Here is a 72089-nt window from a genome sequence, read left to right on the forward strand (position 1 = left end):
CTGCAAGGGGTCAAGGAACTGTTGCCATACAGAGAATGTCCTGGTAAGATCTGCAAGCATCTCCAGAGTTAAGCAAAAGGGGGTTTCCCTTTTTTCTAGAAGGGAGTAAACAAGGCTAGGAAGACCCAGGTGTCAGGGGTGGGGGGAAAGGGGGGCTAATCAGATAGGAGATCAGAGAATGTTCTATGGGGGCCAGCCTGTTCTCAAGAGGAGCCGTCTGTTGGCTCAGGCTGTGGATGGGCAAAGTTCAGGCCCCTGGGGCAGGAGAGAAGCTTAACCAAAGTTGAACTAACACGCATTTTGTTTCCATTGATCCATGGGAATAAGCAGTTCGGCTAATCATTTATGAGGCAGAGAATGGGCCTCGGAGGGTCTGCATCTGGCCTTGTCCTGAGCAGACAAACAGGCATCTGAGCCTTATCTAGTCCCATCGGGAAAGGTGGTTCCTCGCAGAAAGCCGCTCCCAGAACACAAAGGGTGGAAGGTCTCTTAAGTTTTGCTGTTTCCCAGGGTCGCAGGGGCCTAGGTAAAGTTCAAGACTGTGGGCCCCTGGCAGCGTCTGCATCTCTGCAACCAGAGCTCTCCGGGGGTCCCCCTCCACACCTGGGTTCACCAAGCCTTGAGGACGTTTCCTCTGCCTGCCTCCCTGGCCTAGAGATGGGAGTCTTCCCCTGATTGCCGGTGCCTCAGCATCCCTGTCGGCTTCCCGAACCCCCTCTAGAACTGTCCTCCAAGAAGCCCTCATCATTTGTCTGGGTTTAATCACTTGTGCTGCCGTGGCCCTAGCGGTTTGTAACAAGCACTTGCAAAATTTATGCTGCCCTCCATTTCTGGCATGAAGTTTCTTTGGGAGAGGGCAGCCAGTTACTGGAAAAACAAGGTTGAAGTTGAGGTGCCAATAGAGAGAAGAACCTTGTTTCATCTATTCTAGAAAATTCCCTAAGATATCACAGCTGTATCGTGGTTAATATATTGTAAAATAGTCTGAGAAATGGAACATTGCCTGCCATATCAGTAAACAAAGGATGACACAGTCCTCAGCGATTGCAGCCACAGCCTGCGGTGAGCTGGTGAGCCCTGAGGGAACTCAGGAAGGAAAGAACACCTGCCATCGAGCAGCCATCAGACTGCAGCCACTCCCTACGGTGAGCCCGGAGGACACTCAGGATGGGAAAGCACAGGGTACTGGCCCCAGACAGCTGAGGTGCACATCAAAGGAATGATTTCAGTGAGCCCAGGCTCTTGCATCTTCCATACGTAGAAAAGCCCTAAATTCCTTAACTTGGGATATCTGGTTTCCTTTAACAATAATCTTTTGATCTTCCCAACTACCTGCCCTTTGTTGCAAAACTTCTATATAATCCTAGCTCCCCCCTCACCTCCTCGGAGCAGTTTTCTCAGGGTTACTTGAGATGCTGCCTCTGGGCTTGTAGTCCTAAAAATTCCCGCCGAATAAAACGTAACTCTCAATTTTTAAGTTGTGAATAATTTTTTAAGTCCACAGGTCCTAATTAGCTTTCTGCTTAAATGCAATACTTAACCATGAGCTCATCATTATCGAAAAGCGTTATGAGACACCTATAGGAGGCACTATTAATTAGAAGCATCAAAATAAATGAATAAGTAGGGCACTTTAGGCATGATAGGGTTTTGTTGTTGGTTTTCAATGCATCACTCTCCCCAGACCGAAGCCAGGGTTGGGGGCGGGGGAAATTGGGGGCCACCTCTGCTGGCTTACCTAGCCTCCACCCTCTCCTTCCTCTCCTGCTGCAAGAGGGAAGAGGCCCTTCTTTCCCATCTTTTGCATCATGCCCTCCTCTTGCCCCCAGAAAAGCCTTCCTGGTTTTTCTAAACAGCAAGAGACTCTATCAGTCATGGTCTCCAAGCTCAGTTGTTAATATGGCCAATGTGGAAAGAGGTGAATTTGGAATTCCATTCTCAAAATAACAGCCTGTCTTACCAAGCTATTGTTTTCCGAAACGCTTCAGTTTTGAACATCAAGAGCTGAGTGTCTCCTTGGTCTTTCCCTCTGCATCCCTTTGGTAACAAACCTTCACCTCTATCCAAGCAGAGGATGTCTCAGGTGATGCAGACTCAGATCATACTCATTATGGCAAAGAAAAAGCTCATTACATGATTTTTAAATATTACCGTCATTACGTATCACAGCAAAGCACAGCATCTAAGTTGAAATGTGCTGGTGGCAATTATTACAATATGAGGATTCAGGAACACTTCAGCTACATAGCAAAGGGCAGTGTCAGGCAAGACACACAAAGCTCATCCTCACGTGTGATGCAGGATACCTTTTTTTTTTAATTGAAGTATAGTTGATTTCCAATGTTGTGTTAGTTTCAGGTGTACAGAAAAGTGATTCAGTTATATATATACATATATATACACACATATATATATTATTTTTCAGATTCTTTTCCATCATAGGTTATTACAAGATATTGAATATAGTTCCCTGTGCTCTCCAAATAGATAAACAACAGGATACCTTTTGTTGTGATCAATTAAGGCAGAAGAAGGAGGTGTCAGAGTAACACACAATGGAATTACAATTCTATTTACATAGACAACAATTACGTACAGAACTATCCCAGCTAAGGTTTATGTGGCATGTTTGTATTGACACAGCGGACATAAACCAACAAGAATTACCAATCCTTAGTAGATATGAAACAATTAGACAACAAAGCCCCGGGACCTAACATCATATTACAAGACACTTCAGGAAGCTTGAAAATGAGACGGGTTTGTGGCCTTTGAACACACAGCCTTGGAGGCATACTGCATAGCAAACTCACCATCACTCTTGGAAAGCTTTTGCATTCAAAGGGAGCACGAGATTCACATCTCTCCACTTGTCTGCATAGTTTTATGCAACAGGAAGAAGAATAGAACAACAGAGCAATGGAAATGAAGTCTATTACATTCTATAGTTGTGGCAAAGAGGTTCTGAATCTTAAGATTGGACTTTAATCTTTGCAAACAAGGCAGAAGATCGTGCAAACCAGTATGAAGCCAGAAAAAAAAAGAGAAGCATGGACCAGGGTTACTATTCATCCAAATTCTGAAAGCTTCAATGATCTTGAAACTATGTCTCCTTGATGCTCACCAGTCACTCATCAAGTGGCAACATCCAGTTTCAGAAAATCCCCTTCTGTCCAAAGTGCCATCAATACGTGATCTTCCCAAATCCCTCTTACTCACTAGCAACCGAGGACCTATTTTATCAAGTTGAACTGTCAAGGATTTTTGACAGGTTCTTTGTGAGAGATGGCCTTCCGGTTCTGCAAATCCACTAAAGCTGCCTCAAATCATGGGCTCGTGTGAATTATCAGTGTCAGGGTCTGAGAGCTTATAAGTAACCTCAATGTTGGAGCAATCAGTTTCCAAATGATCCTTCTTGGTAGAGGTTAGTTGCTGTAACAGGACACAGCGGACCTGTCATCTCACCTGAGACACAGGCTGCTCTGGTTGTCTATTGAGACACCTTGCAAGTGGATGCGGCAAACTGAAGACAGAACCAAGATGACTAAAGACAGGAAGCAACCACAGGACACAATCCTGGCCGGTTCTGTCTTCCAGTTGCATGGATAAGACAGAGAAGAGAGGTTTTTAGTTAACCTACGATCTGCGAGGTAATTGTGCCATAAATTATGTATCATTTTCTTCAAGTATCTGTACATGATTTAGCTCTTAAAAACCTCTCTGGAGTTCTATGCAGTTCATCCCCGAACGTGAATTCAGTTCTTCACAACTAGTCCTTTTGTTTTTCTTTTAACCCCAAATTAAAAGAAGCTACTTGGATATTACAACAGAAAGTTACCTCAACTTCTGGCACCATCCTAGGGTCCAGATTAAAAACACAAAGTAGCACTCAGCCCATAGACAAGGGGGCTCAATTCAAGACTGTCCCTCTTTTATCAGCACATAGAATTTCAGGAAAAAAGAAACTCAATCAAACTTATGTATGTTTTTTAAAAGCTATAATGAACATCCAAAGCATTAATGCTATGACCCAGTCACTAATTTCTTTCCGCTATTTAATTTCAGTGATTATCTTCAAAGAGTTTTGATTCATAAATAACCTCAAAGTGGAGAAAACTGAAATACAATTCATAGCTATATCATCATTTGCGTATGATGAGAAATTGGGCAAAACAACTCTCTTAACCAACTTCTGAATAAATCAACCTGAGGGACTTGATAATTGTCTGTGCTTATTTCATGTAAAAATAGGATCAATAGTCAGAAAAAAAAGAAAACAGTACTGAAATGTTAAGGCCAGGTGAGTGCTCTTATTCATTATAAAATTTTTTTTTGGCTGCGTTAAACAATGAACTTGTCCAATTCTCCCACTAGCCATTACTATCTTATTTTATTAATGGAAGAATGAAACTATTCATACAACTTGACATCAACCTGGCCAGAGAATGTCACTCATTTAACAAAGATTGAAATGTATTTGATTCCTAGTCTTGTGTTAGGCCATCTCTTAATACAAATGCATGAAGAGCATATCATTTGAAATCTGTTCTGATGCGTTGAATGTAATGATCTAATCACACTTTCGTCCTAATTATGAAGAACTAACACTTGTCAGGTAATGGAATTAAATTCAAATAGAAATGCTCATATTTTTAACTGCTAATTTGGAAGAATAGGGTTTTAAAATTCAAACTTCATTTAACAAAGAACTATTGAGTAATTATGTTCATGAATATAGCACTCTAAGAAACACGTGAGTGTTTTAAACATTGAACATTTTAGAGGCACACACTAAAAAAAAAGCCGTCTGTTTTAATACACCTGCCCACTATTCGGTTGGTTTCTATCTCAAATTTTCCTACTGTTTGACAGATCTTGCGACCCTCTTTTTTCCTTAGAGCGGATCTGCGCAGCTCCTGAGTTCACTTTAGAACCGACGTTTCATCCACTTATGCCAGTTTCTCGTGAATTAGGTCAGCGTTTTCTTATCTCCAATCCGAGTCCTTTTCCCCCTCTTGGGCTTCCTTCCTCATCCACTATGGGAGACGGAGGTTATTAAAACCCTGAGTCTGTTTCACGCAATGGGATAGGAATAGATGACAAGTGATGCTCTTTTATGCTTCAGTATCACAAAGGGTCAAAGCTAAGGTAAGAAGTGTATCCTTGTGCTGCAGCTGACTCATTTCAGTGGCTCGCAAAAGCCAGCTGGTAAACTTTCAGGAATTTTGCAAGCAGGCTGTTAAACCATTGGTAGCTTGAAATTGAGCATAATGGGAATATTTAGACAATTTTCCCCATGGAAATCAGCAAGCATTACAACCAGGGTTTGGGCGAGGGAAGGGGAGCCCTTTTTTAAGCATTTACCAGCATGCCACTACGTTAGAGAAGCAGCAGTATAATGAGTGTCTACTATAGGATGTGCCACTGTCATTAAAAAATCATTGTACTTAATTCTCACATTGACACTGCGAAACAGGCACTGTTACCGCCAATTTTTTTTTCAGTTTTCAAACAAACTGAAACTCAGAGAAGGTACTTGCTAGAATGTAAACTACTGCCCGAAGGGTTATAAAGTCTAAACTAGTTGTCTGCTTTGCCTCACTAATTTCTACCAGCTTCACCCTTTATTCCCATAGGCTTTTTGGACTTGAAGACATCTTAAATGTTCTCTGGTCTGATCGGCCAGTCACTCAGATCTGCATTATAATAAATCCCAAATGGTTGTCCTGCCTATGCTACAACACATACAGTGACAGAATTCACATTGAGAGCCCCTATTCTTAGAAAGTGCTTTCTTATTTTGAATGAAAATTCCCTTTTGCCTCCAACCATTGGTTGTTTTTTTTTTTTAACATCTTTATTGGAGTATAATTGCTTTACAGTGGTGTGTTAGTTTCTACTTTAAAATAAAGTGAATCAACTATATCCCCATATCTCCTCCCTCTTGCGTCTCCCTCCCACCCTCCCTATCCCAACCCTCTAGGTGGTCAACCATTGGTTCTTGTTCAACCCATAGAAAATTCCAGAATGGTAGACGCTCTTCAGGTTTCTGTAAGCCTAGGAGACCCACAGATAGAGCAAAAACAAAATGCACTTGTCTCAGCTTCACACCCTGCCTTCACATGCCCCCACCACCCATCCTGCAAACATTTGTTCATCAGCTAATCAGAGACATTCGCCAGACTACACGCTGATATACAAAGATGAGTACGATAGTGCCTGGCTTAAGAAGCTCTCCTGCCGAGACCCTGCCGCTTCAGATGTGGTCCTCACATGAGCAGCAACAGCAGCACTGAGTATCTTGTGAGAAATGCAGAGTCTTAGGTTTCTCTAAGACCCCCCAGACCTCGTGAATCAGAATCTACATTTTATACGACACAGATGAACTCATCTAAGAAACAGAAACAGACTCACAGACGTAGAAAACAGACTTGTGGTTGCCAAAGCGGAGGGGGTTGGAGGAGAGATGGAGTGGGGGTTTGGGATTAACAGATGCAAACTAGTATATACAGGATGGGTAAACAACAAGGTCCTACTCTATAGCACAGGGAACTATATTCAATATCCTGTGATAAACCAGAATGGAAAAAAATATTTTAAAATGTATATATGTATAATTGAATCACTTTGCTGTCAGCAGAAATTAACACAACATTGTAAATCAACTCTACTTCAATAGAAAAAATTTAAAAATAAAGAATCTATGTTTTAACAAGATCTCCAAGTAACTATTTTGCTGAGAAGTCTTAGCCTTGGCTGAATGAAATACTTTACTTCTCTAAAGCAATATGCTTCCATTATTCTCCATTATGAATATTTTCATGAGGTATTTTTCTTCAGATCCAAGAAGCACCTACATAACTCTGGAGCTGGTGGTCTTTATCTACATAATTCTCTTTCTGTTTTGAAAGTGGTTTTGAAAAGGTGACAAACGTATTCCACAAGCGTTTCACCTAAAGTTCACATCATTTGTCAGAGTTCATGGGCAGTTTTCAATGACCATCGTAAAAAGCACCCAAAGTGCTGTGATTCCGATATATGATGCATGGATCAGGGGTATTTTTATAGCTGGATTTGATTGCATGTGTATGTTCACACTGCAGTTTGCCTTTGAGGGTGTCCTACAGGGAAGGACACTGCAAACGGGGAAATTCTCTTTTTTATCACACAGAAACTGTCAGCCCTTCTTAAGGGAACCACGGCAAGACCCGTCCAGAGTCGGAAGAGACTAGTTTTCTTTTTTGCTCTTCAGGAGTTACTAGACACATTTATCTAGTCTTTGAAGAAATGGCCTTCGACCTGGGAGTTCACCCCCTAAGAGGTCAGAAGTCTTTTCAGTCTGTGATGGTTGACTTAATACTGAAACACGGAGATAGAAGGAAAAAAAATCCACAATAAATACACATGACAAAGCAAGGCAGGGTTCGAGGTGACATTTTAACCTGGGACCTTTCAACACATTTTAAACGTACAGGTTTGCTTAAAAACCTAACACATCACAAGGAACTGCCCTCAGCTATACACACACATCACTGTTATAATAAAGGTCATCTGCTTTCAAGCCTGAACATACACATGCACTCTGCACCAATAATACCATTACCTATAATCTGCCCTTTCCTCTAAGAAGGCATTTTTGTTGCTAGGATTACACTCCTTTTTTCTCTGATACATAGTAATTAAATTAGCCCTGAAAAGTAAGAACATCACATTTTGCATAAGAAATCTTCAGAAAACTAGTCATTCTAAATGACTAAATTTTTAGCCCAATTTACATCCCAAACCACTTTTTGGTTTGTTTTTTATTCAACTCACTTTTGCTTTCTTTACCCCTTTTCATTCTTGAAGTAAACGAAACACAGTTCACTGGCAATAATACCAAGCCCTCACTTTGTTATGTGGAGTAGTCTACTAGGGCCACCATACACAGCATACCACAGACTGGGAACTTACACAGCTGACATTTATTTTCTCACAGTTCTGGAGTCAGGAAGTCCCAGATCGGGTGCTGGTGGGTAGGGTTGTCCTGTGGCCTCTCTCCTTGGCTTGCATTCGGCCACCTTCGCTGCTTCTTCACAGGGTCCTGCCTCAGTGCATTTGTGACCTTGGCATCTTCCTCTTCCTATAAGGACGCTACTTATGTTGGATTGGGGCCCCACCTTAACAGCCTCGTTTTAACTTCATCACCACTTTAAAGACCCTGTCTCCAGATATGGTTACATTCTGAGATACTGGGGGTGGAGACTTCAGCAGATGGATCTTGGGGGGACACAATGCAGCCCCTAAAACTCTTCCAGGCACTCCCTATGATTCACAGTAGGAGCTCATTTAACTGCTTGACAACGATTGGAGGTAGACACGGTGAGCACCCCCATCTCACAGACATGAGACCCGGCACAAAGGCAAACAACCAACCCCAAATTGGCGGGGCCAGGAGCCTGTTTTGGGGTCGATGCCCTCAGCCAGCCTGGCTTTGATCTTTGTTCAGAGTGTCATCCGCATGTAATCAACACCTGTGTCTACACTGAGAAGAACAGCTATTGGCTGCCATATTCAACAAGTCCAGAATGCTGAGCTTTCTGTGGCCTTCAGACAGTACTTATTGTTTTCTGGCTCCTTCTTCTATGTGGTCCATTCTTGCTACTGCCTGTACAGAAGCCTGTGGGAGCTCCTGGTGCCTCCTGGAAGCTGACCACGCCCTTCTCTTCCCTCCCCACCTTCAGTGATGTCATGCTGGCAATGTGAAAGAGGCCATGGAATGAATATTTACACAAACACCACAAATCAGGGCTCACACTTTGCTAGAACCCAAACCCTTTCCCCTTGTCATTTGCTCATAAGAAACGTGATGATCTCTAAGAAGAGCCCCCTGTGATGAATTCTTACCCTGAAAGTGTATTTATTTAATGCATGAACTTTGCCACAACTTTTTATTTTTCTCTTTAGAGATGATTTTTTCCTACTTCATCTGTTAGTAAAATATATAAATATTCACGGTGCTGATTACAAAATGTTACAGTGTGTTTTCCTTAAATGCTATTTAACTACACTTTATTACCTACAGATAACCAGAATGTCATAGATGTTACAAGCTTTTCATACAAAAATTTACATGTTATGTAAATGTATATACATAAATACGTAGGTACATGTGTATAATATATGTACCAAATTCAGTTAATCATGTTCAGTTAATGTAGAGTTACATCACTGAATATAATCCTAAATCAATGACATCAGAATTATCAATATAAATTTTATATCACAAATGACTATGATGAGGTTTTCTTCAGTCTCTGATCATATACACTGATTTCTCTATTAATAAAGTAGATGAACATCCCTGACATTTTGGGGGTAAGTGTGCATTACTACAGAAAGAAATAACAATGTCCCACACTGGAAGTATTCTAGGAGGGCGCAGGAAGAGAGGACCTCAGATATCCCATTCGGCACTATTAGGCTAAGATTTTTATTATTCTTTTTAGATCCAGAGTCCCTCCTATCTGGTCATGATACTAAGTCTTGTTTCTCTCCCAACCCACATTCCATGAGGTCCTCCAGGGGAGAGGAAGCAGCTCAGGGCACCTGGCCTAGGATGGTTCCTCATTCCAACCACCGATGTCATGCAAACTCCCCGCTAGGTTGCCCCTGGTACTAGCCCCACACTAAGTGCCCAGACATCCTCCCATCTGTACACACACTTTATTAACACACGCTGGGTTCAGAGGTATTGTGTTTAATTAAGCCATCTGTATAATAACTATGCCTAAAAAGGAAAACTGATCTCAGATATTGGACTTTGTAATAAGAAGGGACAGAATTTCCAACTCTTTTTTTAAAATATTTTATTTATTTATTTATGGCTGCATTGGGTCTTCATCGTTGGGTCTTTGTTGCTGCATGCGGGCTTTCTCTAGTTGTGGCGAGCGGGGGCTACTCTTCGATGCAGTGCACGGGCTTCTCATTGCAGTGGCTTCTCTTGTTACAGAGCACTGGCTCTAGGCACAAGGGCTTCAGTAATTGTGGCACGCGGGCTCAGTAGTTGTGGTGCAAGGGCTTAGTTTCTCCGCGGCATATGGGATCTTCCCGGACCAGGGATCAAACCTGTGTCCCCTGCATTGGCAGGCAGATTCTTAACCACTGTGCCACCAGGGAAGTCCCAGAATTGCCAACTCTTTAGCTTGTATTAGAAACCTACCAAAAGGCTGGGTCCTTGTATTTTGGTGACAGAGGGCAGGCAGGAGAAAATCCACTTTCCATCTCTGCCACCTTTACAAACAGGCTACATTCACTGGCACGTTTGCTGAGGACCTACTATGTGCCAGGCTCTGGGACCAGGGCTTCCTCACATCATCTCACTTGGTCCTCAATGCAAGCACGTGAGGCAGAGATTACATTTTCATCTCATGGAGGAAGAAACTGCAGCTCAAATGAATTGACTTACTTGTTCTGATTCAAACCCAGAATTATCTCGTTCCAGAGCCCGACCTCTCTCCCTCAGTCACACCACCTGTAATTCTAGAATCCAAGGCAGAATTTTAAAACTGGAAGGTCATCAAGTACAAGATCCTGGGGTCCAGGAAAATCAGAGGTTTGGAGGGAAAAATCCCTGTGGATGGGATGAAATGGATCTCCTTCCTTACACCTTTGAACAGACAGGGGGGTTCCTGCTCTGTCATTACCCCCCTGTGAACCTCAGTGGAGTCCTGCTCTGTATTCCTTTTACTCATTTGTAAACAAGATTCATTCTTACCCCCAACCTGCTTCACGGGTGGTGCAGATGAAGTATATAATGTCTGTAAAAGTCTTTGAGCACATCAAAGACAGCACTGTATAAATACTATATTATTATACACGTTCCCATAGGAAGCATCTCCAGGACCCTTTGATCCATAAATATTTCATTGACTCAACCCAGCCAAAGCCATCTTAGACTCTGAGGCATCTTAAGGTAATTGACCACAGAAAGAGTTCAAAAAGTAATGCATTCTGCATCCGTCTCACAGCTGTCTCTCTTCTTAACTCTTTAATTTCAACTTGTTTATTTTAAATAATTTTGTATCATTTTTCATATTTTCAATTTGGGGGTAAGCATGTACCTACACATAATATATGTTCCATGCGAATACAGTGAGTATGATGCTAAAATGTAAAGTACATACAATACAAAGGGTGCTGACACGTAAAAATATATATATTCATATTCTTAAGGGGTAAGAAACCCTCAAATATTCAGGTCTCTGCCCTCAAAAGTAACATTTGACACTCCTAGATCTATTTTTTCTGCTTTTATAGCTTTTGGGATTTAATTTCATTCCATTTCTAAAGGAAAGGCAGCAAATAGATTTTCACATCATTTGAAGAAGGAATAAATTTAAATTATACAATTTCTAAAGAATCGAGTTCATTGTTACTCTCTCTATATCATTTTTGGGATGCTCTAACTTATGAAAAAAATATAAAATATGTTATATTTAATTAAATTAACTTCATTTAGTTAAGCTCTCCATCTTCAAACCCAAAAGGAACCCTGGAACAATTAGCAGTTGGTGATAATTGTTACAGGTGACTGTTCTTCAGCAAAACTGACAAATTTTAGTGAACATATTTAAATGCAAATCATTCTTGAAAAGCACTAAATATTAAAGAAAAATTTCAGAATTTTGAAGTAATAGTCTAATAACAGGTTAAAAAGAGTCTAACAAATATAAATGTCTGCAATTCCAGGAAAAAAGAGCATAACTAAAAGCTACAGTTAGCTGGTTTAATCGTTTCATCTCAACCATTTATCTGACTTCTACTCTGCTGACTCAAAAAAAGAAAAAAAACAAGGAAGAGGAACTGATGAGGGTGAGTTCATTCCCCTAAAGCTTACATCAGTGGGAGTAAGAGTTCCCACTCAGCTTTGTAGCAGATGCGGACTGACGCTTATAAAGAAATGTTAATCATCAAGACCATTACCAAAAGAAAAGGAAAAAATTGATTTAACAAGCATGTATTTGCATATGGTATTCTATTAGACCAACATGGCCACAGAAAATACAGATTTCTTTTTATCTTCCTACTTTGATAAGTGTGGAAAGTTCTGGAAGAATATTTTATTATTACTATTAAGAATATTTTATTCTCCTGCCCCCACCCCTGTTGGTCTCCTGTTTTATTCCAGCAATACCTGTTCTTTGTTCTCCCAGCCAGGATACCCAATTTAGAAGTGTTTAGTTACCCATCGCTTCACGGACGTATCACCAAATCCACTATGACAAAAGGATCATGCTTAAATCAACGATAACATTTTAAGGACATGGATGAAATTTCACATGCAATTCACAAGCCACTCGGGCTCACATGTGCATATTCGGAAATCTCCAGCAGTCCTGTGAAATGGTGCCTCCTCCGGGACTTAGAAATGCTGTCTCGTGGTCTCAGCTCTCATCTTGGACCATGGCCAGTATAAAGAATAGTCATATGTTCACCAAAACGTGCTCAGTATACACCAGACACATCAAATTTGTCATTTTTATTAGCCCCTAAAACACATCCACTCAGTCATTACACAAATAACCATTGAGTATCTGCAAACGTTCTGGGTGGTGGAGATAAAACACAGAACATAGAGCCACCTTCCTGGATGAGGACGTGGATCATTAACAATCAGGCAAATTATCAATAGTATGAATTCAGAGACTTGGATCATTTATGAAGGAATGAAAACGTGATCGGAGGGTACGGACTGTCTGGTGGGCTGAGGAGGTTATCAAGAAAACTTGCCCAAGGAGGTGACATTTAAGTGGCAACTTGATTGGAGAAAAGGACCAGACTGTACCGAGATCTGTGGGAAGAAGTCCAAGGTCAGGCAGAGCTGGAGTCCCACTGAGACCAGAGCGTGATGACAAAGGGAAGGGATTAGGTCTAGAGGAAGACCAGGATTTGATCCTGTAGGTGCATTAAGGTTTGGATTTTCATCTCAATGTAATGGAGACCCTTTTGAAGTTGTATGCAGAAAGTGAAAGAATCTATTTACATGTTTGGAGAATCGTGATCTGTGTGACAAATAGACTGTCCAAGAACAAGGATGCTTGCCAGAAAAGTATGTAAATGTTACTGGAGGGAGGGGTCCGGGAGAGAAATGATAGCAGCCTGAGGAGGGAGGTCACAGTGGAAACTGGGGGCGTGTTGATCTGGGTCTTCAGAAGCAGATGCCAAGATGGGATACACTGGGCAAGGATTTTTTTTTGAAATTTTTATTGGAATCTAGTTGATTTACAATGCTGTGTTAGTTTCTGCTGTACAGTAAAGTGAATCAGTTACACAGATACATATATCCACTCTTTTTTAGATTCTTTTCCCATATAGGCCATTACAAAATATTGAGTAGAGTTCCCTGTGCTCTACAGCAGGTCCTTATTAGTTATCTATTTTATTTATAGTAGTGTAAACTGGGCAAGGATTTTATTACAGGAAATGCCTTCATGGAAGGCAACGGAGAGGGAGTCAGAATAGGCTGGGAGAGTGGTCAGAGGGCCATGCAAGTGACGGGCTGGGTGGAAGCATCCTGGACCCCGCAGAGTCTCCGGGAGGCGATCCTGCGAGGAATCCTTGAGCCAAAGTCAGCCGGCAGGGAAGCGCGTGTCTCCCAGGAACGGCTGCTTTAGTAGCTCTGCCCCTCAGGCCTTTGCATGGAGCAGCCCTCAGAGGTTTGGTTTTGGCACAAACACAGCAATGGATCTCAAAGCCCAGCTGGGGCCCTTGTTCAATTACACTCCCTGTAGGAGTTCTGTGAGATGCACGCTCAGGGCCACCAGGGGTAGAGGTCAGGGCCAGTGTACGGGGAGGGGGTGGGGGGTGGGCCGGGGCTTGGGCTATGATTCCAGGAGACGTTAAATGATGGTGCATACATACAGTAGACGACCTCACGGCAGTGGAAACAAAGAAAAAGTTTCCCGGAAGCTGGCAAGGAAGGACTTTTTAAGTGAGAAAAACAAGGTGTAACATCCATACAACAGAATGCTATTCATCAATAAAAAGGAACATACTACTGATACCTGGTCCATCTGGATGGAGAGGTAAACACGCTAAGTGCAAGAAGCCAGATGCAAAGGCTACATCCCCTCTGGAACAGGGCAAAACCGTGGAGATAGAACTCAAAGGACAGGTTGCCGGGGGAGGGCTGACTTCAAAGAGGCACGACGGAACTTTTATAAAGGGTGATGGTCCATTCGATATCTAGACAATGGTGGTGCTTACACAATTGTATTCATTTGTCAAAATTCATGGAAAAATACACATTTTCACGGTCCATTTTACTGAATATAAATTACACTTTAATAAACCTGACTTGAAACAAGGTGCAGAAAAAGAATATGTTTCGTATGCTAACTTTTGGGTAAAAAAAAAAGGAGAAAATTAAGAATATATGTTTGCATTTTCTTAGGTAGTTATATAAAAGTCTGGAAGTATAGGTAAATGAACAAGAGTGGTTATTTGTTGGAAGCTGGAACCGGGTGAATAAAAGGAAGGTAGGGTCTTTTGTCGTTCTTGATCAAAGGGATGGTTAATTTTATATGTTAACTTACCTGGACTAAGGGACACCCAGATAGCTGGTAAAACATTGTTTCTGGGTATGTCTGTGAGGGTGTTTCTGGAAAAGATCAGTATTTGGTTTGGTAGACTGAGTGAAGATCACCCTCACCAAGACAGTTGGTGTCGTCCAATCCATGAGGGCTTCAATAGAACAAAAAGGCAGAACAGGAAAGGGACTCTTTGCTTGAGCTGGGACATCCATCTTCTCCTGCCCTCCGATGCTGGCCTTCCTGGTCATCAGACCTCTGGACTCAGACTGAATTACACCACCAGCTCTCCTGGGTGTCTGGCTTACAGGTAGCAGATTGTGGGGACTTCCCAGCCTCCATAATCACGTGATCCAATTCCTATAATAAATCTCCTCTTATCTCTATAGCTCCATATCCTGTTTGTTCTGTTTCTCTGGGGAACGCTGACTAACTGAGATGCCTGTTAGACTTCGGATGGGGCAGGTGAACAGGTTGGGATCTGTACTAGTCTCACATTCAGGGGCGAGCTCCAGGTGGGAGATGAATGTCATCAGCATATTGCTGGTGTTTGAAGCCACCGGACAGGATGAACCCTTAGAGACAGGGAGTGTAGAGAAGGAAGCGGAGGCCTGAGGCAGTCCCCCAGGAAGCACGCGTGGAAGAAGATCGGCTGGTGATGTCAGGGAGAGAGCTGTCCCGGGGTCAAGTGAAGACTGTGTCTTAAGGAAGAAAGTCTGGTCCAATGTGTTAGATGCCTCTGAGATTTCTAACCAATGGGGAACCAGAATTGATGGCTGGATTTCCCGTGACACTCATTGGTAATTCTGACAAGAACTGTCTTAGGGCAAGAGGTCGGGGCAACACTTGGTTGGAATGAATTTATTAAGGGGAAGATGGGAAGTAGGGATTGGTGGCAGTGAGTACACACCACAGAGCTGTCTGTGTAAAGGGATATTAGGTTAAGAAAAATTGGTTTTTGTCTGATTCATGTCACCCCATGTCTGTGCACTGACAGAAATACCACAGTGGGGAGGAAAAAGAGTTTGCAAACAACCTGAAATTCCCAATTTGAGTGAAGTTATTTTCAAGATGTTGTTCCACAAATTTCCATCTGTAAGTTCTGTGTACCCAATACATTGCCTGAAAGAAATATTCTGCTGTGGGTTTAAGTATCTATTTGTTATGACCTAAAACAGCACAACCTCAAGCTCTTTCAAAATAAATGATTCCGTACAGAAGCAGCTATTACTTTTCAAAGTCTCAATTTAATTAAGGTCCTTACAGCTATTTCAATAATATAATTTTCATTTGCTTTGAATACATCTCAGCATTTTTCTTTCTTTGAAATTAGGTGACCTTTTAGGGTATATCCTCCTTGGGCACAATGGGTCTACGATGGCTGTCAAACCCTTTACCTAAAACCAAAAGTATTCATTGTAGTGTGGCTTTTATAATAGTCCTTTTTAAAAATATATTTATTTATTTATTTGTTTGTGTTGGGTCTTAGCTGCGGTTCACTGGCTTCTTAGTTGCAGCACATGGGCTCCTTAATTGCAGCAGGCGGGCTCCTTAGCTGTAGCTCGCCAGCTCCTTGGTTGTGGCATGCGAACTCTTACTTGCGGCATGCGTGTGGGATCTAGTTCCTGGACCAGGGATTGAACCCGGGGCCCCTGCACTGGGAGCGTGGAGTCTTAACCACTGTGCCACCAGGGAAGTCCCTATATTAGTCATCTTAAAAAATCATTCTTTCAGAGAAGGAGCACAAGAAACGTAAAAACAGGTAAAACAATATCTTCCCACAGGAAATTTATCATCTGAAAACGGGAGTTAAAATATATTCATCAATCCCTAAAACGTGTTATGTGTTAAGTTCCATAAAAGAGGGACAAATGACTCCAGGGACTTGGACTGAGGAGAGATCAATTTCCACCCCATGTGAGGAAGGAAGATGTGGCAGTAAGTGTCTCTGGAGAAGACAGACGGGGCTTGCAAGTTAGGGAACTTTGAGAATGTTTATTTACAGAAGGAGCTCTGTAAATAGAGGTGTGGGTGTTGGGAAACCACAACCCCGGTACCCTGGGGCCAGCGGCAGCAGGAGCTGTTACCACCTGAGCTCAAAGGGACAAGTGTTCACTCAGGGGTGAACAGAGAAAGATGGACTCCTGCAGAGAAGCAGCGAGCTTTAGTCAAAAGCTATCACCAGCCAGAAGTGACCTCACAGTGGGAGCCAAGGACAAAATACCCTGACCTCTTGCTCTGCTTCCCCTGACCTCCCACCAGGGTCCCCACAGGCCTGGGGACCTGTCCACACAGCCCAGACAGCATCCTGAGACCCAGAGATGGGGGACTCAGAAGGGGAAATGGAAATAGCTGGAACAGAAGATTTCATGAAGGAGGTAGCATGAGGCCTGAGATTTAAAAATGAATAAAGGGAAGGAAATGGGAGTTTGGGATTAGCAGAGGCAAACAATTATATATAGGATGGGTAAACAACAAGGTCCTACTGTATAGCACAGGGTACTATATTCAATATCCTGTGATAAACCAGAATGGAAAAGAATCTGAAAAAGAATGTATATATATATATGTGTGTTGATACAAATGAGTCACTTTGCTGTACAGCAGAAATTAACACAACATTGTAAATCAACTATATTTCCATAAAATTTTTTTTAAAAAAAGACCTTCACATACACACACAAAAAGAATAGAGACTAGGTGTGCTCTTCTTCGCAGAAGTCATAGCCTGACCAAATGAAAACTGCAAACAAGAATTACGGTTTGCCATCAGCTTTGAATACATGAAGGGTTAGATACAGAAAGAAGAATAGGAAATACAGTTCGGAGGATTTGGACAGGGCAATAAATACTGTGCTCAGGGTTTCAGCTTGATTTTGTAGAAAATGAAGAGTCACTGAAAATAACTATTCTGCCAGTGAAGCAAAGAGAAACGGAGAGAAGCAAGAGATTAGAGGCCGAGGAAAGAGAGAGAAACTACCTGGGAAGGTGCCGAGATGTGGACCATTGTATTTCTCTATTGTTCTCCATAGAATAATCTAATTAAAATCATTTTCATCTGAGCAATAATTTAAATGAATTTCCCAGAATACCAGAGATTCAGCTATAATCAGAACATTTCCATTACCATTAGCATGATGAATAAGAAATATTTGGAGGAAATAAAATGACTACCTTCATTTTATGGCAAAATGCACTTTAGAACTTGACCAGATTCAGAATCCACATTTTCACTCTACAAAAATGGTACAGTTGCTGTGGAAAACAGTGTAGCAGTTATTTAAAAGGTTACACGTAGAATTCTCACAAGACCCAGCAAGTTTACTCCCAGATTATAGAATCCAAAAGAGGTGAAAGCAGGGGCACCAATAGATATTTGCACCTCATGTTCACAGCAGCATTATTTACACCTCATGTTCACAGCAGCATTATTTACAAAAACCAAAAGGTGGAAACAATCCAAGTGTCCATCAACAGCTAAATAAATAAACAAAATGTGGTATGTACATATAATGGAATATTATTCAGCCATAAAGGGAATGAAATTTTGATATATGGTACAACTTGGATGGATCTTGAAAACATCACACTTTGTGAAATAAATCAGACACAGAAGGACCAATATTTTATAATTCCACTTATCAGATGTACCTGAATTGGCAAATCCATAAAGACAGAAAGTAGAGTAGAGGTTATAAGAAATGAGGGAAGGGATTTTGATTGTTTAATGAGTACAGAGTTTCTATCTGGGACAATGAAAACATTTGGGGTATAGATAGTGGTGATGGTTACACAGTATTATGAAAGTATTTTATGCCATTGAATTGTATACTTACAAATGGCGAAAATGACAAATGTTATTTATATTTTACCGCAATTTAAAAAGTAAACTACTGGGACTTCCCTGGTGGTCCAGTGGTTAAGACTCTGCCCTCCCAATGCAGGGGACTGGGTTCAATCCCTGGTCAGGGAACTAGATCCCACATGCATGCCGCAACTAAAGATCCCACATGCCGCAACTAAGACCCAGCACAGCCAAATAAATAATTTTTTTTTTAATAAAATAAATAGTAAACTACTGACCCACATAACAAATATATGCATCAATATTTATTTGTGCAACAAATACGTGCAACGAATCTTGCAAGCAATATGGATATAACATTACATCAGTATTTCTTCTTGATGTAATTTGCATCAAGGAGAAAGAGTCCCTGTGTTAGAGTGTTTTACTCACCTTTTTTCTTTTTTTTTTTTTTTTTTTTACAAAAAGAAAACTCAAAGTCTAATTTAATTGTGTGTGTGTGTACCAAGGATTAACAATGTGCAGTAAAAGATTTATAAACGTTTTTCTTTATGAATAAATTCATTAAGCCGACTTTGTCAAAAAATTGTAATATAGCTCTTTTTTTAAAAAAAAAAGCATTGTAGGTATACACCAAGTCAAAAACATATTTTTCTCAATGAGTGTGTTTTTGTTGGGTTTTTTTTTTAGTAGCATTTCTTAAATTACCATCCCCTATTAAGGGAGTGTATACCAAGTCCAGGCAGCCATTGCTCATGCTGTAAATTCTGGAACACCACTAGTAACACTGTTGTGTAGCAAGCATATTGCCCTTATTCCCTTGTAAACAAAACAAAATCTCACACACACACACACACACACACACACACACACACACCAGGAGGGGACTCCTTTCTTTCCTTATTCTAAGACACTATTCTAAGAGACCAATTCACATGGAAGTAACGACCTCGTTGTACAAACTGTGGTAATTTTACAAACCACACATTCTGGGCTTCCTTTAAGGAAAACGGTGATTTTTAAGTTACACAAGAAAACCAAAGAGGGATCATTCTGATGCAAATAGGTCCTTCCAAGCCATTCACCAATGGAAGGTTTCTTGAATAGTGCAAAAGTTGAGTTGTTAATAAGGTTTGTTTAATTGCTTTTAGTTGTTTCTTTTTTTTTTTTTTTTAGTCTGTTTTACTTTAATCAGAGTAAAAAATAACAGAGAAAGAAAAAGGGGTTAAAAAACCTGGTGCTATAGTTCAGAACTTTTAAAAGTGTCTATTTTACATTACAAGACACTGGAAGGCACATTTCCAAGTGGAGGAGGGAAGCCAAGAGGAAGAATTGAGTATGGAGGGAAATAGCTCTTCCTTAAGTCAAGACAAGGGGAAATCACCCCACAAAAGCAGAGACCTAATTTAATAGAAGCATCATTACGTAGCCTGCATATTTAAAATCTTTTCTTAGTCTTTCAGCAAGATTCATTTTCTTCTACTCAAAGAATAAATTTAGAACTTACACATTAAAGACCAAAACATAAAAGACGGACAGCATCTTCATGTCTAAAAACAGCCATTTCTTCTATTAATACGTTTTCTTTTTAAAAAAACAGGTATTTCAAAAACATCTACATTATTTTCTGTTAAGATAAATGAAAAGCAAAGGTAACTTTGTTTTACACCTGCCTAAACAATGGCAAAGGTTGTTTGCACCAAATACACCACAGAATCTTCACTGAGAAATGAGTGACAATTTCATAAAGGAAAAAAACTAACAAATTTCTAATTTATTTTAAAGAACAGTGTTTTTAAAAGAGAAAATTTCTCTAATGTACATAGACATAAAATTTTTTCTAAATAAGTACTTCCTGTTTCACTTTTATTCACCATAAAACAATCCTAAAAATATTAATACTGATTCTTTAGACCCATATTGATAACAATAAAATTTTGCCTCTTTGTAAAGGAAAGCACTGAGATTAAATTGTTTTTTTGTTTGTTTTAATTTATTTATTTATTTATTTATTTTTGGCTGTGTTGGGTCTTCATTTCTGTGCGAGGGCTTTCTCTAGCTGTGGCAAGCGGGGGCCACTCTTCATCGCGGTGCGCGGGCCTCTCACTATCGCGGCCTCTCTTGTTGCGGAGCACAGGCTCCAGATGCGCAGGCTCAGTAGTTGTGGCTCACGGGCCCAGTTGCTCCGCGGCATGTGGGATCTTCCCAGACCAGGGCTCGAACCCGTGTCCCCTGCATTGGCAGGCAGATTCTCAACCACTGCGCCACCAGGGAAGCCCCTAAATTGTTTTTTTAAAGTGTTGTCTTGTTATCCAAACCCATACTTGATCCTATGGTAAAGTTTGGCAACTGTGCCTTATGATTTTAGGATAGTCATTGACGAGGAAGATTCTCAGTTTCCTGGGTGAATTTCCTTTCATAGCAGTTCTGTTTTCCATTTACTCAGCTCTGAGCAGCCTCCTGCAGTTAGAAAAAACAAGGAGCACCTTGGAAACTGTTGCAGCACATTGGAAACCGTAGTCCACATCGGCAAGATGTTAAAATGGGTCCATCTAAGCAGTAATATTTTTAATGTCGAACTTCAGAATTCTACCCTGGTTTCCTTTCCCCTTTCTCTTTGATTCTTAACTGATGAAATAAATCTCCTGAATGACTTATCATCAGTCCAAAAAAACTATCTTTGCGATCAAATGGGCCACAAAGGCAGGAAAGATGACTCTATGGGAGGTCCTGGAGGGACCTGAAATACCATCTCTTTCAGGTAGCAACACTTTGGCCTTTTGAATACAATGGGATCTAAGAATTTGCAGCAAAAATATTTTAAAGAAAAAAATAGACATTTTGTACATGAACACTCTGATTTTTAGGTTTCTCCAAATTTCTCAAACAAAATTAAATTTCAAGGACAAATATTAAAATGCGTGAGAGATCATGCCTTCACCTAACAAATAATTTTCTAGTTTACACTCCTCTGACATTTTTCCCCAGCACAATGGCTTGTGTAATGACATAACCACCACCTTCCAAAACAGAGATGATTATTATTCTGGAAACCATCACTGATCATAATTTAAGATTAGATTATTCATAGTGTTCTTTAATGATTACTTTAGGATTAAAATCTAACATTTTCATTATTTTCCTTATCAATTAACTATTTTGTGAACGTTGATTTTACCTTTCTGAGCTCTGGGTTAAATGTGGTAAGCTACCTCCAGATTCTTGTTTCATATTTACATATTATTCATATTAGAAGTCTGAGGCTTTTTTAACTTGGCAAACTGAGAGGTATTATCGGTTCCGATCAAGTTTCTTGGCCTCCTTACCTCCTAAATATATATAGTAATTGTACTCTTGCTTATTTTTTAAAGTTTTCCATCAACTTCAGTGATAATTATATAATTAAATTTTGGAGCAATAGATATTATTAATAATGTAGGTTTGCCTCCCATATTTTAACATAAGCTAGATGTCCCAAATTTGCATTTATGTTTCCTTATAATTGGAAAATGTTACTACTATTTGTTTTCTCAAATTTTTAAAAAATTATTTCATAGTTCAAATAATCTACAATATTTATACATTTGCTATTTGTAGGAAATAAAACGTAATAGTGTTTTATTCATATTTTATATTTTTATTTTTTGTTTATTGTGTTATATTCATATTTTAACTGATGCTAGAAAATTTTGAATACCCTTCAAAGAATACCATCAAATGTCCTTTCAACTTTCCCTATTTATGAATAATGCCAATAACTAGCACCCAAAGTCATAGAACGCTTTATATCCATTCTTCTATTACTCTCTGAATTATTTTATATAGATACTCTTAGTAGAAATATCAAAGGCAAAATGAATACAAAGACACACTAACAAAAATTTCTTTCACTTTCTAATGCCAGGAAGAATCACCCCATCTTTAAACGTCCCTCCAATTAAGTGAAATAATGTCCTCTACTTACCTTCAACTTAAACTGACTACCCCTTAAAAGGCATTAACAGATTTTGAAATATAAATTCACCTAATATTGGTGGGGGAAAAACCCCACCTCCATAACTACAATGTCCACAAACTAATTATCTTCAATATAATTTAAAAGGGGAAATCTTTGAAAGAATACTTAACGGGATTGGTTTTTTTCCCTTCATATTTAGGGTTATTATCGTCTTTGACCTCATTCCTTTTTTTTTCCCCTGAAACATCCAATCACTGTTAAGATTTTAAAGCACACTCTTCAGCCTGAATCCATATACCCATCTCATTTCAAACAGCACTTCTATAAATGTGTGTCAGCATTCCCCATGTACCTTGGGTTTAATACTAGCTCAGTGGGAACATTCTTTAATTGAGACTGTCGCATTCTGAACTTTTCCATGAGACCTTAAATTAGAGTCGAGGAGAAATGTTATTCTAAACTATTTAGTTGGACTAAATAGTTTGGACTATTACAGAGTTGGACTTTCCAAAATTACTATTCTTTTTAAAATAACTTTAAAAAATAAGAAATGCCTTGAAGAAATATAACTCTATTGCCCAAAGTGGAACTACACAAAACTCCCCAAAATCTTCACTCTTTATTGTCATTGTATATTTATAACAATCTTTTAGCAAAAATATGCTGAGAACTGGAGGATTTATTAGTGAGAGGGTCACTTACCTTTAGATGATATTGAAACTTGAACACCCACAATGTTGACAGAAGGGTTATTTAAAATGCAGAGGGTGGGGTAGATAAACAGAACATGACAGAACCAAGGGGAATTCAGCAGCATGTGCTTGTCTTTATTTATTGAAATGTTTTTAGTGCTGTTTAGTCATATCTTTTAGCATTGTCTGAGAACATATGGCCTGACATCCAAAGAAAACCACAAAAGATGTATAGAGTTCATGTTTTCAGAGAACCAGAGAGGCAAGTTTTTAATCACTTGTTTAGTCTAGTAAAGTTGATATTAAAAAGTAGAAAATGAATAATCAAGAAGAAACATACATGTACACAACATTGTAAATCAACTATACTTTAATTTTTAAAAAAATTTTTTTAAATGAAGAAGAAACATACATGCAATTGACCATGGTTCCACATATATTCAAGATTTCTACCATTGAAGCTGATGTAGACAGGAAGCCAGTATGTGAAGACCATTTATTTCCAGGTCTATACCCTTGCAATTTGCATTTTGAAAATGAGAAGTCTAAAGAGGAGAGGTTTACTTACCGTTCACACCAACCATCAATCATATCTGTAAGTTCAATCCTCCATTGATTTTCTCCTCTCTTACATGTATTGTTCAGTCTCTCCTTCAGCTAACAGCTCTTACCCTATGATTATATTTAAGCTCAAGTCTCCCCATTTATTAAAGATAAGAACAACAAAAGGCAAATGCGTTTTTTAAATTCCCTGAAGGTTACAAAGGAACCTGATAAAATCAAATGCTTTGGAATAGAGAAACTGAACGGCTGAGGGACACGTGTGGGAAAGCAATTTTTCACCCTCTATCCTTTTGTACCTTCTGAACCACGTGAATGTATTGCCTATTCAAAAACTAAAACATTTTTATGTGCGGATTCCTGGACCGAACCCCAGACCTATTGAAACAGAATCTCTAAAGGAGGGCCCTGGAATCTTCATTTTCACAAGCTCATCAGGTGAATCTGATGCATAAGTAAATAAGCAACAAATTATTGCAAATATAAACACAGATGGCCCAGCACTGAGAGGCCCTGGGTCAGGTAATACAAAGAATGCTGAAAAACCACCACTGCCAGAAAGAAGCCTCCTCGCCAGCCTTCTCTGATGTCTGAAATTCTTTTGTTAGACGTTCTGTCTCCAATATGTGCTTGTAAAATTGTGATGTCAGGGCAGGGTGGAGAGAGAATTCTTGACTTCACCGAACTCACCCTTCAATCTACTTTCCCGATGTTATCTAATCAGCACAAAATCTTCTTTTAAGAAACAGGCTATGCAAACTCTCCATGATTTCATCACCCTTACATGCCCACTGCAGTCACTTTTGATACTTAAGACTTGGCTGAAATGCTTTTCTGGAAGGTCACCAATGATCCTCCACACACCGTGGCTTTTTCTCATTCCTGAGTCTATAGACTCCATTCTTCTTGACTCTCTCTTTTCCCAGGAATTAGATCATACTGGGTGGTCCTGATTCTCCTCTTTAATTAACGTGTGCTTCTCCAGAACTCTTCTGCCTCGTTCCTTACAAGCCATTCTTCGGACCTCTTCTCTCTACACCATCTTTCTAGCCATCATTTTCACGCAGTCATCTCATACATAAGTATTTCTCGCCCTGGGCTCTCTCTCCTGAGATAAAGGACTTCTCCTCCTGCCCTCCTGAACATCTCACCTGGACCTTCTATGGAAAACTCCACCTCCACAGCTGTATCCACTAGCTGTATGCCAGGCACTTGTCTACATATTTTACAAATACGAGCTCATTTAATACTCACAACAATGCTATCTTAAGCATGAGGGAACTGAGATACCTAAAAATTAAATCACTTTATTCAGGTTGCATCGCTATTATATGGTAGATCAAAGATTCATACCCAGGCAGGCTGAGTCTAGAGCCATATTCTCATTGATCATGTTATATTACCTCTCACCGTTAGTTTAATATTCATCAGCAAAACTTCAATCACTTCCTGGTCATAAACTTTTGACGTAGCCTCACTGAATACTGAGATGTTTAAAAATCTGTAATTGGGAACTTAAAGCTGGAATATGATCTTATTTCTACTTAATTTTACAGACATATCTCCCATTATTCTCTTCCACACAGTAAGTATGCTAAACAATGAATAATATTGATTATTTACCAGTTTCAGGATTATAATTTAGGTGTAAGTGTAAAATAGGTGCAGGAAAAATAAAAATTCAAACCAGAGGGACAGAAGCATTTATCCTCTCAACTGAAACAACTAGTAAACCAGAAACATACATATGAAATGATGATTTGCAAGACCTCAGACATCAGACGGCAAAGAACAATGATGCCAGTAGACACAAATGGGGTGAGTTCTATGATTGCTCCAGCTTCCTGCCTGGAGAAAGTTTCCAAGCTGAATCACTGGAAGGGAAAACCCAGGCTGAGTCTGAAGAGCTCTCTGAGCTGAGGAGACAAAGCTGGATAAGTCTGGAGGTGCTGAGGGTGCTCTAGTTCTCAGGTAGAGCCTCACCCAGCTACAGGACAACTTCTGGAGTCCTAATGGAAGTGTAGTTGTGGTACCCATAAGTAGAGGGGAGAAGGAGAATGAAACAAAATCAAGGAAGTAATAGCCAAAAACTTTTCAAATTTGATGCAAACTGTATATACACACATCCAAGAAGTTCAACAGGCCCCAAGCAACTGAAACATGGAGAGAACTACACAGAGACATGTCAAAATCAAATTGCCCAAAACCGGTGAAAAAGAGAAATTCTTAAAAGCAAGAGAAAAGAGGCATATGATGTACAAAGAAACAAAGATGAGAATGATAATAGATTACTCACTGGAAACAATGTCAGAAGACAATGGAACAGCATGTCTAAAGTAATGAAAGAAAAAACTATTTGAATCTCTTAAAAGCAAACAGACTCTTTAAAGCAAAAAATAATAACAATGTATTGAGAGGTTTATAATGAATGTATAAATAAAACATGTTTTAATAATAGCACAAAATCAAGATGCAATAAATGGAAATTTATGGTTACAAGATTCTTACACTATACATAAAGATTGTTATAAGTTCCAGTCATACTCTAAAGCATATGTCAACCACCCAAAAAATCACAACGAAGAGTTATTATTAACAAGCCAAAAAGGAGTTAAAATGGAATCACCAAAATTACTAATTTGGGGTCACAAAATTGACCCAAAAGAAGGTAGGAAATGAGAGAAAAGAAAACAAGGAACAGATAAGTACAAAACAAAAGCAAGATGGCAAATTTAAACACAGTCATAATAACTACATTAAATATAAATGGTCCAAACATATCAATTAAATGCAGTAATTGTCAAAATAGACCAAAAGGCAAGTTCTAACTCTGTGCTGCCTTCAACATACACACCTTAAATATAAAACACAAGTAGGTTAAAAGTAAATGAATGAAAAAGATACCATGCTGACTCTATCAAAAGAAAGCTGGTATGGCTACATTAACATCAGACAAAGCAAAGAAAATTATTAGAAATTTTTTTTAAAAAGTCATTTCATATTTGATGAAAACTACATAAATTCACATATCCAAGTTCAACTCATATATCCAAGAAGTTCAACAAACTCCAGACAAAAGAAACGTGAGAAAACTACACAAAGGCTCAATAAAATCAAACTGCCCCAAACGAGTGATAAAGAGCAATTCTTAATTCCACACCAAAATCAGCAAATGCACACACCATCTAAAAACACACTTTGAAGCAGAAATGTGAAAGCATAGAGGCTTATGTATGGCAGAAAGAGCTACCAATGGTTCAGTGCTGAAACACATGCCAGATTTATAGGACACAGTGGGGGAATAGGATAACAGGTAAGGAGTTAGCAGTAGCAGGGATTGGGGGAAAAGTAAGGGCAGGTAGGGATGTGAGTGGTAGAAAGATCAGGGAAAAAACTATTGCAAAACTCCAGAAATAATGAGCCTTATAACTACTCAATTACAATCTAACTTCTCAATGGTACAGTGAACATCTGGAGGGCATGGAATGTCTTTTATCTTTCTCTCTCCAGCACCAAACACAAAGCTTGCCATACAGATTTTCAGAACAAATAAATTAATAAATTTGATAAAGACTTGTATTTTTATTTACTTCTTAAGTCAGAGACTCTAATATTTATAACTCTAGAAGCTTCTCATTTGTAAGTTTTGGGGAGAAATAATATGCTCCATCTAATGTTAGTCATATCTTTTCTTAAACATTGCTCAGATTGTATAAGTAATCAAATATATTGCAGATTTAACTACAATAAAATGATAAATTATATTGGTATGACTCAAGAACAAAGCCATAGGTTTGGTTCGTGTCTTTTGAAAGCAGTATCATAATTGTATTGGTTTCTTGGGAAATATCACACCCTCTAGTACACAGGAAAACACACACACCTTATTTAGAGCAAAGACTGGAGGAAGAGAACAAGAAAGAAAACTTCTTTAGTCATAATTTCAGGCTAAAATTTTACCACTGGCAACATTCCCATTTTTCATTGAATTTTCTTCCATCTCTACTAAATTGAATATCATTTTAGAAAAGGGAACTTCAACAGAAATTAAAAAGCATTAACTAAAATTTGGAGATGTTCATGCTGTGTCACAACTTTTGCATTTGAATTTCTCCCCAATATAAAAATGTTCCCGTTTTTAATCTCAACTATTTTTCAATCATTTTACTACTTTTTCACCCAATCATCTAAAAGTGTGCAAAAATCACACTTTTAGCAGAAATAAATACATCCTTAAGCATAGTGGAGGAAAAACCAAAAAAAGAAAAAAAAAAAAAGAAAGCATAGTGGAGGAGATTTGCTCATGATTAGAGATTATATAAGAGAATGGAAAAAGCCAACCTTTGGAATCACAAAACCTGGTTCTGTGAGTTAATAGCTAGGTGGCCTTGGTTACTCTCTGAGACACTCAGTTTCCATATCTGTAAAATGGGGATGTATTAGACACTTGTACGTGACTCCAAGTATTCTCTACCCCACCTCTTATTCCTGCCACTACTGGAGAGAACAGTTGGGCCCAGCTCCCACCAGCTTTGAGGAGGTACAAGGGAAGCATCTCAGGTCAGGCCTGTGTCAGGGTGTCCTTGGCATCTCTGCAGGTGGTACCCATGGGAACATACTCAAGCAGGTACAAATGGGAGGGGTGGGGCAGTTACCAGACGTGACTGATGGGAGGATGGATAAACATTCCCCCCTTTTGCACCCCAAGTAGACAGTTCCTGAGTGTGTTTCTTAAGCCTTTTCAAAAGGCCCCGCGGAATCACGCCCAACCTGATGGTAGACAACAATGTGCATCCTTACGTTGATTTTCCCTCCGTCCTTGTTTCACTCCCCAATCCTTGAGGCCTGCTCTCAGGTATTATTTATTAGTCACAGGTTTTGCTTTTAAAGGACCTCAGGCTAAGGCAGAAGATAAGAAAGAATGCTTCTAAGCTCACAGGGCAGGTAAGGATAAAGTAAGATGATTTATGTGCATAGAGGACCTACAACATTCCATGCATTGTTTTAAGTGCTTTGTATACGTTAACATATGTAAACCTCCCAACAATCCTATGAGGTGTGTACTACCCTTATCCCCTTTTCGTAGAGAAGAATGGCACAGAGAAGTTAAGTATCTTATCCAAGATCACACAGCTATCAAGTGGCTCGGTCCTCTCAGCTGCTAAGGCATGCAGTAGCTGCCAGATACGGGTGGCTTAACATTCTTAGGGTACTATTTCAGACTTAACAAGGGCTTTGAAGGTTGGAAAATTATGAGGAACACGAAGGAATATAGAGCAATAGGGAATATAAATCTGCTTCCACCATAAATCGGTACTGGAGTCCACTTTGATCTCTAAGAGATGAGACATGAAGCTGGCCTCTGTTCCGTACACTGGCAAATAAAAATAGTAGTGAGACTAAATTGATTTAGATGTTGACTTTCCTGATTAAATTCCACTTATCCTATTGACTTTAAACATAGCCTTTTGCTTTCAGTGTAGATTTTCCCCATTATCTATCCCCCAAGGCAACTCCCAGGAACAGATGTCTATCTAGCGCCTATATACAAAAGCTTGAGGTCCAAAAATCCCCTTATCAAAGGAGATTGCAGCCTTTTTTCCCAGTTTAAAGGCAACTGGTATCTAGGTACAAGACATAAAGATAGAGCCCGGCAAGTAAAACCCACGGCCCCCAGATCCTGGCTGTGTAAGCCAGATACTGCTCTCCTGACATGAAATAAAGATAAGAAAAGCTTCTAGGGTAGCAGCAGTCATATCCTCGCTTCCCTCCAGAACTCTGCCCAGTAGACACTCAGCATCCAGGTATCTAAAAATCCAAACCCAGGAAGTGGAAACACAGTAGCGGTTCCTGAATCATCAGTGTTAGCGTCAATTCCCTTTCGGTCACAAAATCTAAACATCAAACTGTCATTTTTGAATTTCCAGGCGCCGTAAAACTGAGCCCACGGGGGTTCCCAATCTGAGTCGGCACTCAGATCTAGCCAGAGATGCAGGCCCACTTCACCTCTGGGACCCGCAGGAGCTCTTTTTTGGTCTTTTACATGAAAAAGGAAAGACATTGCACTTCCTCGTAAGAGAAGCAAATCAGAAAGACAAAAATTCAATTTCATAATAGGCTTTTAAAGTTATCACCCAAGACCATAAAAATTTAACACTGGATAAAGAAAAACAGACTCATAGAAGAAGACATGCAGTCAGCTGTAAGTTTATAGGATTTCTCAAGTTAAAATGCTGCTTTTGATTTGTAAATGGAGAAATCCTATAAAATATTTGGCATCCAGAGACAAGGAACTAGCAAGGGTTTTCATAACTGTAAATAAGGCTGCTTTTATTTTTCAAAAGGCTAGCTGTCCTAATATATCCGGGGGATGTAACAGGCTATTTGGTCCTTGCCCGGCCACTATTCCAGCCCTGCCTTCAGGAGATGAAGCTTGACAGACACTGGGAGGTTTCTAAGAAACATGCAAATTTAAACAAATTAAATTAAAAAGAAAATTAAATTTCTTAGGACTGCATTTCCTTCTTTAAAGCTGTGCTGATTTTATTAGGAGGGAAAATATCTTCTAAATATTATAAAGGAAAAGACAAGAGGGCAGATTAATCCACCTGATGAAGAACTACTGCCCTGTCAGCAGGAAAAGCAATTTTCCAAATATAGCCCAATGAATCTGGTCATGACCTCCACGTTACTTTAAAGTTCGTTTTCATAGAAAATGATCAAAATTTTAACTCGAATGTTTTCTGCAGCTGCTGTTGCTTGCTGTTTCCTGAAATCTGGAATTTTACTTTTTGAGAAAAGATAATTTCTAAAGGATCTTTTTTCAGAAGTTTATAGTATATTCCCCTTGGACATTTCTTTTTTGAGCCTATAAAATATTACCATATAACTCAGAAGTGACACTATGAGTATACATTTGTCCCTGGCAGAAATATATACATTAAAGTTTAAAAATAAACTAAAGAATATCAAACATTAAAAATAAACTCGACTGTAAAACATCTCAATTTACCATAACTTGAGAGACATTTACAGAGTCTACATTTGCAACAAATATATTTTAAAATCTGCCATGACTGCTACCACAAATCTGAGAAAAGCTTTGCTCTCCCATTTACAGACTCCATTTTTGTAGAAAGTAAAATCAAATAAATAAACCAAACCAACAAAAATTCCTGTATAATTTACCTAATACTTTACCACCAACTAAAAGAGAAAGCATTTTACATGAAATTCTCTTAGTGGACCAATCTAATAATTTTCACCACCCAGTTGCTATTTTAATTTAATTCATGGGGAAAATCAACTTACAGCACAAAAAGGTTAGTCACTGACAAGGGCTGAACTGTTCCAACATCAGTAACATGTCATTACTGTTAGCAAAACAATTACTTTGAACACGCTCTAAACCTTATTTACACTATATGAATGCAGGCAATGAAATGTGCATTCAGCAGACCCTCAGGTACTGCTCTGAAACAGGTAAAATGCAACAGAATGCAGTGCTCTTATGTAAAATAAACCGAATTGATAACCAGAGACTTTGTCCAAGCCCCAATTTAAGAAGTTACCTTGTAAAATTAGTAAATATACAATGAATATATTTTAAAATAATGAATTATGTTTTACCCTAAAAAATAGTCTTTGAGAATGTAATACATTCAAAATCTGTGTTACTTTTGCCAAGAAAAACAGGTAATGATGAGCATTCTAGAGAAATATGTATGATATCTGCTTCAAAGTCACTTAAATCCAGGAAAGCTTTGCCTTCGCATATAAAAACCAAGCTGGCTCTACGTACCAGGAATGGCAACCAAGAAGCAGTCCAGCACAAATGTTAAGTTATCCAGGAATCCTAATTCTTGACCCTTCTTTATAAAGGTCTTGCATTTGATTAAAAAGATTACGAAAAAACTTTCTGTTTTGCCTAAACTCTAGCTTTAAGGAATAATAAAAATAAAAGAGTAATTAAAAGACTGGTATCAAAAATGTTCAGATTCAAATTCTGCATCCATTTGAAACCATAATCTAATTATTAGCTTAGGAAAGTCCATACCTAGATTTCAGAAGTTGGTGCCTTGTACCCTGGGTTGGAAGGTATTTAAACCTCACATAGAGCCTTTGCCTTGTAAAAGGAAATTATGCTGAAGCAGTCAATGTGCGGATTTGTTTTAACAAATGGCATACCATTCCCTACCACCTCTTGGAACAGACTTAATAGGTGTCCTATGCGTATACCAGGTGCATAAGTATTGATGCTTTTAATAACAATCACAATTATAAGCTACACGTAAACACTATTTGTTAAAGTTACTTTGTTAACATGTATGATGTGTGTATTCTACTGTTACTCACTGCCTTTCATTTATATATTAACTTAGTGCCAGCGACATACGATGACTTAGTGAACAAGCAGAACCCATGATGTGAAAAGAATGAAATAAAGAGGATTTTACTTCTTTGTTTTAATACAACTTTTGGTCTAGATTGAAGAAATAGTAAAGGGATGAGCTGGGGAGAAATCAAAACTGTAAAAAATAACACAGAGTTTCATAAAAGTAATACATAGGTTGGTTTCATTGAAACAATCTTGATGGGAGCATTTAACTCAAATTTTGTCTAAAATTCTTTTTAACTTACATTTTTTTTTTAATTTTTATCCTCATCTTAGCAAGCCTAATATCAAATATCTTTCAATAAAGCGCAATGATATTAAAATGTCATCTGTAGTCATTTGCACTATTTCTGAAGAAATATTAAGAAATTGAGAATATTAACTTTATATTTTAAATGCTTCTACTAAAAAAAATTGGCCAATAAACAGAGTAATGTAAATAAAATATAAAATAAAAAGCAAATGGATATTTTATTTTAATTTCAGTCTTTCTAGTTTTCTAGGACATGAGAAATTTTTAGTCTTAATCTCAAATATTTTTCACAAAATTGATTATTTAGGAATTTTTTAAATAACCTATGATTAGAAAAGGGTCATAAAAGCAATGTAGCTTTTGAACTGTAAGAATTCTTACCCTCTCTAGGGAAAAAAAAGAGTCCCATTTCCCACAATGCCAATGTTGCACCACTAATGGAGCTTGCCCGGTAAAATTAATAATGTCATTGTATTATTTTCTATTTAAAATGGATACAAACAAGTAAAAAAAACAAAAAAAAGAAAGAGAGAGAGGGAGGAATCTGGCACTTCCAATTGATTCTGGCCTCTACTATTTTTAAAGGTCTCAGGTTAAGCAACAAACACACATTTAGTTTCTGACAAAAACATATCTTCTCTTCCTTTCTCTATTATTTAACAAATTAAAGTACCAGACCTGGCTTGTGTGAAGCGTTCAGCCAATTGAGTTCCTGGAACTGACAGGAAATATTTATTTTTAAAAGCTGTTTATCAATCTAAAAATTTTAACAACTGATGATGCCTTCTTTTAAAATATGGATTATCCATTTTTAAATAATGCAAACAAGAATTTCAGCATGGAATACTGTTAACGTCAATTAAGTGAGTTCACAAATAAGTTGTTCTGATTTTTTAAGTTCCATAAAGGACTAGTATTTCGCCCTAGTCACTGTGAAATGTTTGAACAACAACACTCCCTATGTGAATGTGTCTTTTACTGTTTTAACGCTGTTTCAAGTTAATTAGTCCATATGACTAATTACAAACACACACACAAACAGATACTGTTGTTTTTAAGCTTGTTCTCACAGCTGAAAAGAACCAAACTTGGCATTGTGCAGTGTACAACCTACCGGAATGTATATGGCAGACCTGTTAATTCTAGATTTAATCATTTTACGATTATTATTTCAAGCAAAATTGTGATGCTATAACTAAGTCCCTTTTGGTCAGGGCCATACTTTAGATATATTACCTATATTGTGACATGCCACAAAAGAGAACACAGGGCTTACAGCAACAGAGGCAGAATAAATGCCTCGGTGAGATTCCAAGAGCATTAGTCATTTGACAGCTTGAGCTTGTTCACGACAAAGCAAGGGCAAGCTCAGTACCTCCTGATATACTGAAGGACAGGAGCAGACAAAAGGCTGATACTAGAGTCTGATATTTAGGAACAAATGACAACTCTTACAATGTGCCGTAGCTCTGAAATGCTCGAGAAAATATGAAAGTAATTTTCCAAGCCTATTCCTTGATGTTTCCTTTTTAAAAGAAACATGATCTCTGGAGCCTTTGATTAAAGAAGGGTGGAATCATTCTTTTTAATTCACTCTGATTTCACCTCAAAAGGGACGCCCAAGTTCCCTTTACTCCAGGTTGGCTCACATCAAACCAGAGGAAGGCAAAAAAAAAAAAACGTCAAGTGAATTTGAAGAACCCTTACAAAACTGACCTATACTCACATACTCAACTGTACTGCGAAAAAAAAGAAGAAGAAACTGATGGTCCTTATCGGTCCTTATCGGCTACGGGATAAGTCAGAAGAATTTTTAGAATTTTCGTTTAAATAGTGTAACACGGACTATACTACAGCTCTTCCTGGCATATGGAATAACGCTTAAGTCAGGCACCAACTATGTGTACTTCAAAGGTCACTCCCGTTGTGTATGTGCATTCGCTCATATCTCTAGGGTGAACATGGATTGCTTTGAAAAATAATAATAATAATGAAAGTTGCCCTTATTGAAACAAAAAAAAAAAACTAATGATGAATTATATATTATGTTTGGAGATAAAAATCTCAGGATCAGCATTCATTTCAGGGCCAGAGGTGAGAGATGCTGCTTGATACAGCAGGATGCCAGGAGGAGGAGAAGGAGAGGACCGTGGTCCCCGCGGTGGTAATTGATAAATACACGGCCGGCCGCATAAAAGAATGGAAAGGGGCTGGGAAGCCGGGGCAGTTAACACGCCAGAGCTGAGGAGTCTGTCCAACTAATCGGCCCGTTTGTTTTCACAGCTTTGCTGGGAACATTTGCAGGGCTGGCCCGGCACCCCTGCCGAGCCTGAGACCGAGTGGCCAGCCAAGATACCAGCAGCACATTGTTTCACCTGCGCTGCCAGAGACGCGGGCAGAAAAAACACACACCGCTTTGTCAAAACAGCCGCGGCCGCCGCGCGCTCGCTTTTCCCCGCAGCCCCGGTCCAGGCTGCCAAGGTACACGGCCCGGCTTTATCTCGGCGCCCGAGAGATGCTCTGTGAGATTCCGGGCCAGGCTGGGGGGGGATGTGACTTAGGAAAGGAACCGGAGTGCCCGCCGCACCCCCCCCCCCCACCGCCCCCCGGGGATGCCGGCTCTACCTGGGAAAGCCTGTGCCAGACGCATTAAATCAGGTTCCCATAGCCCTCAGCCTGAGTCAGCACCTGGCCGTGAAATGACTCAGACGCAAGGAGACCAGAGGCTCAAGGCGGGGCTCCCAGCTGCAGGGCTTTTTAATTCCCCTCCTACTGCTGGAGTCACATGATTCAAAAACAAAAAAAAAATTCAGCCCGCACATAAACCTAAGGCAGAACTGGTCTGCCTTTGTCTTCCCTTTGTTATCCTGCACAGCCAACCTCAGGACTGCCTGTGTTGGGTTTCCAATCCACCAGCCACAGAAGCCCCTGTGATAAGAACTTTCTGATTAAGCTCTAAACCTTTGGTACATACCAGCTATGGCTACTGATGAAAGTCTCATGATATGTTCTTGTGTTTTTCTGACAACCACATGTTCCGCCTCCCGGAGGCATCTGGGAGTCCAGAGAGAAACCAACAGGACATCTCAGGGCACACGGGGGGCGGGGACCTGCCTTAAACCGTCCACACGCAAAGGGGGCTGAAGTCTTCATCAGACACACACCTAGCGAAAGAGAAAACAGCTTATACGCCCAAGCCGTGTGTTTAAAGTAAATTTTGTGTCAGGTTAAAAAAAAAATCAAGTGTTGCTTGGCAATTAAAATAAGCAGAATGAGGTTATCTTTTAATTAACATTCTTCAAGTGGCAGGGGATGTTCAGATGTTGCCATTGTAAGATTTCCTGCCTCGTCTTCTGTCTTCTTTAGATTATGTATTTCTAAAAATACCTTAGGTGACAGTTTAACAGGCAGGAGACTGCAGATCGTTGCACTGCACATATGGAAATATGCTCTGGTGCGATACCTGGAACAATGATGGCAAAATCTATATCAAAGGAGATGGGACCTGCATCGCTTTCCTTTTGTGTGAGGTGTGTGTCAGCCCAGAGCTCCGGCTGGAGGTGCCACTCGGAACAAATGATGCTGGGGGTCCCCTCCACTCTCCACCCACAGGCTGCCTGAAAATTACACAAAAGGGGCTTTTCCGGAAAGAGATTTACCATGTACACTTGATCAAAGCACAGGCATTTGCCTTCACTGAAACAGAAGAGACACCAAAAAGCTGTCTCTGTGCCCGGGACTCCAGGGGGCTTCCTCCTTAGCCTTCTGGGGAAACAATTATGCAATCCCTTCCCCCGACATGCTTCAAAATAACACTTTTTAGAAAACAATTTTGGGGTCTTACACGGAATTCAGAGGATGTCCATGAAGCCATTTTGGTCACAGCCTCTGGTCCGAGACACTGGCCAATTGGCTCAATGACAGCAAATAAATGGGCGAACCCTCTCCCCCTGGACCCGAGCTTTCACTCAGAGCATCTCACCTAAGGACCTCACCGCCACCTCTCCTCCACGTACATTCCAAGGAATATGAAATACAGGTAATATCCGAATCTTTAAAAGAAAAGATTAAAAACAGAGGACTTCATCCAGCTCCATTTTCCAGATGTCAAAGTCATTACGACTGCTTCTGCTAGCTCACCATGGAGCTCAGGGCTGTACCTCTTCAACTTTTGGACTCAGAAACACTTGAAAAGTCACAATCCTGTGACTCTATTGTTGCATATTTTCTGGCCTTTCACTAAATTAGCTCATTGAGACCTGCTATTATAAAATTGATACTTTTAAAATTATTTTTCCCGGATTGAACAAATAGCTGGCTTTTTTTTTTTTTTTTTTTTGGTATGTTATCACCATCAGGTCTAAAGTTTCCATGAAAAAAATTAAATTTCTCATTTTTTCCCTGAGGTGTGTGAATTGTTTCCAGCAAAGAGCAACCTTTAAATCTCTGAAGCCCTCCAAACGTTAAGTTTTACCAGGAATCAGAAGAGATTTCCCTTTGCCCTGGAAGGATCTCAGTCCATCAATTCCTGGGGACTGGTGTCTGCTGGTCCCCTCATTGCACGCAGGCACCTACTGACAGCAGAGCAAAAATCACTTTCACTGATCAAGGAGAGGTGATCCCCGATCTTGAAAACAGTTTTCAAAGCTTCAGCTAATCGTCAGAAATGGCCTCAGATGTGCAGCTAATCTCAGCATTCAAATTTCCTGGTTGTTCTGTTTTTCCCTGCTTGATAAGACTTTATCAGACTGTAATGGAACTTCACTCTGATCTGGAATCAGGCATTGCAACGAAATATATACATACCTTTCATATCTTCCTTTTTGGAAAGCCAGCGAATTTAATTGATAACGTGCTAAAATATGAAGCTGGAGTCCTGAAGTCTAGACTCAGTTTCAGCCACCAAACTGTAACTCAGTGGCTTAGTTTGGTATTAAATACAAACAACTGGAAAAATGTGCTATCCTGGGCTTTCCTCAGCTAAGTATGTAAAGCAAAAGGGAAAAATACAAAGAAGAAGTATTTACAAGGAAACTGGAGAGCACTTTTGAAACATTGTATTAAAAATGAAAATTTTAAATTAACTTTAAATTTATTGATACCTCTAAGAAATTAATATATGCGAAAAAACTTTAATTCTTGTATTTGGATTTTTCTTTAAATGAGTTCTTATTTTAAAAAATTAAAATAACAGATATATGTGTCCTCTAAGATCTCTCTTTTTTTAAAAAGCAGAATATAGGCAAGAGGATTAATAGAAGACTCATAAATGTTGCGAGCACCTGACTAACAAAAAGATTGAAACCAGGGCTGTAAGTATGAAAACCAAGTCCAAAAAATTAATAACAACTTCGGAAGACTGTTCGGTGATTTCTTACAAAAATAAACGCACTCATACTATACAACCCAGCATTTGTGCTCCTTGTTACTTCCCAAATGACTTGAAAACTTATGTCCATACAAAGACATAAACATGAATAGTAGCTTTATTCCTAATTGCCAAAACGTGGAAGCAACCAAGATGGACTTCAATTGGTGAATGGATACACAAGCTGTGGTACATCCGGACGGTGGAATATTATTTAGCAATAAAAGGAAATGAGCTATCAAGCTGCAAAAAGACTAGGAGGAAACTTAAATGCATATTACTGCAGGAAAGGAGCCAATCTGAAAAGGCTACATACTGTATATATGATTCTAACTGTATGACATTCTGGGAATGGCAAAACTTTGGAGACAGTAAAAAAGATTAATGTTTCCCAGGGTTCCGGGGGTGGGGTGAAGGATGAAGAGATGAGATACAGGGTTTTGGGGGGCAGTGAAACTATTCCGGGTGAGGCTGAAATGATGGATATATGTTGCTATACGTTTGTCAAAACTCATAGAATGTCCAACACAAAAGACTGAACCCTGTGGAAACTACACTCAGCCCTCTGTATCTGCGGGTTCTTCATTCACGGATCCAACAAACCTCAGATCAAAAAGAATCTTTTAAAAAATCCCAAAAAGTTCCAAAGAGCAAAGCTTGAATTTGCCACACACCTGGGCAACTAGTTATGTAGCACTTACATTGTATTAGGTATTATAAGTAATCTAGAGATGATTTAAAGTATATGAAAGGATGTGATTAGGTTATATGCAAAAAATATACTGCTTTATATAAGGGATTTGAGCATCTTGGATTTTGGTATCCTCGGGGGTCGTGGAACCAATCCTTCGCAGATTCCAAGGGATAACTGTATGTATTTTAGTTAATAATAATAATAATGTATTAATATTGGCTCATCAAGTGTAATAAATATACCCCACTAGTGCGAGACGTTAATAATAGGGGAAACTGGGTGAGGGAGGAGAGTGAGGAAGGTATTTGGGAACTCTCTGTACTTCCCTTCCAATTTTTCTCTAAACCTAAAACTGTGCTAAAAATAAAGCCTGTTCATTTTTTAATAAACCGTCCTAAAAATATACACTAAACGTAAAATGTCATTGAAAGTGTCACCCCACAAATAGGCCTTCAACGACTTAGCATTTTTAATATCTATTGTTCAGATTGGAGATGAGAGTCACCACTAATTCTTCTCCTTCACCAATAAATTATTTAATTATTAGCATGGGGAAATTATTATTATAATTTGGACCCCCAAAGTACTTTATTTTTATCACCTAAAGGAAAAAAGAGTTTCAGTACCCCACTTTCCTTTACCAATATAAGCCCAGCTCAGTGAGACGGCTGCCACTTGCCGTACTAAATCTGTTCCACTTTGACAGCTTATTACTTTGTAGACACAACCTTACCAAGAATGCTCTTAACCCCATCATCCTATTCAGTGATGGATTATTATCCATTTCTCTAAGACTGACCTCTCGTTACCCTTAATCAGTGTGTCCGCACTGGCCAATCTACCGCCGGTACATTAAAAACCACCTTGCAGCGGGGACTTCCAGTGGCTTTCACATGGGGCCTGGGTCAGCCTCTTTGTGTGTGCCAGTCCTCCCCCTACCACCCTCCCTGAGCTGGAAAGAAAACCGGAAGGGTGCTCGGGACCCCTTCTACTTTCTGTTTTCCGTGCTGAAGTTCCAAGTAAAATTTATTTCGCAAAAAAAAAAAAAAAAAAGACTCTACTGCCAAGATGCTTTTTTTGAACCATTCATATAGACCATCTTATCTGCCTTATCGTAAAGAAATCAATAGAATTTCCCTTTAATTTGCTGTTGAAACTGCTCACTCTGCTACTAAGGTCAATTGCCCCTTTAAAACAAAATACACCAATGACTGAAATTGTAGCTGGTAGCTACCACCCAGCAAGACATGTAAGGGCAGCACTGAAGCAGCTCAAGGCAGTAGACACTGACCTAGAAAAATTCTGGGAGCTGGGGACCTAGAGACTTGAAAAAGAGAAGGATTTCCACGTTACTTAAGATTTGCAAGTGGCAGGGGAAAACTCTGTGAAGAGAGGGCAGGTAGAAATAGATATTTATCCATCTCAGCAAAAAGATTTTGCTGGAAGGAAAGACAACGTATACCTTGGTAGAACCGATGTCAGTTTTATCACTGATACACCTGGGTGTCCTGCCCACTCAGACTCTCAGACCGTCCAGTCTTCTGGTAGCAAAATGATGGCTCAAGCCCCTATCCCACATAACACCAAGAGCTAAACACATGTACATGCACATAGAGAAAAGGCTCTGTAAGGACACAGCAAGAGGGCAGCCATCTGCAAGTCGAGGTGAGAGACCTCAGAAAAAACAACTCCGCCGGCACCTTGATCTTAGCTGTTCAGCCTCTGTGCTATGGACTGAATGTCTGTGTCCCCTCATAATTCGTATGTTGAAGCTCTAGTCTCCAGTAGGATGGTATTTGAAGGCGGAGCCTTTGGGATGTGATTAGGTCATAAGGGTGGAGCCCTCATGAATGAGATGAGTGCCCTAAGAAGGAGAGACATGAAAAATGATTGCTCTCCCTGCCATGTGAAGACACAGCAAGGGGACAACCTTGTGTAAACCAGGAAGAGCGCTCTCACCATGAACCTGACCAGGCTGGCACCTGGACCTCGGACTTGCAGCCTCCAGAATTGTGAGAAAATAAGTTTCTATTGTTGAAGCCCCCCAGTCTTTGGTATTTTGTTATGGCAGCCCTAGCAAACTAATACAGCTTTCAAAAGGCTGATAGTCCTAGATATCATTCCATATCCATCCAAGATAGACTAAACCCCAGAAAAGAAAACTTGGAGACCAAAAAGAGAAGTCCTTTTCACATCCACAGGGTTGTGAGGTCAAGGGTATGGCTGACAGTAAGACAAAGGAGATGTTTTAAGAGGCTGAGACTCTCCCCAGCTGTGGCCTTTCCGCACCCCACTCTCCACGGCATCCCCAGGTGGACTCAGCACCCAGGCTCCTTCCCAGGTAAGACTCTCACCCCACGAGGAGGTCTATAAGGAGAGTCAAGAAAAGCAGCGACAAACAAAGCTATATTTACTTGTAAGAAGACAAAAAACGATGACTAACACCTTCTGGGTGTCTTGTCTCTTTACCTCTGGGTCTAATACTTGGGTTCATCCCCTCCGTTCTCAACAGCAGGGGCATAGGCCTGTGTGCTTGCCTTAGAGGCCTTGGAGCCAGGGAGAGAGCTGCGGAGAGCTTCAGTGGGCAGAGGAATTCCGGTCGGAAGGAGGCAGTTAAGGGGAGAAAGGGTCCATCACATGCCCGACGCCTTCGTGAGAAAAGGGTGAACAAAATTGGCCTCAGGGTTTGGAGGATCAAGAAGGAATTGTCTGGATTGGGTAACAGACCTGAATTCTGAGGGGGAATTACCGCAGAAACAGCCTGCCGAAGAGGATCCTTTCAGAAAAGATTACCCAAGGGTAGGATGTAGAGCAGAATCAGGTAATAAATCATCAGAGGGAATTTAGAACGAAGTCAGAGAAGAGCTAAGATTCTCAAGGAATTCGACGTCATATTAAAATCCACAAAGACTTGGAAACAATATTAGTCTTCTAATTAGGGTCTTTGAATGCAATTAGGGATAGGATATGTTGATAAAGGGATCATTGAGACAAGGAAGAAATAATAGAGCTAGCGTCAGGCAGGGTTCCAGTAACAGCTGGCAAAGTTCTGACTGAAGCTCATTTAACGGAGGGTAACGTGGAGGATGTGGGCAGGGGCCGGGCAGCACGCAGGGATGCTGAAGCACCCAGGGACCGCGGAAGGCCGATGTCAGCGCCGCAGGCCTGGAGGGACGACGCAGGGGCGTGGTGTGAGCAGAGCTACATGGAAGGGGGGCCACCGGGGGCCAGAGCTGGACCCGTGGAGACATGCGGCTCAGCCAGAACGTGGGGAGCCATCTACTGGGAAGCAAAGGGTGTGAATCAATGCCTGCCCCCATCCGCTCCCACCCTCTAAAATCACACGGTCCTCCCATTGGTCAACTAGACTGGAAGCCACAAGGCAAGAGAGCCTGGGGCTTTGGTCCCTGGGCATGACCTCCCGGTGCAGGCAGCAGGGCTGGCAGAGACATGTGGGCTGAGCAGGGGGGCGAGAGGAAGGGCCAGGCGCCCAGCCTCCTCTGTTAGATGGTTGCACAATAAGAACCAAGTACCTTGACTGAACGTTGGTTAACTAATAAGGAAAAGAGTCTTGTCACGGACAAGGCCCCAGACAAAACCCTCCGGAAACCTTGCCCCTTCTCTCTCCCCAGCGCACTCAGCATTGACCTCAGGCTGGAAGCCCAGGAAAAGGGAGGCCTCCCCGCAGCAGAGACGTGTCAAGGGCGAGGTGGGGGGCGACCGCCCCGCGCAGGGAGTTGGGGGTGCGTGATCTGTAGTGAGTACGAAAGCAATAATAAAGCCAACTCAAAGCCCAACTCAAAGTTTTCTGTTATCGCCCTGCGCTGGCAAAGCTAAACAGGGTCCGTGAAAAGAATGTCTCCCCCAGAACAAAGCTTTTGTGCCACAAACGCTAAGCAAGGGCTTTAGTGACTGTTAAATTTTAGTAATCCATGCGTGCTTCAAATTAGCACTTTTTTTAAAAATCGAGGTATAGTTAATTTACCATGTTGTGTTAGTTTCAAGGGTACAGCAAAGTAATTCCGTTATACATATATATATATTCTTTTTCAGATTCTTCTCCTTTATAGGTTATTAGTTCTCTGTGCTATACAGTAGGTCCTTGTTGTTTACCCATTTTATATATAGTAATGTGTGTATGTTAATCCCAAACTCCTAATTTATCTCCCCACCGAAAAGAAAAGAAAAGAAAAAAAAAAACCCAAAAAGTAAGTTGCATGAACTTTTTTCCCCAAGTGAACTATTATCTCAGTAAGGACAGATAACGTGCCATTTTTTTTTTGTGGGTTTTCCTTTCTACCATAGTAATTCCTACATAGTTGGTATTGATAAATGTATTGATGGATGAATTAGTTCAGAGAAAAATTAAAAGCCTTTAACACATAAAAACATTAGCACAATTTATTACTTATTCCTTAAACAAAGTATCAGAAAACCCCTGGGGATATACTTGGTCCCTTATACACCAGGAACCAGTACCGCACAGAAGTTTCGAGAGGAACTTCCTAAAAATTTGGAATAGTTTGAACTCACATCAGACATAGCCCTGTTGTCCCCAGCCCCTGAGATGCTAAATATCCCAGAATTTAAACAGGGGCTTGGAAATGATCCATGAAAGTGCAGAGATTGTATACATATCAGAGTCTGAGATACTTCACTTCTGTAAATCTACGTGAAAACTTTGAGAGATTAAAATCTCTAACAGTGAAACAGTACGAACCCAAGATGTAATATTTTTATTCAGTAAGCGCAAACTTTATTTCATACGTGAACTATTTCATGGAGGTTGACTACCTTTTAAAATGGAAGCTTCTTTTCTTACATTGTTAGCTGCTCGTTTCAAAACTAAAGAACAGATCAAGATAATAATTACTATGATTATTAAATGATTATAGCAGAAAACATTTTGTCAAATGGAGAGGGGGAGTCTTAAAAACGGATTTGTTCCGTGTGTCAGATACACACCAGGCTGGCAGTGCCACAATTCCAGGTGGAACACCCATACCCAACAGGGGGCTGTAGGAGAAGGTGTCGCCTCTTCTGGGGAAACTTTTATCTGCGAGAAAAAAATCTTACAGAGCTCTTACCAGACTTCCCTGGGGTCTCCTTTGCTGAACTTGCCCTCAGGAGGATGCTTTCACCCATCATGTGCAAGGGCCGTGGTCCACCTGCTGGACCCAGGCTGCCAGGACCTGCCCAGCATGCGAGAGGCCCCGGCTGCTGCTCCCACAGCCGTGGTGGGTGCCTGAGGGGGGAGGGGGAAGCTGAGGTCCCAGGCAGAACCACCATATTCGTTGTCGTCCTGTTACACCACTGCTTTAAGAATCAAGCTCAACACTTGAAACTAACAGAACATTGTAAATTAACTATACTTCAAAAAAAAAAAAAAGAATCATGCTCAGTCTCATTTACTGTTTATTATTTGCATACCTTTCTTGTTTTAAATGACACATCGGTGCCAACTTGGGTCTAGACCTGGTGTTGGAATATAGGTGACAAAGATATCTCACCACTTGGGCTTGGAATTTAACCTGTTTGTGGTCTCAAGGCCCCTGGGGGACACAGCACAGGTCAGGCACCTGGGAGACAGCCGAGGCTGCCCGCTGTTCACACAAGTTCAGGGCTCCTGAAGGTCCCAAGGGAGCTTCAGACAGAGGTTCATTACATCACAGGCATTTGCATTATTACAATCAGGGGAGGTGAACCGTTAGAGTACCATTAGATCCCCTGTGAAACGCCCCCAGGAACCCCCAGAAATGGGGAGTGGGGACTTTGGGAGGGAGGGGTCTGAGGCACTTTGCCATCACCTCCAGGTGCACAAGTTCACAAAATTGAACGTTTCCTGTTGATGGGATCTCATTAATATCCCCAGGCTCATGAGACCTGCGGTGAACTCAGGTTACGGAATAAAGTAATAGATATCTTTAATATACATAAGGAATGGAAAATGTATGATTTAATCTGGGTGACCCTAGGACAGAAAGCCTCCATCTTTAATCTTCAGGAGCAGATGTGCTTTTCCATTCAAACTCTGAAAAGGCACAATACCAACTGATGGATAGCAATATAGTCACAGGCAGCTACTAAATGATTAAATCTGTTTGAATCTCAAACAGAAAAGAAAAAAAACAGTTGAATTTTGCACAATTTTTTAGAGTTAAGGAAAGTACTCATACTAGTGCCTTTTTGAAACGTGGGCAGTTTATTTAATATTTCTTCCTTCTTATTTGGCACATCACTTTATCATCAAAAAGATAGATGCTTAGGAAATAATTTTGTACACATGCATCAGCTAAGAACAGATTACCTGATTAACAGTAACCTCCATGAACAGATTTAGACATGCAGAAGTCAGTGGCCACTGGTCTTGGTTCAGCAACTTGGCTAGTGTCTCTCTAACTTCCTTGACTTTTCCTAATGACTCTTGCTTCAGAATCACAAGATGGCTGCTGCACCTCCAGCAATCAAGTCCAAATTTGTAATAAGATGAATGGTGAGGGATGAAGGGCTTTCTCTTCTTACGGCTTCTACTGATTATCAGGGAAGGACGGTTCTCCCCAGAGATACACTCCTGAATGTTATTAGCCCAGAACTATATCCTAAGGCTATCCCAAACTATGAAGGAGACTAGAAAATCAAGTATTGAACTTTCCAGATTCTATATGCCTTCCTTCCTGAACTGTAAAAAACAAAAGACAAAACAAAACAAAAACCGAATTCACTCATTTCTCTTCTTCCACTCCCATTTTTATCACACTTGGACTTAATAGGTTCATTAGCAAAAGCCAGAATTTCTGAGCCATGAAATGACCCTGTTAACTCTGAGTACAGAACCCTCAGGCTTTGCTGCACTGGGGGTAACAAAGCCCAAGGCCCAGGATGTGAGGTGAGCCCTGAAAGTCTGTAGGACATGCCAGACACGGTCCTGTCATCTGATGGCAGATTCAGGATTCTGGAGCCCTGTTTAGGGGTTCTGGGTTCCAGCTTCATGATGTACTAACTGGATTACACTCTGAGTCTCAGTTTTCAATCCTATAAATGAGGAACAATAGCCCCTTCCTTTCCCATTGGAATACTGGGAGGTTCAAATAAAATATTTCCAAATGGTTATGAAAACCAGAAAACATTACAGCAGTGCAAGGTAACATCAGAGCCTCCGTGTTAAAATTAGTCCTAAAACAAGAGTAAGAAAAAATAAGTAAATAAGCGTGGCCGTATTTAGCTCACTGCCTGTGCTGAGGGCCTTCCCCTTCCATTCCAATTTCCTTTACAATCCAGATCCTCACCTTCATCTTCAAACGCATGTGTCACTTCCCAGACACAGCCCAGGTAGCTCTGCTTCCTTTTCAGCACGTCATCTTTAATTCTCTCTTCTCCCCAGCCAGCCGTCTACCCCCAGGAGAATTCACTCTGCAGACGTACTGTTATTTTCATAAACAAAACCACCGGCTCTGCACGCCTGGCAACAGCCAATACTCTTGGGGCTGAATCGCACTGCCTTTCATGTCTGAACAGGACGAGTGACACAGAATCAGTATTCAGATCTTCCAGAAATACCCTCCTATGGAGTAAGATAACCGCTCTTCCATCAGAATATCATGAATATTAGGTGAGATAAATATACTGTTAAATGTAATGACATCCTCTTCCCAGCTCCCTCGTAAAGAAGTATTGAGAACACGTAATTGCCCTCAAAAGATGTCTATTTTATGATAAATCATTACCTAAATATTACACACCAGAGACTTGCACTATTAAAGAGAGTTGAAATTACTCATGAAATATTAGCTGTGTTTTACTTAAGCTCTTTGGACCTAATTCATAAAAATTAATTCATGGTGTATAAGAATAATCTCTAGTCCTTAATAGAATACTTCTGCAATTCATTAAATTCTTTAATCCCATCACCCCTCATCATGTACACTTGAAGTCTAGTCCTTCAGAAGGGAAAAAAACACTAACTCTCAACAAGTAGAAGAAACATCAGAGTTTTCAAAAGGGACCCACATCTCAAAAGATCACAAAGAAACTTACAAAATACGGAGAACTCGGAGTGAAACAAAAGCCAACCCAGTTTACATCTGCTTTTCAAATTGACTTTTGGGGAGTAAACCTAAGTTAACAAAAATGTTAATTTTTGAGGAATTTCTCGGGGAATTACGTGGATCCTGTCTAAGGAGGGAAGCGTGATTTCTAAATTTTCATGGCACATCCCAGGTTTCCTATAATCACTTCACTGGTTTTTTGGTATCTTTAAGATGTTATCAACAAGGAGCTCTGGGCCCTTTGGGGAGACCGTGGGTCTGTGTGTGCCAGTCAGCTTTGCACCAGTGTCATCAAGGAAACAATATTATAAAATATCATTTATTATTTCCCACAGTTAACAATTAAGGAATTGTTTGCTCAGTTTATTGACTCACGTCTGCCTCTACCTCTGTGCTCTGACACCCATGAGGGCAGGGCCTTCTTCTGTCTTGTTGACCTCTACATCCTTTGCCACATGGTACAATTTCAATCAGTATTTTTAAATCGAAAGCTAACATATTTCACTAAATTTACTCTTGTCCAACCAGAGTAAATAATATGAATTCAAGTCACAATACATTGATTGATTTTCCACTAAAAATAAAGGCTTATAAAAGGGAGGAAAAGAACCCTTACGTTTGTATTATCCTAAAGAGTTGACTAACTTTTCATGTGTATCATGGAGTGTTACACTCACGTTAACCTTCTGAGGAATTAGGGTAGATCTTTTTCCCTAGATTTTATAGATAAGGATACTGAGATTCTGGGAGATAACTGGCATCATAATGCAAACCAGGTACGCAATGGGGGAAAGGTAGCTGGGTGAAGCAGAAGCATATATGGGTTCTGGATTCATATGCCACTATTCACATCAGACAAGTCACTGAATTTTGGTGTCTTCATCAGAGAAATTAGGAGGATCAAGATGGCCTTTAAGTTCCTCTCTAGTTAAATTCGTCTTTGCTGTAGGATACTTGGGGTTTTTTTTGCTTTTTTTTTTTGTTTGTTTTTTTTTGGGTTTTTTTTGTTTTTAATTTATTTATTATTTATTTATTTTTGGTTGTGTTGGGTCTTCGTTTCTGTGCGAGGGCTTTCTCTAGTTGCGGCGAGCGGGGGCCACTCTTCATCGCGGTGCACGGGCCTCTCACTATCGCGGCCTCTCTTGTTGCGGAGCACAGGCTTCAGACGCGCAGGCTCAGTACTTGTGGCTCACGGGCCTAGTTGCTCCGCGGCATGTGGGATCTTCCCAGACCAGGGCTCGAACCCGTGTCCCCTGCATTGGCAGGCAGATTCTCAACCACTGCGCCACCAGGGAAGCCCTGTTTTTTTTTTTTATAAATTTATTTATTTTATTTATCTTCGGCTGCGTTGGGTCTCCGTTGCTGCGCGTGGGCTTCCTCTAGTTGCGGCGAGCGGGGGCTACTCTTCGTTGTGGTGCATGGGCTTCTCATTGTGGCGGCTTCTCTTGTTGCAGAGCACGGGCTCTAGGCGCGCAGGCTTCAGTAGTTGTGGCACGCCGGCTCAGTAGTTGTGGCGCACGGGCTTAGTTGCTCCGCGGCATGTGGGATCTTCCCGGACCAGGGCTTGAACCCATGTCCCCTGCATTGGCAGGCAGATTCTTAACCACTGCACCACCAGGGAAGCCCAGGATACTTGTTTTGAGAGATGTTCAGAGAGAGAGAAATCCAGGTGTGTATGGTATCTCGAGGATGCTGCATTTGGCCTCGCAGAACAGGATCTGAAGGTAGGAGTGTGAGCAAATAGGGGCTATTTTCTCACGTGGCTCATGGTCGAGTGGCCAGCAGTCCCAGGCTGGCCCAGCTGCTCATAGTGAGTCAGGCCCTTTCCTCCCTCATCCTTACAGGGAGATTCCCATCTTCATGATTAACGGTGACCACTCCACTTTCAAGAATCTAAAAAAAAAAACAAAAAAACAGCCTCCTGGAACTAAGAAGTGAGTTTTGTAAGACTGCAGGATATGAGACCCACACACAAAAATCAGTCGTATTTCTGTATACTAACAATGAACAGTTGGAAACCAAAATTTCAAAAATCAATACTATTTCCAAAGATCCAATTTCTTATAAAATTAAACGTATACTTACCATATGATCCAGAAACCCTGCTCTTGGGTATTTACCCTAGAAAAAAGAAAACTTATTTTTACAATGAAAGACAGACACAAATGTTTATAATAGGTCTATTCATAACCACCAACAACTGGACGCAATCCAAGGTTCTCCCACAGGTAACAAACTCTTGTACATCCATATGATGGAACATTACTGGGCAATAAAAAGGAAGAAACTATTGATACACACAATTTGGATGAATCTCAGAGCCATTAGTCTGTGTAAAAGAAGCCAGTCTCCAAAGATTACACAACATATGAGTGTGCTTACATGGCATTCTCAAAAGGATAAAACAATAGAGTAGTGCCACCTGACTGGTCAGTGGTTGCCAGGGGTTAGGATGGGTATAACCACAAATAAGTAGCTTTGAAGAGCAGTAGAATTGTCCTGTTTCCTGATTCTGGTGATGGTTACACACATCTATACACATGCAAAAATTCAAAGACTAAAATAATGAAAGGTGTACTTTACTATATTAACATAACATTTTTTTTAAAAAAAACATCAATTACATATGCATCTTTAGAGGATCCATAGCACATACTGAGAAAAGTAAGAAACACAAAACCCAAGCAAAGATACCATTATGAGATGTGAGTATTTTAAAATATTCATTTCAGAGGCAGCTCTTTCACCCATCCTGCTACTTCTATCCAGCCCACAAACACATTCAGCCATTAGTTCAATAATCCCAGCATCTTCATCCATAAAAATGAATATATTTGTCTCAAAATTTTTCTAATTAACTCATTTGATTTAGCCTGGTACACATAATCCCAGAAATGAGGAACATTTTAAGTATTGATATTCATTTATATTTTACTAGGAAGAGATTTAAATGACTATTATTATTAGCGAGCTTAGTGCCTTGTATACAAAGTAACAATATATTTCCTTGAGTAAAGAACGAAATCTGGGACTCACTCCAACAGGTTCCCCTGAGACCAGCTGAGATGACCAGTGGCTTCTGGGTGGGGCTGGACCTGAGCAGTACCACCAATCAGTGACTGGTATTTCACCAAGCACTACGTGGTAGCCTAGACCACATTTTCTTTTTAGATTCTGTGACTCTGCCTTTGTCAGAATAATAAGAGCGTTAGACAATTCTTCCGAAATGGGGAGGAAAGAAAAAAGGGACTAGCCAAAAGTTTCCCCGCGTTCTCATCATGTTCAGCTATTTTTATGGGTTAGCAAAACTCTGAGAAGTGGATAAAGATTATCCATTTCTGAGAGGAACCGGGCTGCACAGTGAGAGGTGAGCGGCGGGCGAGCAAGGGAAGCTTCATCTGTATTTACAGCTGCTCCCCATCGCTCGCATTACCGCCTGAGCTCCGCCTCCTGTCAGCATTATGGTGAGTCGTATAATTATTTCATTATATATTACAATGTAATAATAATAGAAATAACATACACAATAAATGTAATGCGCTTGAATCATCCTGAAACCATCCCCCCCAACCCGGGTCCGTGGAAAAATTGTCTTCCATGAAACTGGTCTCTGGTGCCAAAAAGGTTGGGGACCGCTGTTCTAGGATCATTCCTAGAACTGGAGTAGCAGAAATAGTTCAGAGTTATGAACATTTTAAATTATAATAAATATTGCCAAATTACTCTTCAAAAGTCTTCTACTAATTTACATACCATTAATAACATATCGGAGTGCCTGTTTCCCCAAACCCCCCGTACAGAATGATCAAATTTATGTATTAATATCTGCCTTTTCAACTCTGAATATGTCTTTTGTAGTGATTTGGATTTCCTGAGGTTTAGCATATTTTATATTAGGTATTCTTATTTCTTATTCTGTGAGGTCCCTGCTCATATCATTTGTCCATTTTCCTGTTGGAGTGTTTTATTACAGACATTTAAAACCTCTTTGCATACCATAAATAGTAATTGTTCCCTGGGATGCCTCAATATTTGTTTCCAGTTCTTTCGTATTTTGACTTGGAATTTGAATTTTCCATTCAGACCAACTGATCGACTTTTTTACGGCTTCAAGATTTGCCTTCTCATTTAAAATGTCTTCCTTACTCAGTTACGTCTTCCAAGAGCAACAGTGAGCCCTCATTTCAGTGGTTTCTGCCATCTTGGTAGGAGCGCATCTGTCCCCTGATGTGGGTACAATTGTCTCCAGGACCTGGAGCGCAAAATAAGCAAACCGAGTTTGTTAGCTTATTATTTTAGTTGCTGTGATTCAGAGGGTCTGAATGTTATCTGTACTGCGAAGGCTTCCAGCTTCTCCCGGGGAGTCCCAGACTGGACCTCGGCTCAGTGAGAGGTCTCCAGAGCAGATGTACCCACCTCTAAACTGAGATTACCACTGGACAATGGATGACATCAATAGACTGAGTAGACAAAAACTTGCTCCCAAGGGAATGCGTCCTCTTGCCCTACAACACTGTCTCAAGTATGATCTTCACCTCTGCTCTGAAAAACCCAACTGACTTTTTACCAGTTGGAGACCATTTCATCACTTGGCATAGAATTCCTTAGCGTCTAAAACAGTGAAGGCTGGCAAGTGAAAAAACAACACTCAGTTTACCTGTGGCTACATGTTGTGTGTACGTGTACGTGTGTATATGTGGGTGTATACACATCTGTGTGTGTTTGTATATTAGCCCTTCTCTCGTTTTCAATGGGATTTTTAATTTCAAGAAAACCCTTGCTAAAGTCTTCCTATTTCAAAGAACCACGTAATTTGGTTGGGAATAGATGAATCACTGACCACCATCATACAAAACTTCCTTATGCACATATGAGAATTTCTCTTGGTTTCTTGGTAATAATCAAAGCATAATGATAGCCCAGTTTCTTGAAAATCAGCCTCCATCTGCTTGTGTTCATGCCTGGCAGTGGGAGTTGCATCTTGGTAGTTATGGCCTTCAGAGGAGCCTGCAGGAAAAGGCTGAAAGTTCATGGGTCAAAGCATCCAGATTTTAAACAGAGTTTAGCTTTTTCTTCCTGCTTCAGCCCAGTAGGGGTATATTTCCCATGAGAGGCTTGGTTTTTTCTTTTTTTTTAAGAACAGTCATAGGAACTGGATCACCTTGTAGAGGATTAGTAAAATCTCCCCAGGAAGTGTTAATTTAGCGCAAACTATTGGGTCCTGGATGGGTGGATCGCAGTACAAACTTCCCCCTTCTCCCTGATCTGCCAGAAGAGACACAGGAGGACTCAGGAAAACAAATAATTTATGATGAGCGCTGACCACATTAAAACACTTTGTAGTTGTTATTTTTAAAGTCCCAAGCTTTCAAGAGGAAAGACTTGTTTTTCTTAGGAAAGATTAACAGTAAGATGCTAGGCGGGTGATGGCCAAAGGGAACATTCTAAGGGATTACAGAGTCCCTTCTGAGCACTTAGGGAAGCAGGAGACTTTCCTGCGTTTATTTGGAAAAGAGTACTAAAAGCAAAAAATTGAAGTTGTTTGAGGTAATATTTAGAAAAGCGTTTATTTAAAGGAAGGAAGGTATCGCAAACTAGTGATGTTTTTATTTTGATCCTTCGGATGAAAAAATTTGTAATCAATGATAAAGAAATATGAATAAAAGAAAAGGTTGTATACCTAATTAGTTTGAACACATTTAATTTGTAGCTTAGCACTAAAGCTATTAGTGAATTTAATGGTGGTTCTGCCTACTGATAAATTACGATGAATCCCAAACACATATTCCATTAACCGTGGTAACTCGGGGTTAGAATCTTGGATTAATTGGATTCATTTGAATTATCCCTTAAGAATATCTATTGAGAGTCTAGATATTAATCCTGTATACTTTTGAATGGTTTTCTATGTAATTAAAGCAAATGCATATTAATCCTCTCAGATGAAATATTTTTCCAGAAATAGACAATGGTAACAGATTGAAATGTTTTGGAAGCGTGATCTCTATCTTTCAGAGTTGAGCAAATGGTAGATGACAACCTTGAAACATGGGGGGAAAAAAAAATACTTTCTGCCTTCTGTAACTGTTGATGCTTGTCACATTTGAGATGTTTTTATTTAAGAAGTTTTTAAGCATGTTAGCCGGTTGTCTGAATTCTGAGGCATCGGTGTCCGTGATCCTGAGAATGTCTGGCCAGAGCAGCAAATGGAGTGGCCAGCAGAAAACCAGGGCGTAGATAATCAGGGTCCATGGCTATCTTCTGGCTGCCATCCGAAACCAAAGGTCTTCGCCACAAAGCCCAGGACACAGGGGCCCCAGAGGAGGTACGTGTGAGGATTGCCTCTCCTCCACGCTATGCCAAACCCCTGTGCCCTGCTGAGGGGTCACCCCGAGGCCTAAGTGCCCGGGGCCTCTCCAACCAGCAACAAAGGGGCAATTTCTGGAAAAGGGGGCAACTCCATCAGCTGCACAGGGTACACACTCCTGCTGATGTGGCAGACGCTCCCCCCGCAGCGGGAGGGGCCTGCAACCCACTCAGCCGTCTCCACGCGGGGAATCAGTTTCAGCAGAAGAGAAGAACTTTGCTAGTTCCCCAAGCCGCCAGTTGAGATCACACTCGAAATAGATACAAAATAAGGAAATAAACAAACACGTGCAAAGGAAGCGCTGGCTCATCAGAGGATAATCCAGGATGACAAAAGCCTTGCGAAGAGCGGGCTTGGGAGGGACATAGCTGAGGGCGGGGGACCTTGCTAGAGACACCCATCCTAGGGCTTAGAGCAAAAGAGACCCAGCAGAGATGTCCCAGCTCCGCAGACAGCTCTGGACATTATCCAGTGTCCATAATGTGATCTTATGGTTGTCAATTGTGACTTGTTTCAGGCAAAATTTCAGAAAATTGTAAATGAAAGAACTGGTTAATATAACAAAATCGCCCACTTTTTGGTAACCCATAAAATAACATCAAACACCAAGAGAACAGGCAGATTTCACTTTAAAAATGGACATATTCCTTTCCTACTTCTCACAATGCCAGAAATACTCTTTCATGGATACCAAAAGAGAGGAAATCGATTTACCTAGATGATTTTAAAGTGTAATTCTTTTTTTTTTTTTAATTTTATTTATTTATTTTATTTATGACTGTGTTGGGTCTTCGTTTCTGTGCGAGGGCTTTCTCTAGTTGTGGCAAGCGGGGGCCACTCTTCATCGCGGTGCGCGGGCCTCTCACTATCGCGGCCTCTCTTGTTGCGGAGCACAGGCTCCAGACGCGCAGGCTCAGTAGTTGTGGCTCACGGGCCCAGTTGCTCCGCGGCATGTGGGATCCTCCCAGACCAGGGCTCGAACCCGTGTCCCCTGCATTGGCAGGCAGATTCTCAACCACTGCGCCACCAGGGAAGTCCCAAAGTGTAATTCTTAAAGAACCAATAAGTATGTTCAGGCAAAGATAAAAGTAACAAATATCTGGGTTCTTTTATCATAAAAATATAGTAGTTCTTATTGTGATTATAGCTGTGCTAACAGATGGTTTTTAAATGTTTTACAGCTAAACTTAGTAGTTAAAACATGTTACATTTGTATCTTTTTCATAGTTTATAGTAATTTAATCAGTGAAAACTATTTTACAACACCATCCCAGCAAAGTAAATGATAGAGAAAATAAGAGGTTACAAATAACACAAATATCCTGAAAAATCACGAACTCCCACCAGATCCTCAAACACAATTCCTGCCATGAAAAGACAGCTGTGTTCGTCTGAAGACTGTATTGGGCCGCGAGCAATAAAAGTCATGAGCACTCCAGGAAGCCAGTAAAAACGTTGCCGGATTCTCCCTCTTGGTCATCCCTGATTCACTCTGCCCTTTTGTCCTGAGCCCTCAAATCACAGCCTCTAGTTATTACCCTCCTCTTCCCGAGCCAAAAATAAACCAAGATCTTATTGTATTGAAACCCTATTGACAGAAGAGGGTCATCTGTTCTCTCCCATAGGCCATTAAGAACCGCCACATGCATTATATATACACGAGGTCGGAGTGCGGATCCCAGGTGGACATAGATTTCCTATCCAACGGACTTGGAAAAAGAGAAGGGTGCTTTCTATATCATTTGTACCAGCGTCAACACTGCTGGCTTTTTGTGTGTTTCGGTGCTAGAAAATCACACAGTTCAGCCCACACCTGCCAGTGGTATCTTTTTCACTCCTCTGCCTATTTTGGAGGTGTTAATTTCTTGACAATACCAAATCAATAAACCTAATTTGAAGCAACATACCCCATTACAGCATTTTTATATCACACTTCCAAAAACCAGAGGTCTAGAATCTTGACAATTTTAAGCCACATACCAGCTCCCAACATTTAGATCTTTTCCAGTAAAAAATATAATAATCAAGTTTTTTTTATATACAGTGCAGTTTCCGCCTTTCCTACTTCGGTCAATAGTATCATTTCAAAAAGTCACCTGGGCTTCAGACTTTGTAGCTATTACCTTAGATTCCCTCTTCTTCCGTGTGTCTGTATCTTATCAGGCACCAAGTCCCATCACTTCTTCAGAATGTCTTCTACCTTTGTCCATTCCATCCATTTCCAGGGGCATTTTCCTCCTCCAACGCCCCATCATTTCACACCTGAATTAGCACAGTCCTTTCCTAAGCCATCTCTCTATCTCTCGTCTCTCCCCGCTCCGATTCATTCCACTTAAGCGCTGCCTGACTGTTCTGCAAGAAATCTTAATCTTTCATTTCACTCGCTTTCTCAAAACTTTCAGTGCCTCAAATTGGCATTCTCATCCTTCCAAGGTCTCCCCAGTCCAGTTTTCCAAGCGACTCTCCCCTTTCTCCAGCGTAGTGAGAGAGCAGACACTGCACACACCCTGAGCACCCAATGCCAATGCTTCACACCACACATTTATTCATACGCTGTGTCCCACCAGGACGTGCTTCCCAATCTTCTCTCTTTATTGAAAGTGTGCCTGTCCTGACAGGCTCATGGCAAATCCAGCCCCCTCCATAAAATCCTCAAACATTCCTGCCCACAAGGATTTCTCTCTCTGAATTTCTCCTGTCCACTTTCTCTCCAGACATAACCTGTGCATTGAAATGTACCCATCCTATCTTTATCATCCATTCACATACGTAGATATAAACGTATGGATACATATACATCCATATACATGTATAAATATGTATATTTTCCTTATGTAATTGTAAAGGGAAGAACAAATCGGACTCCATTTTGGATCTATTTCTTTTAGCTTAACCTTTGTATTCTACTGCTTTTGCTTGCAATTAAGAATGTTGCCTAGAGCCTGAAATATACAGGATAGCCCAATTCTCAGGGCTCTGACCTTTAAGGGTATAACACTTTTCCATTCATATAGAGATAAAAAGTTGCAGAGCACAGAACAACATTTGTCTTGCTGGAGGTCTACAGGAACACGGTGACCTGACCTACATAGACAGCTGCAAGAACAAAGGATTGTGACACCAAGAAGTTTGCAACAATCAACCACACGCCTCCCCGTTCTGGTAGAAAAGAAGCCTGAGTTCTGACTTGGGTAAGACGGTTCTCTAAGACATCAGTTAGCCGTCTTCTGAGACTCCCAATAAAGTCATTATTCCCTGGCCCATAACCTCATTTCCAGATTTATTGGCCTGTCACGCGGCCAGCAGAATGAGCTTGGACTCACTAACATAATTGCTATTATATATAAATATTGTTATGTAACTTGTTTTTATTTTCCTTTTTTTTTTCTTCTTTTTTTTCTGGCTGCACCCACAGCATGCAGGATCTTAGTTCCCCGACCAGGGATCGAACCCGTGCCCCTTGCACTGCAAGCTCAGAGTTTTAACCACTGGACCGCCAGGGAAGTCTGTGACTTGTTTTCTTAATACGCTACCAATATATGTTGAAGATCAGTCTCTATGACACCTGTGGGATAATGAGTGGCTATTTCTTTTTTATATGTCTTTATTTTTCAATTTTTCTACATTTATCATGTATAAACTTGGTAATGAATGAAAACATGTTATTTTCAGACCACAAAAACAAGCAGACAAAGAGAAGATTTTGACATAAGGGATCATGATCTCAACTTTCTAGCAGGGAAAAAAGAGAATTTCGATCATGATAAAAATGGATAAATGCAGAACACAAAAGTGTATCACCTTCGTAATTCAAAGATTTTTGTAAAGGAACTTAGGGTAGCTTTTCCATGACAATATTCACATTTTTGCTCAATGTACATTCAAGTACCTACTAGGTTCAAGGATTGTGCGGTCCAGTGCAGAAATGAATCAGCCCCAATCCCTGCTCCAGGGGGACGGTTTACAGAAGTTTGCAGTAGTGATCCCACACATATTTGTGTTTCTTTCATGGGAGCTCTCATTGCAAAGATATTATATCTTTTGAAAGAAGGTCATTTGACAACAAGGGCTAACCTATCAACCACAGTCTTATAGATGAGTCTATAATTAAGCAACATCTAGAGTTAATTGCTTGATTTTAATATCTAAAAATTGATACCTTAGGCTTAAAGTGCTTTTGACTTTTTAAAGCATCTTTATAACTGTTACCTCACGTTACATTCACAGCAACCCTTGCGGTAGGTAAGGTATCAGCATTCTGTAAATAGGAAAACAGACAAGAGGTGGTCCCAGGACTTGCCTTAACTCACAGACTAGCAAGACAACAGCGGAAATCTCCTGGCTTCTAATCTCACGTCTTTCCCTTGAACCAAGCCAAGGAATGAAACCTTGTGTTGACAAGAAAAACTCAGTCCTGGTCCCAGAACAAATTTTAACATTAGAACTAAGTTATAAATAGGTCGCATGGTGAGGGCTTGGTACACAGCAGTCTCTGTTTTATGGCCAAGTTCATGTGACACGCTGAATGTTCTAGCCTGTCTTTCCCATGACGATCCTGGGTAACTATGAACCAGAAAAGAGATTTATTCAAGCATATTCTATTTGACAAGTGCAAATAAATTTATTCAATTGCCTATATTCTAAAAACTATCCCAGCAGCACCACCATCATATAAATAAAAGAAGCCAAGTTGGAAACAAACCTGTAAGTTCAGGAACATGAAATGCTTCAAAAAATACTGATCTTAATATCTGATCAAATGCTGACAGTGAGTGGGAGTAGGGCACACACACGCACACACACACACACACACACACACACAAAAAGACCATCTGTTACTTATTTAAGCCATTCTTAGACAAGAATATATTACTTTTCAGGGGGAAAAATGTTGTTCTTTCCAGAGGAATAGGAATGTGATATAAACAATGAGATGAGATAAAGCTGTTTATATCAAAGGATGAATCAGTTTATAACACTGAAAAATAGTACACATTTCCTGTTATTGCTGCTATAAGTAAAACAGTATTTGAAAGACAAATTACCATGTTACTATTCTTGAAAACCCCATGCTCTTCTGTAAGTAATGACATCTTGGTAGACATGAGACTAACCAAGGGCAGACATATCTCCATCTACATAACTTAAGGGAGAAAAGTCAATCATTTCTCCCTCAAAGAGAGAATACTTTTTTCCTTTAAAACTTAAGGAATCTAGAAAAGCTTACATTTAAGACAAACAAAACCCACAAACAGGGAAGGGAGATACAAGCAGCAAATATGCTCACAGTGGGAGCACGGCCACGTCACGGACAGCAGGCAGGAGGACAGAGCAGGTCCTCAGATCGGAAGTGTCTGCAGCAGTTCACCAGCCTCCACGACCACAGCTTCAACAAGACTCGCAACCACAAAGACTGACGTCCTCACCTGTGCATCCTCACCTGTCCATCCTCACCTGTGGCACCCTCGCCTGTCCATCCTCACCTGTCCATCCTTACCTGTGCATCCTCACCTGTGGCACCCTCGCCTGTCCATCCTTACCTGTGCATCCTCACCTGTGGCACCCTCGCCTGTCCATCCTCACCTGTCCATCCTCACCTGTGCATCCTCACCTGTGCATACTCACCTGTGCATATTCACCTGTGGCACCCTCGCCTGTGCATCCTCACCTGTGCATCCTTACCTGTGGCACCCTCGCCTGTGCATCCTCACCTGTGCATCCTCACCTGTGGCACCCTCGCCTGTCCATCCTTACCTGTGCATCCTCACCTGTGGCACCCTCGCCTGTCCATCCTCACCTGTCCATCCTCACCTGTGCATCCTCACCTGTGCATACTCACCTGTGCATCCTCACCTGTGCATCCTCACCTGTGGCACCCTCGCCTGTGCATCCTCACCTGTGCATCCTCACCTGTGCATCCTTACCTGTGGCACCCTCACCTGTGCATCCTCACCTGTGCATCCTTACCTGTGGCACCCTCGCCTGTCCATCCTCACCTGTGGCACCCTCATCTGTGCCATCCTCACCTGTCCATCCTCACCTGTGCATCCTCACCTATGGCAGCTGGCAGAGCACTTTCCAGAGCACACTGACACACATGCAGTTGGCTCCAGCACTCAGACCTGGGTGCCCACAGAAACCACCTGGGTCTTGGCATGGACAGATGCTGGTTTCAGCAAGAGCTCAAGAACAGGCCCCACCCCAGTCCCACTCCCACCCTGCCCCCTCTTATTTGGAAGTTCACCTCACCTCACCTCTTAGCAACTCCCTGATTTCCCAAAGGATAGAAACAATTGCAGCAACAAGCCTGGCATATCCACTGCTCCCTAAAGTCCGGGGAGAAGCTGGTTCTGTGGACTCCTCCTTTCTTGCTGTCAATTGGGGAGCATCAGTGTCTCAAAATTAAAATGATCGTCTAGCAGCCAAAGCCATTTCGATTGACAGCCTAACAGAGAAGCTACCTGGTACCAACCGTCCAGATTGCCCTAAGCTAAGGGGCTTCCCGGAACACAGGGCTCACTCCCCAGGAATGTCCTGGCAAACATGGACTGTTGGTCTCCCTATCGGCATCATCTCTGGGATGTATCAAGGTCCTAAATCGGCTCACAGGGGCCTCACCTCCAAGAGTCCTTCCTGGCAGATCCATGATGGCCTTTCTGCTGTGAGGGAAGAGAGACTGCTCCAGAAGCCCTGGGGGACTTCTGAGTGTCTGTATGTTTCTGACTCCCCAAGGGACTGTGCAATTACCAGGGTGTGACCCGGCTTTTATTGGAAAGTAGTTCATCTCTCCTTTGTAATCCACAGTAGTTTGGATGATTACAGCTGCTTGGGCAAATCCTTCAAGAAGAAATGTCCATGCACTTGGCCTGGAGATGAAGGAACAGGTCTAGAGCAGGGGTCTTCAAAGGAGCAGTTTTGCCCCAGGGGACGTATCTGGAGACAACGATTTTGGTTTTCACAGTGGGAGAGAGGGTGCTCGCGGCATCTCCTGGGTGGAGGCCAGGGTTGCTTACCGTCCTCCCCTCCAGCCTGGATCCCCACAGGGGAGATACATCTGACCACCTTCCCAGACATCCTCTGCCCATCACCCTGCAGACAAACCAAACAGACAGGAGAGAGGAGGCGTGTGGTCACCCTTCCTGCATTATGTCCAATCCATATTTCACGCTGAAAAATGTGTTCTATAATGTTAAAAGAAAGCCCAAATTATTTTTATTGAAATTCTTCAAAACTGGGATCACTAATCAGTTTACACTTCTAATCAGTAGTAAGTTCAAACTTTTAAATTAGTTTGCCCCATTTTGTAACCCGCCTAAAAAATATCCAAAGTGTGGAATGAGCACATTTCCTACTTAGAAAACTAGAGGATCTGTCCACACCCTGGTTACCCTTGCTCGGCTCCTGAGCCGGAACTGGATCCGGCCCAATGCCGCCTACACTGCCCGCAGCGTCCCCAGGCTCCCAGCTTGACTCTGCTTGACTCACAGCAGTGACGCTCCTTAGCCCTCAGGGTCCTTCTCCCCGGGTGATTCAGGAACACGACCCACAAGACAATCGCGTGAGCATCAGGGCTGGGCTGGAAAGGGGCCAGCGCATTCCCCACAGTTCTCTGTTGTTCGGGGGAAGATGTGTAACTTAGCAATGACTCTCTCAAGACAAGGGCCCGCCTCTGTTTCTCAGAGAGAGGCTTTCTCTGTAGAAGAGGATTGTGTCCATGTGTGCGAGTGTGTATGCGTGTGTGAATGTGTGTATGTCTGTGTGTTTCTGAGTGTGTGTATGTGTGTGTATGCGTGTGTATGCATGTGAATGTGTATGTGTGTGTCCATATGTTTCTGAATGTGTGTATGTGTGTGTATGTGTGTGAATGTGTGAGTGTGTATGTGTGTGTATATGAGTGTATGTTTCTGAGTATGTGTGTGTGTCTGTGTGTGAGTGTGTTTATGTCTGTGAATGTGTGTACATGTCTGTATGTTTGTGTGTGAATGTGTGTGATTTTGAATTTACATGTGTCTGTGTGTGTACATGTGAGCGTGTGTGTGTGTGTGTGAGTGTATGTTTCTGAGTGCATGAGTGTGTGTGTATATGTAAGGAAGGGGTGCTTTCCTTGTTCCCGGGGGCCCAGGTGAGAGGCCCCTGTGGTAACAGCACCTGGGCCACTGTCTGTCTACACCCCTTGCTCCTGAGTCAGGCCCTGTGGTCACGAATTCTTTCTTCAGAAACTACTCATAAAAGCAGGCATGCATGACTAACCAGGAGATGAAGCGGAGGACGTATCTCATCTGCCGAGCATGTCAGCTCAGCACTAAATGGGGAGATCCTGCCACCAGTTCCCAGGGTGGAAGAAGACAAGGAATTTGGAGTAGTCATCATTTTCCTGGGCGGCTCTGTGCCGTCTCTAAAACCACTACCTCCCAACCTTTTACCAGCTCCCCAAGGCTTGTTTGGCTAAATTCTCAGACTAAAAAAAGACAGAATTGGTTCTGTGTTCTTCCTGCCCTCAGAGAGTCTGCAACACCAAAGTCCCACATTGGTTAAAGGCCGCTCCCCATCCTTGTAAGTGCAACTGTGAAAATTATTTCTAAATGTGTTATGCAAGGGACGGGGTCATTTAGTTGTAATTTATCAAACCAGCCAGTCAAAATATGCGTTCATTCATTCATTCCTCAGTCCATCATTCAAAGCTCAGGTATGTAAGTGACTGTCTCTGGATTTTGGAGTCAGAAAGACCACAGTCAGAATCTTAGCTCCACCACTTCCCAGTTTAATATTCTGATCCTGGAAGAGCTATTTAACAATCTGAGCCTCAGAATCATCACCTGTAAAACTCAGGAAAAGAACACAAACCTCATAGGTTTGTTGTAAAGATTAAATAACGTGACGTATGCCAAGTGCCCAGCACAACATAGCGTCTCGGTGGACGTCAGTGCCCTGACCCAGAATTCCAAGGTAACGGCGTGTCGGCCATTTGCATCAGAGAAAGGTCCAGACCATGAATTGGGCATAATGTTGACATCTGATGTGCAAAATCCACGTTTCGCTCGCATACAGCTCTCCCCTAATCTCTGCTTCACATCCAGCTTCTTGGTGTTCTCCTCAGTCCTCTGACCTCAGGGCTGTTTCTGCTTTCCCACCTCGTCTCTGGCTGACTCACCATTTCCAGCCGAAACTCCTCACCCTGAGTGGAGGCGCTGGTCAAGACTGGACCACCTTCCATCCTCAGCTTACCCAGTCACGTGGGTCCGAACTCAGAGGGAAAGGAGTCGCTCCGGGCTGCAAAGGTCCTATACACCAGCTGGACCGGGCAGTGAGGTGTCCACAGGGACTTTTCGCGCTGCAGAATTTGAGAAGGAATTTAAACGATCCTTTACTTGCAACTTTCTCATTTTCAGGCAGGAAGGAGGTCCAGAGAAGTGAGGGTCCCACAGTTAGTTAAATGGCTAGATTTCCCCTCCCTCTGTTAGATGTAAATAGTCTCTTGATGCACCCTGAACCATACCTACACCCCAAAACATCAGGTGCTTGTAGAAACAATATCACATACTCCGTGACAGCAACTTCAGGATTTCCTGACAATACGCAATAGGCCCCAGATGATCACTAAACCACATTTTACATTTTGACAACTGACACTATTTGGGAGCCAAGCACACGTTAGGAATTGGATTCTGGTTAGCACACGCCCGAGGTGACACACCACTCCACACTGCCCCAGGGACGCCTGAAGTGTGTCTGCCGTGGGCGGTCTCCACGCTCAGGGACGGAACAAAGACACTTCCAAGAGTTTGCTTCACATCTGTCTACACCCTGAAATCCAGTACCTTCTTTTAGTAAAATAAGACATGGATAAATTAGGAGTTTGGGATTAACATACACACACTACTACATATAAAATAGGTAAACAACAAGGACCTACTGTATATCACAGGGAACTCTACTCAATATCTTGTAATGACCTAAAATGGAATAACCTGTACATATACATATATAACTGAATCATTTTGCTGTACACTTGAAACTAACACAACATTGTAAATTAACTATACTTCAATAAAAAAACTTTTAGAAAGAAAATAATACATGGATACAGTTAAAAGTAGAACAAGAGCATAGTGTGTTAGACAGGGTTCTCCTGAAAAATGGAACCATTAGGACATATAGCTATATATATAGAGAGAGCTATTTTAAAGAACTGGCTCATGTGATATGGGGGCTGGTAAGACTACAATCTGTAGGGCAGGATGGAATTGCAGGCGGGATTCCTATTCCACAGTCTTGAGGCAGAATTCCTTCTTCTGTGGGAAACCTCATTGTTGACTCTTGAGACCTTCAATTGATTAAGTAAGGGTCAGAGTAAGGGGGTAACTTGCTTTACTGAAAGTCAACAGATGGTAAAATTTTTTTTAAAAATTTTTTTAATTGAAGTATAGTTAATTTGCAATGCTGTATTCATTTCAAGTGTACAGCAAAGTGATTCACATATATATACATATTTTTTTTTCAGAATCTTTTCCATTATAGGTTATTACAAGATATTGAGTATAGTTCCCGGTACTAGACAATAGGTCCTTGTTGGTTATCTCTTTTATATATAGCAGTGTGTATGTGTTAATTCCAAACTCCTAATTTATCTCTCCCACTGCCCCCCACCATCTCTTTTGGTAACCATAAGTTTGCTTTCTACGTCTATGAATCAGTCTCTATTTTGCAAGTGAGTTCATCTGTAATGCATTGTAAATGTGAATCACATCTGAAAAATACCCTCACGGCAACATCTATCTACCTATCTATCTATCTATCTATCTATCTACCTATCTATCTATCTATCTACCTATCTATCTACCTATCTATCTACCTATCTATCTATCATCTATCTATCTATCTATCATCTATCTATCTATCTACCTACCTATCTATCTACCTATCTATCTACCTATCTATCTACCTATCTATCTACCTATCTATCTATCATCTATCTATCTATCATCTATCTATCTACCTACCTATCTATCTATCTATCTACCTATCTATCTATCTACCTATCTATCTATCTATCTATCTATCTACCTATCTACCTATCTACCTATCTATCTACCTATCTACCTATCTATCTATCTATCTATCATCTATCTATCTATCATCTATCTATCTATCTATCATCTATCATCTATCTATCTATCTATCTATCTATCTATCTATCTATCTATCTACCTATCTATCATCTATATACAAATATATATATATATACAGTACCCAGTCATTGTTGACCAAACAATTGGGCACCACAATCTAGCCAGGTTGACACAGGGAGACAATGAAAGGGGTGTCCATCCACCCCAGACCCTTTCTTCCTTTCTCCAGAGATCAGCCCTTTAAATGACCAACCTCATCCTTTCAGGGACAGACATTGGTCCTCAGACCAAAAGGTCTAAGTTTGTAAGAAATCACTGGGCTTTCTTGATTCTTGACATTTATCTGTTCTTTGCTCTATGCCAGTCCCGGTGATGACAAGAAATTTTCAGTCTGCTGACAGAAACACAAAACCATTTGAGCCATCTTTACTAAGGAATTAGAGGCAGAAACAACTCCAGAAAAAGTTTCAAAGTCATCTTTGGCACCAAATATTATTTAAAGCACTAGTATTCTCGAGCCCCTGAGTGACACCAGAGGGACCTAATCCGGGCCTTGCTTTATTCACGTCCCTGTATAGGCAGTAGCCCTATTTTAAATTATTGATTATTTTGTGTTCCAAATTAAGCTGTAATGTGACAAGCCAGCTATTTTACAAGGCAATAAAAAAAAATAATCATGCTCCCTGGTGAGTAAAGCACAAGGCCAACAGGTAAACTGTTTATATCGGTGACAGAACCACATTACTGCCTTGAAAAATAGTGGGTACGTCCTGTTATCGCTGCTACAAGTGAAAACAGCTATAGAAAAGAGCAAGATCAACTGGTTACCAGCCTCCTTGAAAGCACCTATTTTTGGAATAATGACAAAACTGTCTGTGTTTGCATAAGGAGCAAAAGTGATTGATAGACGGTGTGGAAGGAGCCAAGTCCTAGACCTGAATTAGGGCCTCGGGATAAAGGCAGGTGTTGAAAGGCGGAGCAGAAAAGATGCTCCCTGGGTGTGTGAAGGGCAGAAAAATATAATAGTCGATTAACCTGACCTGAGGGTCCCATCTTCTTCCCACGAGGAATAAAATAGATCTCAAATTCAAATTAGCCCAGCTATGGACAACGCAAATGGTACGATGAACCCTGCCTTGCCATTACTGTGGTTCCTGGGAAGCCAAGGTGGTTACATATGGCCACCAGACGGCAGCTGGTCTTCCAAACAAAAATAAAATACACCCAAAGCTCTGCCCCTCGAGGGAAACCAGAAGACCTTGCCTGCTGAGAGAGGGTCCACGAGGTTCAGCTGGAAGTAGCTGGTGACAAGCGAGCCCAGGGGGGAGAGGAGAAGAACCGGGGGAATGAGTTACAGGGCATTTTCCTCTCCCCTGGGGGGTTGGTACAGAGCCCTTTGTGTGCTGTGGGTTTGTGTGTCTGGGGAGGTTGCAAGAAGCAGGCGGGAAGGGGGTGGAGAGGAAACAAATGGGGTTTTCATTGATTGAGCCGTGACCATAACAGAAGAAAGCGCCCTCCTCCTGAACTTCGAATGCAGTCTCCCTGAGAATGGACTACCTGCCCCGTCTTGTGTCATTCACTCTGTGTTCCCACTGTCAAAAGCAGGGCCTGGCCCCAGAAGACACTCCATGCCATTTGTCACATGCAAGGATGAGTGAGTGCCAGGTGGAATCTAAGAGACTTGTACTTTCAGCCTCAAAGCGTATGAGTCCTAGTTCCCTAGTCTATGAAGAAATTTGGTCTCTTGAAAAGTGATCCCCAAAGAGCTTTCCCTGGTGGTGGTGGGGGGGGTGATGAGGAGGGATGGATCGAGAATTTGAGATTAGCGGATGCAAACTATTACATATAGGATGGATAAATAAAAAAGTCCTATTGTCTAGCACAGGGAACTATATTTAATACCCTGTTATAGACCATAATGGAAAAGAATATGAAAAAGAATATATATATGTATAACTGAGTCCCTTAGCTGCACATCAGAAATTAACACAGCACTGTAAATCAACTATACTTCATTACATTTTTTTTTAAATAAAGAAAAAAAAAAGCTTTTCCTTATACATAGAAGAGAAACATACTGACATGTCCTCCTAACTTTCTGCTGGAACCTCTCACGGGTGTCTTATTTAATTTCTTCTCAAGTAGCCTCATCTTTTGTTCACTCCTTCCATGCTTTTAGGCTTCCTTGTTTCAAAAGCTAGCTCATGTTATTTTTTAAATCTTTGTTCACACATCCCCAACTAGGGTATGATCTGCCTCTGGCCAGTAATGTTTGTAGACCCTGCCCCACCCACCAAATCCTTGCCTGTATCAGGGCTCCAATAAACAGGATTGGGTCACAAGGAAGAATTACCAGCTAAGAAAGCCGACGGGTTACATGGACTCTGTCAGTTTGCAAGAGAGAGGGCTGTGCTCAGGACACCTGGGGTGGCGAGGTGTATTACTGCAAACGTAGAGTGCGGCGGTGTTAGTCAGCCCGGGCTGTTAAAACTAAATACCACAGATGGGACAGTTTAAACAACAAACATTTATTTCTCACAGTTCTGGAGGCTGGAAGTCCAAGGTCAAGGTACCAGCAGATTCAGTGCCTGGTGAATTCACTTCCTGGTTTGCAGATGGCCATCTTCTTGCTGTGTCCTCACATGGCAGAGAGAAAGACCCTGTGTGTCTTCTTTTTGTGAGGGTACTAATTCCATCACAAGGTCCCCACTCTCATGAACTAATTTCACCCTGACTACCTCCCCAAGACCCCACTTTCAAACACCATTGCATAGAGGATTAGGGCCTCAACATGTGATTTTGGGGGGACACGAACCTTCAGTTCAGAGCAGATAGACAGTCCTCCAGGATGGCCACATTCGATTCTTTAACATCCAGAGGTAGGACATTTTTCCTCTCCCCTTGAATTTCGACTGGCCCTGTACCTTGCTTTGAGCGACGACATGTGGAAGGAGTGAAGCTATGTCTCTTCCAAGCCCTTAAGCCTTCTCTGTCCTCCTTCTTAGAAGCCAATCACCTTTCGAGAGGTCTGACCACCCCCAGGCTGTCAAGCAGTGAGAAGCCTGACCAGACGACATGGGAGAGACAGGGGGCGTCGAGGGGCAGACTTGTGAGCAAAGCCCTCTTGGCTCTCCCAGTTCAATCCCGGTACAGACACAGGGATGACAAGCCCAGCTGGCCTCAGGTGGGGCAGGACCTCTGAGTTCCTGACCCATAGAATCCTGAGAAGTCATGCTGCTTTAAACCACTAAGTTTTGAGATAGATTCGTACGCAACAGTAGATCATCCAAACACACAGCAAGGTTAAAAAATGTTTAACCAGTAACCAGGACTCGTGGGCTCATGGACCCTGCGGTTCTCTGCGTGTTTCTTTGTCTTGTTAAACTCCCAGGTCCCTCTCAGTGGGTCTCCATGTCAGTCCCTAAGCGAGGGTCAAGTTGTCCAGTCCCCCCGTGTGTCTGAGTTCTAAAGCCACGCTGCCTTCTAGGCTGCTGCTCAGCTTAGGGATGGCTGTCACCTGACGATAAGGTGGTGGGACACACAGTCACGATGCTTGGCAAGCAACTCCTGAGACTTTAATGGACCCCAGGAGCTGGAAGTGTTATTCCCTTAGTCTCCTCAGGCTGAAAGCGGTACAGAGGCCTGGGCCACAGCCAGAGATGGTCACGGCCTCCACCTGCTCCTATATTCACCTGGATCCCCCATGATTTGAAGGGCCCTCTATATGGGACCCAAGAGACAATCAGGAATGAAGAGGAACAAAATTCTTGTCTCCAAAACACGGGACAGTCGCCTTTCATGACCTAAGAGATGTTTGGCTTCTTCACAGCTGGAGGTGGGGCTGTTATCCTGGAGCGTTTTCTTCAGTTTTCACTAAAGTCCTGGATTCCTTTTGTGAGTTTGGATATGGACGTGAATATTTTCCTGTCACTGGGAAAACAAATTAAGTCTAAGAGAGTTGCTTGGAATTGCTAAGACTCTCTCTACCAACACACGGTGCAAATAAGCGGCATGGGACAGATGACGCCTTGTGTTTGACACCCCATCTGTGAGGCGCCCTGGGGAGTTTTTTGACTTGGGATTTCTCCTTGGACGAGGTCACACCTCCTGGATGACTCCTCGTGGCCCTTCTCACATCCGATGTGCCTCTTGCCATTTTAAAAAGAGACACAACCCGCCCCCAGACAAAGGCCATCGTTTCCTAAAGGCACACCTGGAGAATGAAATGTTATTCAAGGGGTGGATCACTGATTTTAGATTATTATTCCACTGCAGGTCCTGTCCCTTCTGGTAGGCACTCTCCGGCCAAAAAGCCAGCTGTCAGTATTAAAAATTGAATATTCACACAGAAACCGCTACTGATTCATTACAGGTAGCACCCATCTCCCCATCACTTCATGAAGTTTAGTCTTCCTGGTTAAAGGAACCAGAGAGACTGGGGATTTCACAGACTTCCCCGGGGAATAAAAGAGAAGAAATTCACTCCCACTCCCAGAAAACGTGACTCCTCCCAGATGGAACTAATTGTGCAAAGCTACATAAAAGTAAAGACTACTTGGGGTGAAGTCGATTTAATGTTTACCAAATGCATTTATTAAACAGACTTTCTCTTACTGAAGATTTCCATCGTGGGCCTGGAAAAAGATCAAGGGCAGTTCTCATTAATAAGCCCATTTTATGCAAACTTCCATGTCAGTCAGCCAAAAACAGTTATAAAGCATTCGGAGAGGGAGAAGCAGCGCTCGCCCTGGTCAAAACCGTGAACTTGGCCAACTCTAACTCTGGCACCTCCAAGCTCCCTTTCTCACCCCATTTCTTCCCTCCCGGGGGGCCTTCACTATTTTGTTCATGATAGGGTCATCCCTGGGCCTGCCCACTACAACTCTATCCAACCCAGATGGCGCAGCAGACACTGACCATGGAGAGTGAACGCAAGCTAAGGACTTTTTTTTTCCCTCCAGTTAAAGGGAAGGCAATGGGGTGGAGGTGGAGTTTCCCAACATCACATCAAGGAAGAGGATGCCAAGTCTTCTCACGTGGATGCCAGGCTGAGGGCAGAGAATTTTACATTCCTCTGGGATCTGATCAAGCAGTGGTTCCCAAACCACGAACCGGGAACGCAGTAGAACTTCAGAGCTTCCATCTATTTTCTTAAAGGACACTGAGAATACAGCTCCTGTTGTGAGAAAGGGAGAAGAGGGACTTTTCATTTTTACATTAAAAGAGGAGTTTTTGGCTGGAAAATGTTGTAAAGCACTGTAATTTTTAAAAAAGAACAGGAATGATCCCACCAGAGAACCGGTAGTCTGATGGCAAAGTTGGTCAAGGAGATGGAAGAAAAGTAGTTCGATATAATATGGAGGATTTCAATATAGTACTGGGGATAGATATTATATGTATGTGCTATTTATCCATACATATATTTCCACTCTGTCGGTAGATGGATGAAAGGAAGGATGGATAGACGGATGGAGGGAGAGAGGTTATTCCCTGCATATTTACTGAACTGAATGGAGATGGTGAGGTTACTTGTGAAGTTCTGTGGAGCAGTTGATATTTGAATGGATGTTTTTAATTTGGTGTCATTTCATTCATTCAACAAAAGCATCATACCAGGCAGTGCTGGGACTAGGAAGGGACTCAAATAAGTAAGCGTGGCCACTGCCCTCAAGATATTTCCAGTCTAAGGAGACATTAGGACCGATGCTCACATCTCTCTGGTGTGATCCACTCTCACTAGACGGGGAGATAAATGCAGTGACGCTGACACTTCCCAGTGAAGCACGTGAGCGTCCGCACGCGTTCCCAGAGGCCAGACCAGCCTCGCCTCCCTGCCAGCGTGGGCGGGCGGGGAGCCCCCAGCTCCGACTCCAGGGTGGCGGGCATCGCTTTCTTTCATTTCACCCTCTGGCGCCCCGTCCTTGGTCCCCAAAGCATCAGTCTGGGTCAGATGGTTGGGTGTATATGTGGCTCCAGCTTCCGGCAAAAACGGTTGCTGAGAATTTTTTTAAGTCGTACCCACTCCGCGTCTCCCATCCTCAGCCGGGGTGCTGCCAGTGGGCCATGTCTGGGCCCCGCTGCTCGCCCCGTCGTGTCTCCCACTTTGAAAGAAGAGGCTGCTGCAGGGGCCGCAGTCCCTTCCCTCCCAAAGGCTTTCCTGCTCTTTATGGAAATCCCTGTCTCCTTTCCCTGACGTTATAAATTCCCAAAGGAAGAACAGCGTCTGCTCAAGACGGAAGAAAACCTATGAAAAGATGATTCACCTGTTCGGGTCCCCATCACTTGCCCAGTCTGGGGTGGGCGGGGGGGTCACTTGCGTCACCTCCACGTGGCCAAGGGGAGGAAGTTGAATGATTTCTCCCACAATTAGGGAAATCTGGTTCAGGGTGATCTCCTGCCCACACCCAGAGTTTTAGGAGATAAGGGATTTTTCTTCTAATTTCATCTCACCAGCATGCCACACACACAAATGATGATGGAATAGTAATTGTGACCAATGTTACACCAAAAATCACAAGGTAAATGTATGAAACAGGGAACTTGAGACTAGTAGACGGAGACTGTGGGTGGCAGTGGTGGAGAGCTGGGGTGCACGGGAAGGTTTCCTGGGGGGGTGGGGATGGAGTTCTCCAGGTAAGAAGTTCTCCAGGTAAGTGGAGGGGTGGGTATAAGGTGTGCGAAGGTCTGCAGTGAGAAGGAGCCAGCTTGTTCAGGAAACTAAAACAGCAAGATGACAGTGATGGCAGATCAGGCTGGGGGGAGGGGGGGACCTGGCCAGGTCCTGATGCTGCGCCCGGACAACCTCACGCAGGCAGGAAGCAGGGCTGCTCGTAGAGGGTCCCAGAGAAGAGGCACAAAGCACACGGCTGGCAGAACTTCTGAAGTGCAGGTTCACAGACCTGGGACCGTCCACTGGCCCCAGCAGTAGAAAAATAAGAATAGTGTTGGTGGGTGACAGAATTTCTGGTTTTCCCAGAATAGTCCTGGCTTATGCTTCTTGTCATTCCCCTTTCACTATGGAAAAAGTGCTTGTTTGCTGCTCAGATGGTTTACAATAACAACAATAATAAAGCTTATATGTGCACATAAGAGCAAGAACGAAAAAGCAAATGGGCAACACATTCAAAGTAAGTGAATCTGGAAAGGTGCGGGAGAGGCATAAATGAGGAGTTTGGGATTAACAGATACACACTACTATATGTAAAATAGATAACCACAAGAACCTACTGGATAGCAAAGGGAATTCCACTCAATATTCTGTAATAACCTATATGGGAAAAGAATCTGAAAAAGAATGGATATATGTATGTATAACTGAATCAATTTGCTGTACACCTGAAACTAACACAACATTGTAAATCAACTATACTCTATAGAGTATAACTATACTCTAATATAAAATAAAAACTAAAATAAAAATAAATAAAACAACAACAACACAAAAAGTAAGTGAACCTGGGTTTATTCATTTCCTATTGTTGCTGGAACCAATTACCACAAACAGTGGTTTCAAATAACTCACATTTATTCTCTTAAGGTTCTGGAAGCCAGAAGTCTGACGTTGGTTTCAGTGGGCTGAAGTCAAGCGGTCAGGGGTCGGCAGGGCTGGGCCCACTGGGGGCTGTGAGCAGAGAGCCATTCCTGTGTCTTCAGCTTCCAGCGGCTGCTGCTTCCCTTGGGTTGTGACCCCTTCCTCCATCTTCAAAGGGCATCACTTCAACCTCGACCTTTGTTGTCATGTCACCTCCGCTTCTGTGGTCAAATCAACTGCTGCCTCCCTCTTACAAGGACACTTGTGATGACATTTAGGGCCAACCTGGGTAGTCCAGGATAATCACATCTGCAAGGTCCCTTTTTGCCGTATGAGATGACACAGGCTCCAGGGATTAAAGCCTGCATATCTGGAGGCGGGCGCGGCAATCATTCATCCTACCCCTCTAAGTACAGAGAAAACAGGAGCTCTTTATAACTTTTTATTTTGGGTAAATTTTCTATATGTTTGAAATTATCTTAAAATAAAATGTTTTTAAAAGCTGAACAGGGCTTCCCTGGTGGCGCAGTGGTTGAGAATCTGCCTGCCAATGCAGGGGACACGGGTTCGAGCCCTGGTCTGGGAAGATCCCACATGCCGCGGAGCAACTGGGCCCGTGAGCCACAACTACTGAGCCTGCGCGTCTGGAGCCTGTGCTCCGCAACAAGAGAGGCCGCGATAGTGAGAGGCCCGCGCACCGCGATGAAGAGTGGCCCCCGCT

General features: G+C 41.6%; 1 long non-coding RNA gene across 1 annotated transcript; it reads right to left on the reverse strand.

Moving 5' to 3' along the window:
* Window positions 1-20369: 20369 nt before the first annotated feature.
* LOC309615487 lies at window positions 20370-53442 on the reverse strand. Its single transcript, XR_014236872.1, has 3 exons — window positions 45583-53442; window positions 34860-35398; window positions 20370-20835 (listed from the first exon to the last, which is right to left on the reverse strand). It is a non-coding gene; the product is annotated as an uncharacterized lncRNA (long non-coding RNA).
* Window positions 53443-72089: the final 18647 nt, after the last annotated feature.

Source organism: Balaenoptera borealis (genome assembly GCF_965194805.1).
Source record: "Balaenoptera borealis genome assembly, chromosome: 18".
NCBI classification, from domain to species: Eukaryota; Metazoa; Chordata; class Mammalia; order Artiodactyla; family Balaenopteridae; genus Balaenoptera; species Balaenoptera borealis.